The following is a 54,465-nucleotide window of genomic DNA, read 5'->3' as shown; positions in this document are numbered from 1 at the left end:
GCGCATCAGCGCTGCACGTGGGCCAGCTCCACACAGGTCAAGGAGGCCCGGGGTTTGAACAGCGGTCCTCCCATGTGGTAGACGGACGCCCTATCCACTGGGCCAAAGTCCGTTTCCCCCTATTTGCTTCTTATCTGCAATGATCTGGTTTATTCATTTGTTTCTTATCTGCCCCCTCCCTGCCTGGAAAAACTCCCTGTGAGAGGGGCTGGGATTGCCCTGTTACCCTCGGGGGCTGGCATTCACAGGCCTGCACGCCTAGAAGCTCTGTAAATATTTGTGGAGTGAATGAATACTTCTATCCACAAGACCTCACTCTTAACCTTCACGCTGAGACCTAGCGTTGAAGTCCAAAATGAAGTCTAACATTTCATGATAGTCTTGAAACTTCATCTCAGCCTCTCATCCTTAGGTCTAACCTTGCAACAAGCTCAACTTTTTCCTTCCCGGGCTCTGGATGAAAAAAAAATGACAACAGTCAGTTTTCCTGCCACATCCTTTCCTGTTTCAAGGAGCAAATGGGTGAGAACTAAAGGAGTCAGAGAGCTCAGGTGGGCTGGGGCTCCAGAGGGAGGAAAGGAGGCCAGTACCGTAAGGTCTGCCCTCCAGCTCCGAGGGAAAAGCTGCAGTTCCACTTTAAGACCTGCAGAGGGAGCGCTCGGAGACATCAAACAGGCGGGCGAGAAAACCGAGGGGCGGGGCCGCCCGAGAAAAGCCTATGACTGAGTCAGGTGGACGGGATTGAGACCAGCCACTTCCGGTTACAGCCCCTAGCAAGATGGCGGCGCCCAGGGCGGTAGGTGACCGGAGCTCTCAGAGGCCCCAAAACAGAATTCCACGCGGCGGCCTCCGCCTTCAAGGCCCCTGTCAGAACCAAGGGGAGCAAGGGCCGAGGGCAGCGGGAGCTTCTCCCGCCAAACCTCTCACTGGTTGTGTAGACTTGTGGCTACGGAGGGGTAGAGAAGGGTTGGCGCGGATCTCAGGCAGCGGCGGAACTGTAGGGCAGTGCGCGGGCGGAAGGGAGTGGTGCGCCAGACCAATCAGAGGCAAGGATACGACTGCCCGCGCGCCCGGGCAGCCAATGGGCAGACGAGGGTGGGACCTGGACGGGAGCGGGTTTAGAAGGGATTGGCTGAAAACCTGGGTTCGAGGGTTAAAGGTAAGAGACCAAGTGGTATATTTGGGAGAATTCATGGTAGAAATTGGGATTTTGATGTAAGACCAAAGGTTTGATGGTTGAGGGAAGGAATTTTCGAGATTCAAGGGAAAGGCCCTGGGGAAAATTAAGGGGAGAATTTAGGAAGAACGAATGAAGAATTGGGTAAATCAGCGAGAGAATTAAGGGAAAGTTAAAGACAGAGCCAGGAGTTTAAGAAGGATTTTGAAAGAAAATAAATGGCTGGACAAAACAGGAGAAATTAGGGAAAACGAGAATTCTATTAAAGGAAAAAGGATTTAGGGCGAGTTAAGCGGAGCCCTTGGAGGGTACGTTAAAAGGAGAGTTTGGGAGCTTTTAAAAGGGAAATCAGGGCTGTTTGGAGAGAAATTAAGATTATATGTGGGGAAAAGAAATGGGTTATTCAAGAAGACCCTGGGTAAAATTAAGGGAAGAATTTGTGGAAAATTAAGAGGTCAGATAACATGTTCTGAGGGAAAACGAAGTGTGTGGGGAAAATTAGGGGGAGAATTTGGGAAAAACAAAGTTTGGTTAAATTAAGGAAAGAATATAAGGCTGATTAAGGGTAAGAACTTGGGGAGAAGTTGGGGAAAATTTGGCAGTCCCAAAGGCAGAATTTGGAAACTCTGAAAGAATTTAGTGAGAGTCTGGGAGCACTGAGGGAGGGATTCATGGAGCAAGGACTATGGTACCCAGCTTTCTCCATGAGGCTCCTGGCTCAGCCCTTATTCTCTCCCCTCCCCAGTCCCTCTGCCTGGTGACCCCAGTATGTAATCGGAGTACCAGGTGCATCCGTGGCCTGAGTGGGCTGGTGGCCCCAGAGGACAATCAGAGGAAGGGGAGGACGCTGTTCCAGTTCCTGGCTGACCACTTCTATGACGTGGCGGCTCTGAGGGAGTACCTGCTCCGCAAGCAGGTGTTGGCGGTGCATCAGAAAAATCGGTGAGAACTCCTGGCCCAAAAGACCCAGCTGCTCCAGCCTCACTAGACAGAGGCCACATCCTGCCCTGGCCTCAGGGAGCCCGGGGGCTTCCCGTAACCTGCCTCCAGGACTCTCCCCCTTCACCTCTAGCTCACGCCCTTCCCACTGTAGCTCATACAGGCATTTGACTCCCTGTCTCCACTTGGAGGTCTAACTGGCAGCTCGTACCTAAAATGACTAACACCAAACCCTTGATTTCCCCTTGGAATCTGCTCACCCAAGCCTTCCCTGTCTTAGTAAATGGCACCACTGTTCACTAGCTGCTTAGGCCACATTCTAAGGCGTCATTCTTGACTTCCTTTGCTTCTGTTCCCCTCTTCCCCCACACTGCTCACTTTACCACTCCTGTCCATTAGTATCCCACATTTGCCCAGTTCTCACCGCCTTCACTGTAGCCTGGATTGAGCCCTTCATTTCATGGCCAGAGTACTGGCAATAATCTAACTAACCTCCTTTTATAATCTACAAAGCAGCCAGGTAGTCTTTAGCTTAAGAAAGTGGAGAACATTGCCAACCTGTTTAAAGCCCTCCTAAACCCCAGGGCCTAAGGGATTCCTGCCTCCCCCACCAACACGGAGTCCTTTTTGCCATTCTAGGTAACATGCTAGGTCAAGCCTCCCAGCCTTGGCACCAGCTGTTCATTTGCCTGGCAGGCCCTTGCCTTGACCTTCGCTGTCCTCCTCACCCTCACATGAGATCAGATCTCTGCTCACGTGTCATTTCTTAACACCAAAGCTAAATTAGCCTCCTCCACCATCCCAGTGCCCACTCAGGCCACTCCCACTCATTCCGTTTTAATTTCATCATGAAATTGACATTCCCTGCAATTTGCTGCTATTTCCTAGTTTACTGTCTGCCCTCTGAAAAATACCAGCTCCACAGTGTCATCTGTCTCAGTCACTGCTGTGTTCCCCAGTGCCTGGCACTTAATAGACAGTAAATACGGCCTGACTCAGCCTGTCCTTCTCCTGTCCCAGTCCTTGTGCCCTGGTCTCTGACCCTCTCAGTAGCGTCGGGTGTGGTGGGGGCACAGTGTTCCAGGCCTTACCCTCAGCCACTGTTTTCTTGGCAGATCCTTCGCCAACATCAGGGAGCAGTATGGCCCATACGTCGCAGGTGCCTTTTTCATCCTGAGGCAGGGAGGCGCAGTCAAGTATGACACAGAGGTGGGAGGCAAGGGGGCGGGGGGAGGCGGCAAAGTATCTCTCAGACCTGGGCTCTGCAGCCACTGGCCTCAGAATGCCTGGTCTCTGCCACTTCCTGGCTTTGTGGCTGGAGGGTGGCACTGAGCCTCAGTTTTGTCTTCTGTAAAATGAGATGGTAATTTTAACTGCCCTACAGTATTCAAAAGGTCTGCTTTGAATACTGAATGAGGTTTTGTACTCTAACCACTTAGAACACAGCTTGGCAGAGCATGTGTGCTCAGTAAATGTTCAATTTTCCTCTTTCCTCCTTCCACCCTTCCTTTCTCTTCCTTTTTCTTCCTCTCTTTTCTTCTTTATCTTGGCAAAACACACAGCTCACATAACTTTCTTTTACCCCTGATCTTTATATTCCAATTAAAATTTTCATTTGGCTTGACCATGTCCTCAGTAACTTCTTTAGAAATGGTATGTCTGTCTAAAAATGACTGAATTTTTACCCATCTAGGAGAGTTCTTTTATTGTAGTGCTTTCCTCTCACATTACATGATCAGGAATCTCTCCGACTCTTGGTCTCCATCTGGATTTGTAAAATCAGTGAAACGTTCCATGTTTACAGCTTGTCACAGGGTCCAGTAGACTGAAGTGCCTTGAATGCAGCACAGTGATTGTATCATTTGGGGGGGTGCAGTGGGGTGCACTGCTGGCCTCCCACTCTGCCTTCTTTAGGTTCCAGGGCAAGGAATGGATCAGGCCCGACAGGCGTGGCCGTTTCCCTTATGACTTCCTGAAGTTCCAGACCGTGCCGGTGGAGGCTGTTGATGCCAGCGGCTGTGCCATCAACTACAGCGGCCTGGACAACCTGTGTGAGTGGGGTGCGCTGGGAGGGCCTGTGGATGGTGGGCTCCCGAAGGGCACTGGGTGCCATCCCGCCCCTCCCCCCCGCAGTGCCCCTGAAGGAGCTCCAGGCCCTGTGGCTGCAGCGCTGCCCCCACGTGGATGACTGGTGTCTCAGCCGCCTCCATGCCCTGGCCGACTCGCTGCAGGAGCTGTCGCTGGCTGGGTGTCCCCACATCTCTGAACGGGGCCTCGCCTGCCTCCACCACCTCCGGTGAGACCCTAGTACCCCAGCCTGCTCAGGCTGGGCCATACCAGGGCCTCTCCCACCTGACGCAGAAGCAGGGGAGGGGCAAGTGAAGGAGGCGTCTCTGGGCTGCTCCCCACATCCCCGGCCTCCAGCCCAAGCCCAGGCTGTTCGTGATGGGCGGGCACTGATGAGCAGTCGCCGTGGGTCTCTGGGAGATGGAAAGAGCTTCTAGTTTCTCTCACTTAATGAAAAGTCCATGATGTTTACATTGTTGCAGAAGAACAGGAGCCAGAGCTGTCTACTTGTAATTAGCATGGTGGATTTCAGGTACTTGGGGAAGGGCTGCCATTGTCTGGATAGTTCCAAGGATATTTAAAAAAATCTAGGATGCAAGGTGTCAAGGCAGGGCTGGCACCCTCCCACACACGCACAGACTCAGTTTTCACGCTGGCCTCCTGCCCTTTCTCTCTCCTTCAGGCACCTCCGCAGGCTGGATATCTCAGACCTCCCCGCCGTGGCTAGCCCAGGCCTCACTCAGATCTTGGTGGAGGAGATGCTGCCTGACTGCGAGGTTCTGGGGGCTGGTTGGGCCCAGGGTCTGAAGATGGGGCCTGGGGGGCAGCCCCGGGATGCGAGCAGCTCCCTCCTCACCTAGCCTGCAGCCCTTCCCACGAAGCTGGATCTCAGCAGGGCTCCACACTTAACCCTCTGGCTTCCAGGTTTCCTGCTGGGTTCATTCAGTGGAGGTGGGAAGGGGCTGGTGCTGGCAGAGCAGGAGGCCAAGGTATTTACTCCGTGCCTCAGAGGCGCCGTGGCTGGTTGCACCCTTAGTCGAAGGTCCTAACTCCTAGCAGGCAGCCCTCTCCACAGACCTCTTCTTCCAAGTTCCAGTAAACCTGCCTTCCCCTGCCTCTTTGTTTGGGCCTGGGGAGGTGAAGGCTGCCAGCTGTAAGTAGCCCCCGTGCTGTGCTCTGCCTAGTGGTTCCCCACACCTGCCTATAACTTCAAATTGCTCTCGTTTCCATATGCTGTGGGGACCCTGACTGATATGGGTGCTGCTGGCATTTTGCCAGATGGTACTTCCCTCAGCAGGACTGTCCCACTTAATGCAGGATGTCCAGTGTCCCTAGCCCACACTCACCAAATACCACTACCACTCCTGGTCCCAGAGTGTGCTAGTGATTGACTTATTGACTCATAGCTCCAAATTCAATTTTTTGCCTGCTTTGTGAAGATGTGTCTGGGCCCTTGATGTATTTTTTTCCTTTGCCAACTGGCATTTGTCAAATTTTGTCAGTAGAGGGTGCTTGAGAGACATTACAGGAAGAAGGGATTTCTTTGCTGCTGGTTCTGGTGCACACTCAGCAGGCTCCTGTGCTGGGGCAGGGGGACAGCACCCCTCCCCCCCCCCAAGTGGCTCCCAGGAGGAGAATCTCTGCTGAGGTGCCTCATTAAACTTTCTTTGTTCAAATAACTGGTTTTTCTCTTCTAATTGGATCCAACCTGATAAAGAATGGAACCTAGCATGTTCCAGGAGACAGACTCACAAAGACCGGGCTTGGGGACTGGCTTGGTCTTGCCTTTGGCAGGAAACAGGACAGTGCTAGAAATGGGAAGCCTGTGGAGTGTTACAGTTAACAGTCTCGGGCCCCTGAGTCACTCTGCACCTCCCTTATCAGTGTCAGGAGACCACAGCCTCTTCCTGTGCTGCAAGTCCTGGGACACCTTCCCCTGGGACAGACGGCCAGAGAGGGGATGCCCATTCTCAGGACTCACCACAACCCCCCCGCTGCCACTAGACCCATAAGTAAGTAGGGTCAAAGCCCAGCTTGTTTCCGGGGAACATGTGCCCAATAAGACCTAGGAACTGCAAGACTACGAATATATGTAGGCAGAAACCTGGGGAATGTGTAAACGTAGATAGATGTAAGGGTGCTAGACCAAAAAGGGGGGGCTATAGTAGTAGATGGGGCCTGTGCAGCTGGAGGGAGTGCTGGAAGCTCAGTGGGCTGGTTGGCTGGGACTTGGGCTTGACAGTAGCCTCCCGTTAGTCCAGGATGCCAGAACTGCCCTGATAAAAGTATGGAAGAGGAAGAGGAGCAGCCAAAGGCTTGGGGAGGCAGGCATGCTGGGCTGGACTTCCTGTACTTCACCTGCACCTCTACCCCCCCCCTCCGTCCAGAAGGCACCTCTTCCTGGCCAGCCCCTCATGGCTCCCATCCAGTGATACAGTTAAGAATTCTTTAGGTTAAGCTTTCCCTGTTCAGACTGCTGTGTGGCTTCTCCCTCCCGACGGGGCCCAGGCGCTGCACATAGCAACCAGAGCTTCAACCTCAGAGAGTTCCAGCAGCCCGCAGCGGGGCGAGTGCCACCCCTCAGACCCTCCTGGGAGAAGCTGCATCACCTGGGAGAGGGGCCATGGCCCTAAGTGCACCTCCCAACCCTGGGGTCAGGGGGGTTGGGGACCCACTCCAGAGCTGCCCAGACCCCTACCCCCACCCTGGCTGTAACTCCCCACTCCCACACTCTCCAGCTCTTCCCACAAGCTCCATTATTCAGTCTGGCAAGAGAAAATCAGCCCTGGACAGATAATAAACTTCTGCTGACAGGGTTCCTGAGAACCCTAAATGGCCAGTCCCTCACCAACCAAGGGTGGGGTGCAGGGGTCAGCCCAGGCTTGGGTGGGGGGCCTTCGATTCATCCCCGTGTCTGGATGAGGCGGCCCCACCCACTGGCCTCCCCAGACAGCTGACGCAGCCCCAACAGCAGAGGCCTCCGGAGGGCAGGGATGTAAACACAAGCAGACACCCCCAGTCCCAGGGGGGCAGGAAATGAGTGTTCCAGGAGTCACCGTGCAGCTGTGGGAGGGGCAGGGCCCCAGGGCAGGCCTGGATTCTCACTGTGCCCTGCCAGCAGGCTCTGCCCCCCCACCAGCTCCTGTGCCCCCACGGCCCCCTGCACTGCCCCACTTCCCTCCCCTCTCAGCCTCGCTAGTCCTCCCTGACCCCCTTCTCCACCCTCCCTGGGCTGCACTCCCCTCCTTCCACTGCGTCTCCTTGGCTTCCCTCTCCTCTCCCCACAGGGGCTTCTTGGCCTCCCTTTACCGCGTCCAGTGGTCCCTGACTCCCTTCTGGCCTCTCCACCTCCCCCTTCCTCTCTTTTCTGCGTAGCTCTCTCCTTCCTGGCACCCCAGGACTGCCTGCCCGAAGCCTCCCCGCTCTCCCTAGGGCACCCTCCCTCCTGCCCCAGCCCCACCCCGGCCCTGGGCAGCAACCACATGTCCCTGTCCCTGGCAAGGCCAGGCCGTTCCCACTCAGCACTTTCACTGCCGCCGCCTACCGCGGCCCAGCGCCAGCCCCCTGGCCTCCCCTTTTCCTGGGTCACAACACTCCCCAGCCCAGGCTCAGGCCCGGCTCTCCCCTCCGGGGCCTCTCACAGGGCTCCCCGATTGGTCTCCGTGGCCACCCCCTGCCCCCTGCCCAGCTGTCTCCCCTCCAAAACCCACCACCACTAGCCCGAACACGCCAGCCCAGCTCCCAGGGCTGCCTCCCGCCCTCCCTCCCCGCCCAGCCCCTCCCAGTCCCTGGGGCCCTCCCTGCCTCCCGCTCCCCGCCCCAGCCCGCCCCAGCCCGCCCCTCCAGACCGGCAGGGCTGGGCAGCGAGGCTGGCAGGCCGTGGCCGCGGCGGGGCAGAAGGGAGGGTGGCGGGAGCCAGGGCCAGAGCGGAGGCCCTGGCGCCGGAGCTGGCGGGAGCCGGACCCAGAGGTGAGGAGGAGGGCAGGGCGCAAGATCCCTGGGCGGGATGGTTGGGGGAGGAGGGCTGGCTTCCCACGAAAGTGGAATCCGGTGATCCTCGGTGGAATGGATGCATGGGGGCGGGGCCGTGATGGTGGGGTCCCTGGTCCTTGGGGTGGGGATGGAGCTAGAGTGACCACCTGGGTTTCTAGAGGGGTGGAAGGAACTGGGCTCCCGAGCGTCCAAAGAGCAGGAGGTTGGAATAAGGCTGGAATGGGGGATTCCTCGTGCTAGTTGTTGGGCACAGCTGGGCCCGGGGTCGGGGTAGGGGTGGAGGGCCTGTGGAGGGAGGGACGGGCTGAGGAGCTGGTACGGGGCCTAGCAGGGACTTGGGGGGGGGGGGAACCGAGAGGCTGCCTGCCTCCCTGGGGCCCACCCCACACCCCAGAGACCTGTGGCTCCCTTACAGCGCCCACAGCCACCCCTGCCTGGGCCAGGTCATGCGCTGCTCCAAGTGCCTTCTCTGCCTGTCAGCGCTGCTCACACTCCTGGGCCTCAAGGTGTACATCGAGTGGACATCAGAGACTCGGCTCAGCAAGGCCTACCGGGGACCCCGAGGCACCCTGCCAGGCCCCACACCAGCCAGTCGCGAGCCCACCCTGCCTGCCAACCTCTCAGCCCGCCTGGGCCAGATCGGCCCACCACCCTTGGCTTACTGGAACCAGCAGCAGTGGCGGCTGGGAGCCCTGCCCAGTGGGGACAGCGCAGAGGCGGGGGGCTGCTGGGCTTGGGGGAGAGCCGCTGCGGCCGAGATCCCCGACTTCGCCTCCTACCCTGAGGACCTCCGCCGCTTCCTGCTGTCTGCAGCCTGCCGGAGCTTCCCACAGTGGCTGCCGGATGGCGGTGGCAGTCAAGTAGAGGACTGCTCAGACACGGACGTCCCCTACCTGCTGCTGGCTGTCAAGTCAGAACCAGGGCACTTTGCAGAACGACAGGCTGTGAGGGAGACATGGGGCAGCCCGGCTCCCAGGGTCCGGCTACTCTTCCTGCTGGGGTCCCCGGTGGGGGAGGGGGGCCCTGACCTGGGCTCCCTGGTGGCCTGGGAAAGCCGCCGCTACAACGACCTGCTGCTCTGGGACTTCCTTGACGTCCCCTTCAACCGCACGCTCAAGGACCTGCTGCTGCTAGCCTGGCTGGGCCGCCACTGCCCTGGCGTGAGCTTTGTCCTACAGGCTCAGGATGACGCCTTCGTGCACACTCCCGCCCTGCTGGGTCACCTGCAGACCCTGCCGCCCACCTGGGCGCAAGGCCTCTACCTGGGTGAGGTCTTCGCCCAGGCCAAGCCCCTCCGGAAGCCCGGAGGGCTCTTCTATGTGCCTGGGTCCTTCTTCGAAGGTGGCTACCCGGCCTACGCAAGCGGGGGTGGCTACGTCATTGCTGGGAGCCTGGCACCCTGGCTGCTGCAAGCTGCTGCCCGCGTAGCACCCTTCCCCTTTGACGACGTCTACACTGGCCTTTGCTTCCGAGCCCTGGGCCTGGTGCCCCGGGCCCACCCTGGCTTCCTCACAGCCTGGCCGGCAGACCGCGCCACAGACCCCTGCGCTCTCCGCGACCTGCTGCTGGTGAGGCCCCTCAGCCCCCAGGACAGCATTCGGGTCTGGAAACACTTGCAGGACCCCCACCTCCGGTGCTGAGCCTCATGGGCCTCGGTGGGAAGGAGGGCTTAGAACCGGGCTGCCTGAGCCCCTCCTGCCCTCCTTGGCCAGGGGCCGGGGACTGGCCGGCAGGATGAGGTGGGCGGGCTGTTTTTGTCTATTGTTTTTTTTTTTTAAAGAACATGCACACCCCACTCTGGAGGCCTGGAGTTGTTTTTGCCTCTGCAGGGCCCTGGAATGGTTCAGCCAGCAGAGCTCACGGGGTCCTGACCCTCACACGGGACCTGCCAGTTCCCACGTGCCTCCTGCCCGTCTTGCCAGAGGCCAGCTCGGGAGGTTCCCCATTCCCTTCTGCCTGCTGGGGCTGCCCCTCTAGCTTGCGAAAGTTTCTGGGGGAAGTAGATGTCCTAACGGTCCCAGCCTTATTTAACTGAAGTGGCGAGTCTGGGCTCTTCTCACCCCCCAAAACCTCCAGAAAAAATGGGAGACTGGCAGCACTAAGCCAAAGCAGAGAGCCAGTTTATTGACTGTCCTTGCCAACCACTGCTCACTCTGTGTTAAGTCCCACAGACCACCCTGCCACGCCATACCCAGCCCCCCAGGAAAAGGCACTGTAACAGCAAGTGAGAGGGGCTGGTGGGGTGACTGCCTCCAGCACGGTCCCCGGCCCCCATGTAACAGGTGAGGAGCAGGAGGTGGCTGCAGCTGGTGAGTGGCCACAGCCCTGCTCCTGCCTCGGGCTCTGCCCCAGTTCTTTGAGTATTTTGGAAGGAGCCGGCTCGCGGGAGAGGATGGCATCCAGCCAGCTTTTCCTCTCCCCCTCGGAGTGGGGCCACCCCTGGGGAGGGCTGTGGGAGGGGTGGGCCAGGCCTCACTTCTCATAGTGCTCCAGGGGGTAGTGCTCCCCGTAGGTCTGCAGGTGCCGGGCCAGGGCCTCCTGCTGCTTGCGGAGCCTGGCGGGCATCTCCTGGTACACGTCCGAGAAGAGCAGGCTGGGACTGGGCTTGGGCTTCCGCTCCGCCTGCTCAAAGGCCTCTATCACCTAGGAGCACCCAAGGGGGCCGTCAGCCTTCATGTTCCCTTGTGAACATCCCAGGTCCCCATCCCAGGCCCGGCCTCTCCATCCTTAGTGGGGACCAGGTGCTGCATTTTACACGTATGGATACTTTTAAGCCTTTCGGCAGCCCTCAGAAATAAACAGCTTAGAGGTGAGAACACTGAGGCACAGAAGAAAGGACTTGCCCTTGACAATGTGGCAAGGGACAGAGCTGGGACAAGCCCCTGCTGCCACCGCCGAGGCTGCTCTTCCTGCCAGGCTGTACTGCCTTCAGCTGCCCTCAAGCCTGGGCCCAGGGCTGACTCTGCAGGACACTCACCGCACGTGAGTAGCCCCCTCATTAGCATCCTGGTCCCAGATGAGGAAGCAGAGGACAGGGAGGGGCAAACCCACCCGAGGACATGGTGCAAAGAGCCAGCAGAGGGGCACGTGGCCCGGGCAGCTGGGCTCCATTGGTCATACTTAGAAGAGCCCCCCCGGCCCGGCATTTCCGCCTCACCCCAGTGTTCTCCATGATGTGCCAGCACCATCACCCCAAATGCCCTCCTGGGGCGATGGTCCCCAGCCAGCCCTCACCCTCTTGCGGGACTGCTTCCTCCAGGCCTTCTCCTGCTCGTCGTCCCACCAGCCGCAGCTCAGCAGGTAGTGCCTTAGCCGGGAGATAGGGTGGTCCTGCTTGTCCCAGTAATTGACCTCGTCCACTGAGCGGTAGGCTGAGCTGTCGTCGCTGGTGCTGTGGTGCCCAATCCTGCCCAGGGGGAGGGACACAGGGTCAGGTTGGGGTCCCTGGGGTAGGGATCAGGAGGGAGAGAAGTGGACAGGAGAGAAAAGGTGGAATAAAGGCAAGGAAGGGGAAGTGACAAGGGGTGAGAGACGGTAATGACAACAGATGTCAAGGCTGGGACAGCAATGGGGAGAGGTAGCACCTGTAGGTCATGGCCTCAATGAGGAACGGCTGGTTCTCTGCCACGGCCCGCCGCCGGGCCTCCCTTGTGGCATTGTACACAGCAAACACATCGTTGCCGTCCACGCGGATCGACATGATGCCATACCCCGGGCCTCGAGCCGCTGTGGGACATAGAGAAGGCAGATGAAGCCCCGACTCAGATGGGGAAAATGAACAGGGGTGGGCAGGAAGGAAGCGGAAGGGAAGTAAGGCAGAGCAAGAAAAGGAGTGGAGAGCAAACCAGAGAGCTCTGCACATCTACCTGGGGCCAGAAACCATAGGAGACAGAGGAGGGAGATGTGGGGAGAGAAGGGCAGCATGACGGCACGAGGAGGGGGCAGGGCCAAGGCAGGGAGACACAGGTGGGGTGGAGAGCAGGGTCCGTACATACCGATGCCATCCCCGCGGTACTGCTCGGAGGTGGGGGTGGAGATGGCATAGCCATTGTTACGGCAGAAGAAGATGATGGGGCACTCGAGGGTGGCGGCGAAGTTGAAGCCAGCGTGGGCATCCCCTTCGCTGGCCGCCCCCTCGCCAAAATAACAGATGACGACCCTGTTGGCATCGGCTCTCTTGGCCGCATAGGCTGCCCCCACCGCTGCAGGGGAACAAGGGGGCGGTCAGCAGAAGCAGGTGTGGGCATGCTTATATCTGTGTATGTTAACGACACTCACGTACACAAGCACTCACACTCGCCCTCACCCTCACCCTCATACATACACACCTGATCCAGGGCTCTGGGACTGGAATCTACACCCTACCCCAGCCCTCCCACTCTCTGCAGGTGGCAGCTGCATCCTTCTAGCTCCTCAGGAGCAAAATTTCAACCACCCCCTGGACTCCAGACTTACTTTAATTCCCCACAGCTACTCGGCTCCACCTTCAGAACAGCCAGGCTCTCACCTGCTGCCTCCTCACAGCTCCCTGGCCAAGCCACCGTGCCCTCCTGCCCCAGTTACTGAGCCACCTCCTGGCTGGCTCCTGCTCCAGCCGCCTGCCACCCACCCCCCCATTTGTTATTCAGGCGGCATCAGAGGCCCCCCCACCCCAGGGCCCCCATTCGCTGAGGTCAAAGAGCACAACCCAGAGCCCGACAAGCACAATCTGCACCCCATCCCCACCCTGCTCACGGCTCCTCACAGCACAAGCAGGCCCCTGCCTCGAGTGCTCCCTCCAGCCCCCTCCTGGTCTTCACATGAGAGTCACCTTCGCCCCCGCCACACACCATGCCCTCAGCTCTATTTTCCTCTGCAGGACCAGTCACCCCTGAGACGCACTTTTGCTGCCCACCCCCCACCACAGTGTCAGCACCAGGAGGGCTGAGGCTTTGGTCTTTTTCTTCAGAATGGTGATGGGACACAGTGAAGACTCCATTCATTTGCCACCATTGGAGAACTGGGGCCAGGGCCCAGCCTTCTGAGAATCCTACCTACCTTCAGCTCCTCCAGAACAGCGTCCCTGCCCACCACCCACCTAAGAGGTACGACCTGTTCCCAAAGAGAAGAAGGGAAGCCGATGCATACACATTTCCTCCCATGGGCCAGGCGCTCTGCTGAGCCGGGTGGAGACATAAACTCACACACCTCGGCTGCATGGTGGCAGAGAGCTGTAGCCCAGACTGTAGGCCCCTGAGGGCAGGACCCAAGCTGAGGCTGCGGTCTCTCACTGTGTGGCCACAGGCCTGGCACCTGGTGGGGGGGTTCCCTAACACTCCACTTTGGGTGAGAAGTTGCCTGATTACTCTAAGCCTCATGGGCTTCAAGGCCCCCTAGGGGAAGTGTTGAGAGGCTTATTTGACTCAGAGGCCAAGGCAGGCAAGGTTAGGGTCAACAATTTGGACTTTGGAGTCACATAGCCCAAGGTCAGAGGCTCTGCTCTTCTCCCTACCTGCCCAAGACCGTTAGCCAGTGACTTCCTTCTTTGACCTCAGTTTCCTCCTCTTTAAAATGGGAAAAACAATAAATAATAGCACATGCTTCCCACGGCCACGGTGAGAGGCCTATTATATGACAGAGGCACAGAGCGAGCTCTGAGCCTGGCACCTGGCACACTCAACAACATGGTGCCAAGTCTGTGGGTAGGCAGAAGGGGCGGGCACACTCTGGGGAAATCCAGAGTGTGGTCAAGCAGGCTCGAGCCCACTGAACCTGGGAGGACACCCGTGGACCCTCCTCTGAAGGGTTCCAGTCAAGCGGAGCAGGGAAAGTCCAGCCTGCAGACTGGAGTTCTGAACATGACCACCTGAAGCCCCCAGGAGGGAGAGAGAAGGGCAGGGGCCCAGACAGGCTGTGACAGAGGTTTGCAGGTGCAAAGCCTTACCCTGAGGGATCTGCGTGGCCAGTGGAGAGGAGATGGTGACGAAGTGGCGCTCCCTGCAGCCGTAGTGGACGGGCATCTGGCGCCCCTTGCCTGGGTCATTCATGTTGCCATAGCACTGGGCCATGAACAGTTCTAGGGGATAGTCCCGGTACACCAGCACACCTGGGGACAAGCAGAGCAGCAAACGTCAGCCTGGTGGGGTGGGGTGGGGCAGGGGGTAGTCCAGCCCTGTGGGTTCTATTTCCCTGTCTGCACAAGGGGCTGGCCTAGAGCAGAGGAGGCAAACTCAAATGCCCAAAGGGACAGGGCTGGAAAGTTCAGGCCTATCCCAGACAACAGCCACACCCAGGGACACCAGGTAGTTCGATTTCTCAAAAGAGGCCAGAAATGTACAAAAACAACCAAAAGCACCCAGAAATCCAGTTTGTTTTTTAATGAAAAACTCTGGTTTTTAAGTGTTTTCAGCTAATTAAAATACTATAAAAATCAACATGTGAGCCAAACAGAAAGACAAGCTACTGGGAAACGGACTTGGCCCAGTGGTTAGGGCGTCTGTCTACCACATGGGAGGTCCGCGGTTCAAACCCCGGGCCTCCGTGACCCGTGTGGAGCTGGCCCATGCACAGTGCTGATGCGTGCAAGGAGTGCCCTGCCACGCAGGGGTGTCCCCCGCCTAGGGGAGCCCCACGCACAAGGAGTGCACCCGTAAGGAGAGCCGCCCAGCATGAAAGAAAGTGCAGCCTGCCCAGGAATGGCGCCGCCCATACTTCCTGTGCCGCTGATGACAACAGAGGCGGACAAAGAAACAAGACGCAGCAAATACACACAGAGAACAGACCTCCGGGGGAGGGGGGGGGGAATTAAATAAATAAATAAATCTTGTAAAAAAAAAAAAAAAAAAAAGACAAGCTACCAGTTCACAACTTTTGGACTACAGTTTATGGCAGTAAACCCCTTCTTCAAACAAAACCTCCCAAGGCCACCCAAGTCACCATCAAAGGGAACTGCACTGGGGAATGGGTCTTTTCTAAGTCAGAAGACAAGAGGGGAGTCGCGATGGGCTTGGGGTGAACTGTAAACTCCTCTGCCCCACCTAAGAAAGGGGACAACTGGGGGCTGTGGCACAGGTTGAGGCCCCATGGAGGTCCTCTGAGAACAGGAAACATTATGCAGAAGTAACTACCTGAGGCCATGGTTTCCAAATCTTTTCTTTACTGGGAGCACATTACAACGCAATCACATTTTTGCCAGAGATTCACATATTCTCTGAATAATAATAGAAATGCACTTTTACGTATTTTTTCCAATTACTCCTCACAATAGCCCTGTGAGGTGGTGGCACCATCACCCCCATTTGCAGATGAGGAGACAGGGGTGAGGAGTGTTCCTCTAACTTGCCCTCATCACCCCACTATTAGGTGGCATGGCAGGGAGCCAGCATAAGGCAATGCTCCCACCAACAGGGAAGATGCTGAGGCAGGCAAATGTTTATCAGCCAGAGGAGCGGCACCGTGAGACAGCCGCAAAAGCACATTCAGTGTTGCTTTCGCCATCTCAAAGTAAGTGCTTCTTGATCACTATCACTGGAGTTGAGGAGAGAGTTTAGTGTTGCTTCAACATTCACTTCTTTTTTTTTTTTAAGGATTTATTTTTTATTTATTTCTCTCCCCTTCTCCCCCCGTCCCCCCCCCCCCCCCCCCCCGCCACCGGTTGTCTGCTCTCTGTGTCCATTCGCTGTGTGTTCTTCTGTGACCGCTTCTATCCTTATCAGCGGCACCGGGAATCTGTGTTGCTTTTTGTTGTGTCATCTTATTGTGTCACCTCTGTGTGTGTGCGGCGCCACTCTTGGGCAGACTGCACTTTCTTTCGCGCTGGGCGGCTCTCCTTACAGAGCACACTCCTTGCGCGTGGGGCTCCCCTACACAGGAGACACCCCTGTGTGGCAGGGCACTCCTTGCGCATATCAGCACTGCGCACGGGCCAGCTCCACAAGGTCAAGGAGGCCCGGGGTTTGAACCGTGGACCTCCCATGTGGTAGACGGATGCCCTATCCACTCTGCCAAGTCCACTTCCTGTCAACATTCACTTCTAAAATAAGACTTTGTTAGTATTTTTTATTACGTGCACTCGGACATAATACAAATTCATGTGAACTTTGGCCACACGATACATAAAAGAGGAGGTGCTCTGGCTGAAGCAGGAAAAGGGGGACCTCCAGGTACTGCTCCTACATCTTGGTCTGAGGCCTCCTCTCAACAGGGTCATGGTCCACCTGCATGAGTCCCAGGCAGGGCCAGAAGGGGGCCCAGAGCCTAAGTGCTTCTGATTTGCACCAGGAAACTGCAGGACCAGTAGGAATGACTGCCCTAGTTTGACACCTGCTGCCACTTATAACTTTTTTCCTCTCACCCTTCAGTTCATCCTCCACGTGGCCCTGGGAGTGTAGCAGCATGAGGGCAACTAAGGGCCGAAGAGCAGGGGCTGCCTCTAGAGCCTCGTCTCTCTGACTGCTGGCCCCTCACCTGGCACAGCGGGTAACCATGATGCCTGCCTCTCCCAGTAGTTATGACAGTTGGTGTGAGGGGGCGAATGCGGCAGCACAAGGCCAGGCCTGCCCCACTCCAGGAAGGCTCGTTCTGGCAGAGGCAGCCAGGCTCAGACAGCTTCTGAAGAGAGAGACCCACTGCCTCCCAGGGTCCCACGGATTCTCTTCAGTCCTGCCCAGAGCTCTCACTAAATGCATCCCTTCAGCACAAACAGGTGGGCTGTGCTCAGCAAACCAGGAAGGGACCTGACCTGCTGCCTCATCTTTGGGGGAATCTCAGAGTCCTTGCTAACAATGCGGAACAGCGGGCAAATACCACAGGGCGTTGGGCCCCCTACCACAAGTGGGAGCAGGTGGCCTGGTCCAGCTGAGACTGTTAAGCCCAAGTAGAAGGGAATGTCATTTAGATGCGACAGCATGGCAGCCAGCCCCTGCCTCCCAGCAGAAGCCTTCTGCTGAAGAGTCTGGCCCAGGGAGAGAGGGCCCAGTCACACCATCAGCCTCTGACTCTGGTGCCTACCCTGGGCCAGGCCTTGTGCTGAGGGCTGAATGCCAACTGTCCCGTGAACCCCCTCAAATGCTGTCCTGGGAGGGTTACCATCTGCCCCTAATGTGAAGAAACTGAGGTCTGGAGCAGTTAAGCAACTTTGCCCAAGGCCACACAGCACCTGAGAGAAGGGGCCAAGATTTGCCTCTTCAGCTTACTCAGTGCTCCACAACAGCCACAAGCTAGCTCTGCTGCAGGAACCCCACTCACAGCTCCCTAAGCCAGTCCCGTCTCCCAGGCACTTACTAATTCTCACTTGTTTTCTTCATTCCTATTCTTTCACCCTTCCCTCCTTTCACACATTCATTTACCTGGTTCCCTGACAGGGACCTGCCAGGCCTCTGATCTTCCCCTCACTGAGGTCTGTCAAGGTCCTTCTACCTGCTTCTCCTCCATGAGGGACCCAGAGCTTGCAGGGAGGCCAGGAGAGCCCCACACTCCGTGGGCAGGCGTCCATGAGACCACAGTACATGCCGTATCTGCAGTTCCCAGCAGCCCCACCATTCAAGCACCATCATAATCCCCACTTTGGAGATGAGAAAACAGGCTCAGAGAAGGGAAGTGACTTGCCAAAACCTGACAACTGGTAACTGGCACAGCACAGAGTGGAACACGGGCACCTGACTCCAAATCCTATGCTCTTAATATACTTTCCATCCTTCAGATGGGGGAAAACGCCCCCTCCAAACTCCTGTCCCTGGTTTGTCTCTTTCTTGCTAGGAAATTCCTTCTCCAGCTCCTTGGGCATTATGCTGCCGTAGGAAGAGCCCAGACCCGACCTGGCCTCTGTCCATGAGGCCAGGGCATGAGCAGACATACCTGCCTCCCGGTACTGACCAAACACCAGGTCTGTGCTGTCCAGGGCTGCGGCACTCCCCACGTGAGTTCCCTCCTCGCCGTAGTTGGTCATGTAGAAGGAGATCCGGCCCTGGGGAGGGAGAAGGGCAGGGGAAGGGTGTTGTGTTGGACAATGAGAGAACCAGCCAAATCCTGCCCACCTTCTTATGACTCCTTTAATTGTCGAGGCTTCCTGAAGGCAAGCTGGGGTTCTTGCCTCCATGGAAAAATTGCACAACTAGCCAGACCCATGTTGGGGGAAGCAGAGCCAAGAGCAATCAGGATTGTGTGATGGGGAATCCCAAGGCAGGTGCCCTCCCCCTGTAGAAGGGCATCAGGGAAAACTCCCTAAGCTGAGCAAGTGGGTTTCCAGGAAGGGGGACAAACAAATGCCATGAGGTCAGAAGGCCTGGGATACAGAGTGGGAGGGGCAGGGAGAGCAGCAGGGGAGGGAGGTATACCCAGACTACAGGACCCGTGGGAACAATGGCAACCCACTGACAGGCTCTACTCAGAGGAGTAACATGAGCTTTTTGTTTGTTTGTTTTTAGAAGGTACCAGGGGGAAGCAGATGTGGCTCAAATGATTGAGCTCCCGCCTACGACGAGAAGTCTGTGGGCACGATGGGCAGGTGCAGTAAGCTGACACAAGAGACACAAAAAGAAAACATAATGAGACACAACAAAGGAGGGAGCAGAGGTTTCTGGTACCTCCTAAAGAAGACGAGCAAGAGAGCAAACTGACACGAAGGGCAGACATGGCAAGATGACACAAGAGACACAAGAAGGGAAACATAATGAGAGACACAATAAGGAAGGAATGGAGGTGGCTCAAGCTATTAAGTACCTCCCTCCCACATTCAAGGTCCTGGGTTCAGTTCCTGGTACCTCCTAAAGAAACAATGAAGACGAACAGACAAAGCAAGTGCAAACAATGAGGGGGTGAAGAAAAATTCTAAAAATTAATCTTAAAAAAAAAAAAAGACGGTATCAGGGATTGAACCTGGAACCTTGTACGTACTTAACCACTGAGCTACACCCACTCCCCAGGCTCGAGTTTTAAACTCTCTCTTTGGCTGAAGAGTGGATGGATATTGAGTGCAGTGGTCTAGGTAAGAGGTGCTGGTGGCCTGCCTCAGGAGCAGCAAACACCACTGGCTGCAACACCAGTACCCAGGTAAACTCCCTTTCTCCTAAGCCACCTCCACTCCAACAGCTCAAGTTCCCTGCCTCCCTTGCAGCCAGGGGTGGCCACTGGACATGGTCTAGTCAGAGACTTAAGTGGAAGTGCTGGGGGCATATGGGAAACATCTGCTGTCTTTGTACAAGGAATCACTGCAGCTGGTTCCACTTCTCCCTCCCATTACTGACTTGCTCATAGCCATGCACCTGGACCTGTGGCAGCTGTTTTTTGAACATAAGGCAATAAGCATAGATCAAAAGCCAAGTCGCCAGCAATGATGAGGCAGAAAACCAGGAAGAATCCAGGTCCCTAATGGCATTGCTAAATCAAAGTGGATTTCTAACTGAACACCCAGAAACTCCAGTGAACAAGAGGGAGAAAAGTGAAAGTGGGGGGGGGGGCGTGGAAACAAGGATGAGATGCAAGTTTTCAGTTTGGGCAAATGAGTGGCTGGTGGCACCGTTCCCTGAGAAATGGAATATGGGAGGAAGATGCTGAGGCTGGGTTTGGACAGGCTGAGTTGGTTGAGGATATCCTGGGTGACAAGCCAAGTAGATCTGGGGTGCAGAGACTTAGTCTGGGCTGGAGGTTTGGGAAATCCCTGGTATACAGATCAAAGTGAGATCACCCATGAGTGTGTGGCAAACAAAACCAAGACAGCCCCAGACAGCACTGAGGGCCACCTTTCTCCAGTCTTGGGGTGGTGGTGGGGGGACCCTCTGCAATAAGGTCCACAGGCTGGCTTTCCAGTTGCTGTGGGCAAACTGATGAGTAAGAGCTTTCTCCTCAGTGGGGAGCCAATTAAAACGGTAATTGAGCCGACAGTGCCAAGTGAGTGGGTGGAGGCTGGAGGCTGGAGGCTGAGGGCCTGGCAGGCTCAGGCTGGTGTGGGGCGGAGTCTGAGAAGGACCCTGAGGAAACGGGACTTGCTCCTGGCAGAGGCTCCAGGTTGCTTACCTGGATTCCCAACTGCCTTGCGCCTTGTTAACAGTGATCTCACCCTACTCCAGGCAGCAAATGCCAGACTAAGACTACATTTCCCAGCTAGGGTGTGACCAGTGAAATATAAGCAGGTGTTACTGGGTGGAAGTGCCTAGGAAGTTGCTTAGGAGGGGGTGGGGGAACACAGCTGAAATGTGTCCTGTGTAACCATCGCCCTTCCTTCTACTTCCTGCCTGGAAAGAGACTTGAGGGTGGGTGCTCCAACAGCCATATTGGACCACGAGGGACCTCAAAGATAAAAGCCAGATGATAGATTAGAAAAATAAAATGACACTGGGGGTACCCAATGACATTGTGGTGCCACCATTACCAGCCCAAGACCACTTGTTTCCAGACTTTCTGTAAGAGAAAAAATATTAATCTGTTTAAGCCACTGCTTTTAATGGGGGGTAGGCAGGGATGGGGGCACTATTACTGGCAGCTAAAAGCCTAATTCCTAACAAATAAAGGCTGAGCTTTGAAGAATGAGTTGCTCTTATTGAAGGCTTCCTTTGGACGAGCCAATGGGCTAGTGACTGTATTTCTTATTTATTTTTTGTTTTTTATTCTTTTCAGGGGGTGGCTAGGGACTTTACATGCTGGGTTTCCCAGAATTCCTACTCCAATCCTATTGGGTGGATTCTATCATTACGCTCATTTTACACACAAGGAAATGATGGCAAAGACAGGTAAAACTGCTTGCCCAAAGTCACAGCTGTGATGGGAACCCAAGACATAATTGATTCCAAAGCCCCTGTGTGTGCAGCCAAGGCTCGGGGCCAGGAGCCTAACGTGTACAAGAAGAGAAGAGCAGCAGTGCTGAGACTGTGCAGAGGGGAGCAGAGAGAGCTGAGGCCCAGTGGAATGGGGAGGCAGGGTGGACAGGAAGGGCCATGCTGTGAAGCAATGCCTGGTCTTGACCTGACAGTTGGTGGGAGCCAGGGGAAGTTTCTGAATAGGCTGGAGACATTACCTTCACTTTGGGAACCCAGAGATTGTGTTCCTGTAAGGGTGGAAGCCGGGGAGGGGGAAAACTGGCAGCCAGCTAGCCAGCCAGCCAGCCTGAATCTGCTCAGGCCTGGTAAGCGTCAGGCTTTGCTCTGTACTCTCGGTCTAGGTGCCTGGAAGGGATGCACTACGCCCCTCCACTCCCGAGGTTCCTGGGTGGGCACTGACACCCAGGAGGGGTTTGGGCCAAAGCTTGGCCAGTGAGCATCTGCCCTGGGCTTTTTGCTGGAATACTAGACACTGGACAGTCTCTTCCCATGGCTAAGCAGTATAGCTAACGTTAACTGAGTGTTTGCTAAGTGCCACATTTTCTGTTTCGGAGGCCATCGCATATGCCAGCATTAATCCTCTTGGCAACCTCGGGGGGGGGGGGGGTTCTGTGAGGTTAGAACGTCCATTTTATAGATAAAAAATGTAACACTGAGGGGCTAAGCAACTTTCCCAGGGTCACAAAGCTAGAAAGTGGCAGAGCTCTCGCTCCAGAGCGTGTACTCGGAGCCCTTTCTCTCTACTGCCACTCCATGAGCCTGGAGCTTCCAGAATAATCACTGCTTGAGAATGAAGGAAACCAGGGCAAAGGAAAGTAGAAAAAGGACGTGAAGTGAGAAATCAAGTGTGGTAACACCTTTTGAGCCCCTGAAAACATAGCCGTCTGGACTTAACAGTTACTTGAGTCAATAAATTCCCTCCCTTTTTTAGCACTGGTTTTGACTGGGCCTTTGTCCCTGATATTAGAAATGTGAAGGAGAAGCAGATGTGGCTCAAGGAGCTGAGCTCCTGCTTACCACATGGGAGGTCCCAGGTTCAGTGCCTGGGGCCTCCTAAGGAACGCGAGCAGGAGGGCAAACTGATGCAACAAGAGACATGAGGAAGACACGGTCAGAGACACAAAAGCGGGAGTGGAAGCAGCTCCGGTGACTGGGTGCCTCCCTCCCACATCAGGGATCCCAGGTTCAGTTCCCAGTGCCTCCTGAAAAGAAGACCAGCACACAATAAGCCAGGGACAGCAGGTACAGACAATGAAGGGGTGGAGAAAAGAAATAAATCTTAAAAAAGTACTAAGGGTTCACCCTACCTCTCCTCCAGACTGTGAGCTCACCCTGTCTTCTCCTGCCTGCCTTCTCCCAACCCACCTGACGCCCCAGCCACAGGCACAGTGTTCTTAGTAAGCTGATCCATTTTCTGCCCTTGGGCAGGACCCCTTCCAGTCCTTCCAGTCCTCCTTCAGAGCCCCAGGAAACACCAAGAACTCTAAGAATCCCAAGAAAAAATTCCCCATCCCACTCTCTCTTCCTTGTCTTTGGCCCAAATGTGGCAGGGGGCCTCCGGTAGTTCCAATCCCTGTCTCAGGTCTGTCCCCACACACCTGCCGCTGGGACTCGTAGAGGATACGGTCCATGGTGTTGAGCAGAGTCATGCTCTTGTAGAACTTCAGCACCTTCTCCTTGGGCAGCTGCAAAGGGAGGCACAGAGAGATGTGGGCAGTGGGACCACAGAAAGGAGACACGCAAGGGGTGGGAAGGAAGGGCTGGGAGAGGCAGCCTCTCACTTGTGGGTCCTCGCTGGGGTTGATGATCTGGCCCTGCCGGTCCATGACGCGGTAGATGGGGATCCCAGAGATGACGTTGGGCTGGATGAATTCCAGCTTGTCAATAAACTCTGCTGATGCACCTGGGAACTGGGGCTTGTCATCCACGGATGAGAAATGCTGCTGCTGCCGCCTCCAGGGGTGCTGGGGACAGAGAGACAGAACAGATGCCCATGTCAGGAGGAGTACTGAGGGTACACCTGGCACAGCCCGTGGCGGCTGGCAGGGTGGCACTATAATTAAGCCACCATAGTCCCAGTGGACTCTGAGGCCAGACTTACAGGGCCTGAGGCCCAGCTCCACCACTTTCTTGTCACGTGACCCCGGGCAAGTTAGTTCTCTTATGTCTCAGTTTGCTCATCTATTAAACTGGGATGAAAATAATATCATCTATCCCACAGGGTTGTTAAAAAGATTAACTACCTCAGTAAAGTGGCAGGGAGTACTGCTCAAGAACTGCTGCTAGCTATCATTTCTCTCACTTTTATCATAGGTGCAAGCTCTTCACCCTGGTCTTCCAGGCCTCCCCAGTCTAACCGCAGACCTCCCCTTCTCACACTTTTCCAATGTTATCACAGGCACCCATGCACCCACACGCTGTCCTCCAGCCAGCCGGACGGGCTACTTCCTCCATCCCTACCAAGGAGGCCACCCAGAAAAGAACCTGAGACTATGGACTCCAAGAATCAGAGCACCTGGGTTTAAAACCCTTGCTGGGTGACCCTGGGAAAGTGGCTTCCCCTCTTCAAAGCTCCCCTTTCTCTTCTGTAAAATGGAGAACACTCCCCAGGAGCGTGGCAAGACTCAAATGTGACGACGCGTATGAACTGTTTGGCACAGTACCTATAAGTCAGATAGCAAATGCTGACTGCCACATTTCTTTTGCTTCTGTACTAGAATTAAATGTTTCTTCCCCCTTCCTGGCAAACTGCCCTACATGCTTCAATGCCCTCTACACTCCAGTCCCAGCTCCTCCTGTGAGCCTAGGCTGACTCATTCAACAAATATTTGAGCATGAAAATGGGAGGATGGCAGCCAGCATCCATGTGGAATCTGAGCCTCCTCGTGACATAGAGGTGCAATGGACACAACCAATCCAATGTCCACATAGAAGAGGTGGCATTGGATTGGGAAAAGTGGACATGGTGGACGATGGGTATGGGGAAGGGCAGGAAGGGATGAGAGGTGGGGGCGTATTTGGGACGTGGAGCTGCCCTGGATGGCGCCTCGGGGGTGATCACCGGACATCGTGGATCCTCACAGGGCCCACTGGATGGAATGGAGGAGAGTATGGGCCATGATGTGGACCATTGTCTATGAGGTGCAGAGGTGCCCAAAGATGTACTTACCAAATCCAATGGATGTGTCACGATGATGGGGGGGGAGAGGGGGGGTGGGGGGGTGGGGTTGAATGGGACCTCACATATATATTTTTATTGTAATATTATTACAAAGTCAATAAAAAAATAAATAAATGGAAAAAAAAAAAAAAATATTTGAGCACCTGTTTGTCCCAGGCCCTGAGTGGAGTTCTGAGGACCCAGGCAGGCTGTCTTGCTGCCCCGCAGGACAGACAGGTGCTGAATGAGTAACCAAGAGGGTGATTCCTATTACTCGAGGAGAAGGCAGGAGGCTACGGTAAAGTGTAAAGGGGCATGACAGCTGAGATCTGAAGGATGACCAGGAGTTAGGGAGATGACATTCCAGGCAGGGGGACAGAATCAAGCAGCAAGGAACAGAATACCTCCTGTAGAATGTGGAAGATTTCCAAGTGGATGGAGTGGTTTCCACGGGGAGCACTGTGCCCTCAGACCAGATGGGGCATGGCTGGGAAAGCCCAGGAAGAGCCTGGCAGGATGTGAACCAATTAGATTTCTTAGCTCTTGGGCTAGGAAGCCTTGCACTGGTCTGAGTAATGCAACAGCCACCGCCCCTTTATTAAGTACTTCCTGTGTGCCCGGCTGAGCTATAGACCCAATCTTATTGAATTCTCAGAGCATCTCTGAAAGGTAGGAATTATTTATTATTGTTCTTAAATAGATGAAGAAACTGAGGGTCAGGTGAGGGAGGTAAAATAACCTGCACCAGGCCACAGTGCCAAAAAAAAAAAAAACAACGAAAATCAACCGTCAGGACTGGGCATCAAACCTGCAGGGCTGACGCAGCTCCCAATCCCAGCTGCCACTGCCGGCCTGATTTCATGTGTCTAAGCGCTTCTCCCCACAAATCCCTGGGCTCCGTGGAAGTCAGTCATTGTTGTGGCTTCACTTCCACTAGGAAATAAAGAACAGCCAGACTGGCCATGAGCCGGATCTCACATGAGCAGGCCAAAGCATGTTCCTCCTGATCCCCCGCCCTTCCTCTAAATGCAGTGAACAAGCCAAGGTTCCAGCCGGGTAGTGTGCGTGTGGGTCTGTGGCTGTGAGGAAGTTAAGGAACCTGGACACCCCGAGAGCCGGGTGGGTTCAGCCCTCACAGCATCACCTCAGACCTCCCCTCCCCTTGCGGAGAAGCAGCCTACCTCCTGCAGCACCATGTCTCCCCCTTCTGAGCACTTTGCAGAGCTAGACTTCCACCTCTACCTTGAAGATAATTTTGTCTCATGTGTTTCCCTCACATATCACGAGTTCCAGTTAGGCTGGGATGTCAAGGTCGGTTAATATAACAGGCACTCAACAGCAATTTACTGAACAAAAGATGAATGAATGGTTAGGTTCACTGACTCTGCAATCAGACTGCCCTGGGTTCCAATTAATTAGGTAAGAGGGTGGCCCTCTGCAAAATGCTTCATCTCTTTGAGTTTCCTTATTTATAGAAAGGCTGCAGAGAGCTGCTGTGAAAATTAGCATACATAAAGAGTTTAGCCCAGGGCTGAGATATATTATGCACTCAAAACTGGCAGGAAGGAGAAAAAGAAAACCTCAGAAGTTAGGTTCCCGCAGAAGGGCAAGGGCTGGTGACTTGGGAAGACAGGGATAAAGAAGAGTTGGAGGAAGCGGATGTGGCTCAACTGGTAAGAGTGTCCGTCTACCATACAGGTGGTTCAGAGTTTGAACCCAGGGCCTCCTGGCCCGTGTGGTGAGCTGGCCACGCGCAGTGCAGCTGCATGCAAGGAGTGCCAGGCCACGCAGGGGTGTCCCCCGCGTAGGGGAGCCCCACACCCAAGGAGTGCACCTCACAAGGAGAGCTGCCCTATGCAGAAAAAAAAAAAGTGCAGCCCGCCCAGGAGTGGCGCCACACACACAGAGAGCTGACACAGCAAGACGACGCAACAAAAAAGAGACAGGTTCCCGGTGGCATCGAGAATGCAAGTGGACACAAGAAGAACACATAGCGAATGGACACAAGAGAGCAGACAACGGGGGTGGGGGAGATGGAGAAAGGGGAATAAATAAATAAATCTTTTTTTAAAAAAAAAAGAATAGTTGGGAAGGACTGCTTGCTCCTGAATCTGGATTTTACTACCAGACCGTGGTCCCTGCCACACTCTAGAGAAACTGAGGCACAGGGGAGACATGCTTGATGGATGGACCAGGACTAAGGCAAAATGTCTAGGAGGAGCTTTAAAAGTGAGGCCACTAGGAGCCTGCAGGGGTCAGGGAGGTCTGCGTTTGTGGCCAGTGACTTACAATGGCAGAGACTGCACAGCTGCTAATAAAGCCTCAAGCCCCACATCCTCTCTGAGCCCCAGGGAAGCAGAGAGGCCTCTCTGGATGGTCTGGTCTACCTGGCAGCACTAGGATGCCCCCCAAAGAGTCCTTTACCAATATCCAGCTTGGCCTGGATGAGGGACCCTAGAGTGGAACTTCCTGTGTTCAAATACTGGCTGAGTCCCTCTCCAGAGATGTGACCTTGGCAGAAATGATCTCCCTGAACCCTATTCCCTCATGGAGCTACTAAGAGTTCCCATCTCACAGTCTGGTGGGAAGGTGGGTAAAGCACCAACTGTAGCTCCAGGGGAACCTTGCAGCAGGGCCAGCTATCACTAGCTGCACTGGCAGGAGCAGCAGGAAAAGCTTCCTGGGGAGGGGGAGTCAACCTGAGACGTGCTGGGTGAGCTAGCCAAGGCTCAGGGGAAGAGTACTTCAGTCCCGGGCCCAAGGCAAGAGAAGAGAGCCAGGCACACCAGAAAACTGAGGTGTGCTGGAGCATGAAAAGAACAACGGCTAACTATGTGTCTAGGCACCACACAGCACTCTCTGCCCACGTCTCGCCACCTCCGCTCAGCATCTGGGTGAAGCAGGTCTAAAGTGGAGGCAGCACCTGAGGTTCTGAGGGGTTAAGTGCCATATCCAAGGCCACAGAGATCATGAGCCTGGGAAGCCTGACCACTGCCTGGGGGGTGGGAGAAAGGTGGGATCCAAATTGAAGCACTGCAGAAGTCTTTGTGGGTGACGCCAGTTAACTCTGAGTCCTCTGCATCTTAGAGCGGCTAAGGACACCCAAACTGGGATAGGTCCGAGGCACCCTGCTCACAACAGCGCAAACAGCTGAGCCCTGCTTGGTTTCCAGCTCAGAAATGTCAACAGCCCCCCTTCCCAAGGATATCTGGTATGCGGTGTGTGGAAAGTAACCCTGCTTCCCCTGGCCTCAGAAGCACTCAGCTCCTGTAGGCACTGAGCTGTAAAGCCCCCAGGGAGGGCATTTTACTCTTTCCCTAAATCAGCTGTGCCCACACTCGTCCACCAAATGAGATTTACTGTCCCTGGAGAAGAACAGCAGCTCCCATTCCTTGAGCCCTTGCTAAATGCATGGTATATATAATAAGTGCTACACAAGCACTGTTTTCTTTCATGCTCAACACAAGTGGCATGCAGAGTGACATCTGAAAGATGACAGTGTGGAAGGATTTGGAAATGGGGGAATCCATTCCTGCAAAGGCCTCCAGATGGGAGGGAGCACATTCAAGGAAGGAAAAGATGGCCAGTGGTGCTGAAGCACTGGCTTAGGCCAGCTCTTTCTAATCTAACTTCTAACCAGCCCCAACAGCCCCAGGCAGAGTGGCTTGGACAGACGCTGGTGATATATGCCAGGGCTGGACAAGAGGATATTTCAGGACCAAACCTCGGCTCTACTCCTTTTCCTGCTGGCAGCCTGGTGCCATGAAAAGAAGTTGGGCTTTGGAGTCCAGAGCTCCAAGTTCAGCCCTCACCGCTAAGCCTCAGGTTCCTCACCGGTATAGGAAGGCACTACCAGTATGTACCTAGGGCTGTATTAAAGACAATAATGGACAGGCATTGTAAGTCACAAAGTGCTTCATATGAGTTATGATGTAAAAAATTCTTAAGAAGTCTGCCAAGAGAGAGATGGACCTACGAGGTTAGGAGCTCAGTAATGAATCTTTCATCCCATAATACACACTGGGCACCTCAACTATGCCCTGGAGCCCCAGGGCAAGCTGCCTCTGAACAGCTGGGTCAAAGAAATAGCTTTACAGGGCACACATGGAGCTCTAGTTGTTCCCTGATTTCCAAAAGGGTAGGGGCTCTAGTCACCCCACTTGCTAGTTTCAGAGAAGTGAGGAGTTTTGGCTGAAGGCCCACATTTAGTGAGTACTTGAATCGTGGGCTAGAGCCAGGGTCTAGGGTAGAGGCTGAGAAACTAACTCAGGTTGCCTTGACAATTGAGTTTCCTTCCTCTTCTTCCTGAGCACTAAAATATTGACTGTCTTCTGCATGGGAAGGAAGGAAGGTAGAAAATGGACAAATATCTCCAGGGCCACACAGTATTCAGGGAAGCGTGAGGACAGGTAGGGGAAGCAAGTAAGAGCAAAGGCACTCCCACCTTCCTCCTCCTGAGCCCTTGTAATCCAATCTGTCCTTTACAACACAGCATGCCAACCTTTGCCCCAAAACACTCTCTCTTAGACTTCATCTAGTTTGGCTAAAATTGTACTGTCTAGCACAGTAGCCATCAGCCACTCGGGCTACTGAAATGTAAACTCATTAAAATTAGATAAAATGAAAATTTCAGTTCCTCAGTCCCACTAGCCACGTTTTCTTGTGCTCAGCAGCCACATGTGGCCAGTGGCTGCTGTACTGAGCAGAGCAAATATAGAACACTTCCATTATTACTTACGTTCTATTGGACATCCCTGGTCTAAAATATTCTTTGAATAAATGCTACTACCCCTTACCTCAACTCAAAAAAAAAAAAAGGCACCTTTTAATCTTTGAAAAGACAGGTAAGAGAACTAAACGTGGAGGATGGGGGTGGTAAGAACTAAATAAATAGTAAGGACAACTGAAAAACACTCCTCCAATATCCTTTACACAATAAAGGAGGAGAGGCAATTGGGAAGGGCAGCTCGGGGAGGGAGCCAGGAGGGAAACAAACAGCCACAAATAATTGTTCACCTCCCTCCCCTATAACCCAGCCAATGAGCTCCTGGAGCTGAGATCAGCTGAGGAGGATCTGATTGCTGCCAAACAAGTACACCAGAACTGCCTAAAGGCAGGAGCCTGCCCCTACCCCAATCCTGCATCTGTAATCCTTCTGCAGTTACCTGTTTCAGGTGACTCCTTTCCCAGGTACCCACAATTCACTCTGGGCTCATCCTCTTCATCTACCTCCTGTTTCTGCCCCCATCTAGAGCTTCCTTCTACAGATTCCCACTGGTTATTCCTTACAGATTGAGGATCAGAGAGGATCAGATGCAACTCTACAAGATCCTGGTAGATTTCTTTCCAAAGCCCTCTTCAATTCCGGCCCTCCCATGATCATGTCCTTTCTTCTGCCCATCTCCAAGATCAATTTCGGTTCCTTCCCCTCACCCTCATTTTCAACAGCAGCCAACAATCCTATAGCCCTTATCATAGGCAAGACCAATTCTTAGCAATTTACATGTTTAATCCTCTCAACAACGTTATGAGGTGGTCACTGTTAGTATCCCCATTTTACAGAAGGGGGAATTGAGGTTCAGAGAGGAGGAGTCCCTTGCTCAAAGACAGCTGTATGGGGCAGAGCAGGGATATGAACTCATGTGATATGGCTCCAAAACCTGCCCTGTTAAAACCACTACTCTCTTAACTGCATAACTTTTATTCAAAGTTCTTCTGAAGTTCACTGCCTCTTCCCCTCTAAATTGAGATTCTGCAGCCTGAGCTTGCCCCTAGAAGCATCTACTTAAAGGGATTCTGGCCCTTTAGTAAGGAACTAACCATTTCTCAAGGGTCTCTAAAAATGTGAGCCAAGTGCCCTAACTGAACCCTCTCCTCCTCTTCTTTGCTCATTAATTCAACATATATTTAATGAGCATTTTTTTCTGTGCAGTGACCAGAACAGACAAGATCCCTGTAAGCATTCGATCAGGGGAGACAGGAACTAAAAACTTTACGCCGTTCATTTTAATATTAGAATCGTGGCAATTGTAACAAAGAAATACAGAGCACTAAAAAAGCCCGAAACAAGGGGACCTGAATTTCCTTTTTTCTCTTTGAGGGAGGCTCTTTACCAGAAGAATGGCAACCCACTTACTAAGACACCCTCTGAGGAAAAAAGTCTCCCCGTCTTCTCCCGACCCTCCAAGCGGGCTCCTCTGGGGACCGGGGTACTCCCCTCCCTCTCTCCAGGATGTCTCCCCTCCATCATTTCTGCTTCCTTAGAAAAGAGAAGTTCTTCCCTTAAGTGTCCTTTTCAAGCGGTTCTCCCAGCCCTTGTCCCTTTTGTGATGCCCTTTCCTACAATCCATGCAGAGATCCCACACTCTGAAAAGATTTATGTCCCTGTTCCCCTTGAGGAAAATTCCCCGGGGCCCCAGGTACTCACAGAGTTGGCCAGTCCTCGAGGCCCAGGCCGCCCCCGTAGCAGCAAGGGAGCGACACGGCTCAGACCCCGACTGGGTCCCCAAACTCTACCCACGGTAACCGCCACCGCCATCTTGGGTAATAGTCTTCGGACAAACCGCCCAGCACCTCAGCCGAACTGCGGACTGCCCCTCCAAGAGCCTGACTCAGCTTCCAGCCCCCACCCTGCAAGGAAATCCACCTGCTTCCAGTCCCACGATCTCTAGGACTCAGAAATAGGTAGATAAAACAATTTGGCTTCCTACAAAAGTCTCCGAATGCCTCGTTATAGTTGCTCCCGTGACAGGCAAAGAAGGGAGCAACCCTAGCAGAGCCTCAGGTGATTAGGACCCAGGGGCCTCGGGAAGGATGCGCCCATGTCAAGCTCCGCCCCTATTCACGTCGTCCAATGACTTCCCCGAAGTTGGGAGGTGGGGTGAACAGGACAAGATTGTTGGTAAACGCGGAGCCACGTGCAGGCGCCGAAACTAGCGCTCGGGAGTCGGCGCATGCGTACTGGATAGTCAGCCTGTACGCAAGCGCGCGCTGCAGGGCGGAAGCGACGGTCGCGGCTTCACGTGTAATCTGCAGCCATGGAGGAAACTGTACAGATGGACTCTTACGTACGCCCTGAGGTTGGGGTCCGGGGCTCCGGATGCAGCCTCCGGCACTTCGCCTGTGAACAGAATCTGTTGTCCCGGCCGGATGGCTCTGCCTCTTTCCTGCAAGGTAAGACCGTTACTCAGGTAAATACAGCCGGCCTACCGTTCCTTGCTTGTATTTGTTTTGGGGACCGGCTTCTGTGTACCGGGCGCCTGTAACCGAGTGTCTCCCCACTCCGCGATACTGGTGCAGAACTTCTTACCTGGACGGAAGCTAGTCAGGTTGGGCTCCCTCTTGACTAGAAGGGGAAAGGTATTTCCCACCCTGCTAAGTATCCCGCAGAATTGATGAGGAGCAGACATCCCCATAAGAAGGAATACTCTTGAATGAGGAAAATCGCCTCGCTAGGGTAAATTTTCACCGTGACTAGATTCCTCCCCCTTTCCGCACTCACTCCCGGGCTTTGTACTGATATGGAGACCTGTGTATCCTAGTCATAAATGGACCAAAAGGCGGGGCAGATCTTTCTCAATCCAGGTGGGAACATCACCCTCAATATAAAGAGTGCTTATTTGGGGAAAAGACCTGCCCTGGTGTAAGGAGCAATTAAGCCGGTGATCTGCTGGTCTCCAAGGTTTTTATGCAAATAAAGGGCTGGCCTCAGGGATTTGTGGATGCGGGGATGAGTGTGGAAGGGGAAGGTCACCACTATGTGCATTGCCCTGTGACGGAAGGACCAAGGACCAAAGATGGCCTGCAGCCAGCTCCAGAATGCCACAGTCTTTGAGGAGAAAGCATGATGTTCTCCCAGCCTCAAAACTTTGAGCCAATAAATTCCCCTTCATTTAAGGAGGAAAAAAAAAGGGGGGGGGGATGGAGTTGAAGCAGTCAGTGAGAGGGGGAAAACCAGGAGATGGCGAAGCCTGGCGTCCAGAGAAGAACGCCTTTGAGAATTCAGAGTTAGTTGATTATGTCAATCCTACTGCGAGGCTGGGTCGGGTGGGGATAGAATAGACCTGGGGGATTGACCATTTGGAGGTCATTGTGACCTTGGCAGAAGCTGCTTCAGTGGAGTGGTGGGGTCTGGGAGAAAAGGAAGAAGAGGTGGTAAGTGAACACAACTCTTCAGGAATTTTGTTGTAAGAGGATAAGATAAACAAGGCAGTAGTTGAAGATGGGTGTGGGGCCGAGAGAGGAGCGAATTGCTGGAGCCATGTCCTTGCAAAGGCGAAGAGGAGGTAACCCTGTGCGTGGGCAGAGCACGGGGAGTTCACCTGGAGTAAGAGGAATGAAGACCCTGGCAAGGAGCAAGACTTCCTTGGGTATAACTTCCTTCTTCAGGGTGGATTCACCTGGATCCAGTGACACCCTCTGTGTGAAGGGCCAATTGGGTTTCCCGGAAGAGAAGCCCTGGACTGTGTGGCCGCCCCACCTCCCCAGCCCCTGGATAAATGGCTCTGACCTGGGAACCTTCCCAGGCCTTCGCTCAGGCTTAACTCTCTTGCTGAGTTCAGATGCCTGAAGTCTTTTAGAATTTTAGAAATCAGGAGAAAGACAGCCCTTCCTTCATTCTAAAACCCCAAAGCCACAGATCCTGGAGCAAGGGGAGTCTTTGCAGACCCTCAGAAGTGTGTTCTTGATAACACAAAATGCGTGTCAGGTTTCTCTTTGGGGGTGAAGGGAAAGTTCTGGTAGTGGATGGTGGTGAGGGTTCTACAACATTGTGAATGTGATTGATCTCACTGAATGGTATGCTTGGGAGGGGTTGGGATGGGAAGATTTAAGTTACATATTTGTTCTCACAATTAAAAAAAGAAAACCAAAGAGATAATGACAATTAAATATAATACATGATACTGGATGGGATCTAAGAGTGAAAGAGAAAAGACTCAAAAGGACATTATTGGGAAATAAGAAAAAGTTGGAATATAGACTATAAGCTTTATATCAACATTAAATCTCTTTTTTAAGATTTTGTTAAATCTTTTTTTTTGTTTTTAGATTTAATTACTTATTTATTCCCCCCTGTTGTCTGCTCTCTGTCTGTTCGCTGTGCGTGCTTCTGTGTCCACTTGCATTGTCAGGCAGTACCAGGAAACTGCATCTCTTTTTTTGTTGTGCCATCTTGCTAGTCAGTTCTCCACATGGGTGACTCCACTTCTGGGTGAGCTGTGTTTTTTGTTTTTTTTTCCACTTGGGGCACACTCCTTGCACATGGGGCACCCCTACGCTGTGTGGCACTCCTTACGTGCAGCAGCACGCCGCTTGGGCCAGCTTACTGCACGGTCAGGAGGCCCTGGGTATCGAACCCTAGACCCTCCATATGGTAGGCGGATGCTCTATCAGTTGAGCCACATCCGCTTCACTCAACTTTAAATCTCTTGAACTCTTTAACTGCACTTAACCTTAAGATTACTTAAAATATCCTGTGCATAGGAAATATATTGGAAGTATTATGTGTTCAAGGAGTATGATGTGTACAGCCTGCATACAAATGTTCAGAAAATGGATAAAATGAAATGGCAAAGGTGGCGAAGTGCTAAACTGAGTGGGTCTGGGTGTTTGGGGAGGTGGTGGTAAGTTGGAGTTCTCTGTATGGGGTTTGTATTTATGCAACTGTCCTGTAAGTTTGAAATGACTTCAAAATTAAAAGTTAATAAAACAGGCATGTTCTGAGGGTTGGCTTCAGAATCGCTAGCAAGATTGATAAAAATGGAGTGTTCCAGACCCCACATCCACCGACTCTCTTCCTTTTTTTTTTTTAAACGAATCAATTTTATTGAAACATGTCAATAAAGCATACAAGTCAAGGTATACAATCAGTGGTAATTGGTGTAATCACATAGCTGTGCATTCATCACTCCAATCATCATTAGAGCATTTTCATTATTTCAGCAATAATCATAAACAAAAAACAGACAAACAAAATTCTTCACCTCTCAATCTCTGTTTCCCTTGCTGTACGTAGCTGCTATTTCTGGCCGTTCTTGCACTATTATTTATTTATTTATTTAGCAGTTTTATTGAGATATAGTCACATACCATATGGTCTATCTAAAGTATATAATCACTGGCTTTTAATATAATCACATTCATCATCATAAAAAATTTTAGAATTATTTCATTACTCTGAGAAGAAAAACGCCAGCACTTTAGCATGCCTCCCCTAGACCTACATAACCTCTAATCAAATTCCATCTTTATAAATTGATTTATATTTACACTTTATATAAATGAAATTATACAATATGTTGCACTGTATATTTAGTTCATAGTAAAAAATGATATGATACAGTATTTGTCCTTTTGTGTCTGGCTTGCTTCACTCAACATAATGTCCTCCAGGTTTGTCCATGTTGTCATATGCTTCATGACTTCATTTCTTCCTATATCTGCATAATATTCCATCTTGTGAATACACCAGAATTTGTTTATCCACTCATCAGTTGATGGACACCTGGGTTGTTTCCACCTTTTGGCAATTGTGAATTTTGCTGTTATGAACGTAGGTGTGCAGATGTCTATTCATATCACTGCTCTCAGTTCTTCTGGGTAAATACCCAGTAGTGGTATTGCAGGGTCATGTGGCAAGTTCAATTCACTTTCTTTTAGGAACTGCCAAACAGTCCTCCACAGTGGCTGTACCATTCTGCATTCCCACCAACAGTGAATAAATGTTCCTATCTCTCCACATCCTCTCCAACATTTATCTGTATTTTTTAATAGTGGCCATTCTGATAGGTGTGAAATGATATCCTCATTGTAGTTTTGATTTGCATTTCCCTAATCATTAGTGATATTGAACATTTTTTCATGTTTTTTTTTTTGCCATTTTTATTTCTTCCTTGGATAAATAAATGTCTATTAAAGTCTATTCGAGTCTTTTTTTTTTCTTCAAAGATTTATTTATTTTTTCCCCCTTCCCCTCCTCCTGCCCTGCTGTTTTTGCTGTCTGTATTGTCTTCTCATTTACTGTCTTCTAGGCTTCATTGGGATTTTTTTTTAAAGATTTATTTATTTATTTATAACTCCCCCCCTTTCCTGGTTGTCTGTTCTCTGTGTCTATTTGCTGCGTCTTGTTTCTTTGTCCGCTTCTGTTGTCGTCAGCGGCATGGGAAGTGTGGGCGGCGCCATTCCTGGGCAGGCTGCACTTTGTTTCGCGCTGGGCGGCTCTCCTTATGGGCGCACTCCTTGCGCGTGGGGCTCCCCTACGCGGGGGACACCCCTGCGTGGCACTGCACTCCTTGCGCACATCAGCACTGTGCATGGGCCAGCTCCACACGGGTCGAGGAGGCCCGGGGTTTGAACCGCGGACCTCCCATGTGGTAGATGGACGCCCTAACCACTGGGCCAAAGTCCGTTTCCCTGATTATCCTTTCTGCTATTCTTTCTTTTATATTTTCCTCCAAGCCTCTCTGTCCTCTCTTTTTCTTTCAGGCTCTAAGGTTTCCCTAGTATTTCCCACAAAGGTGGATTCTTTTTACAAACTCTTAGTTTCTGTTTTTTTGTAAATATTTTACACTCACCTTCATATTTGAAGGATGGTTAATTCTTGGCTGGCAGTTTTTCTCTTTTCAGAATCCTATTTGTATTATATCACTGTCTTCTCACCTCCGTGGTTTCTGATGAGAAATCTGCACTCAGTTTTACTGGGCATCCCTTGTATGTGATAGTTTGCTTCTCCCTTGATGCTTTCAGAATTTTCTCTTTATCTTTAATATTTGACATTCTGAGTAGTACGTGTCTTGACTGATTGGGGTACAGTGCACGCCTTAAATATGTAAATTCATTTCTTTTGTTAGAGTTGGAAATTTTCAGCTATTATTTCCTCAGATACTCTTTCTACCCCTTTTCCTTCTCTTCTCCTTCTGGAATGCTCATGACACATATGTTGTTGCATTTCATGTTGTCGTTCAACTCTCTGAGCCCCTGGCCAATTTTTTCCATTCTTTTCTCTCTTCAATTTCAGCTGTTCTGTTTTCCGTATCACTTACTCTTTCTTCTATCATTTCGAGTCTGCTGTTGTATGCCCCTAATGTGTTTTTGATCCTGACCTATTGTGTCTTTCATTCCCAAGAGCTCTGTTACTTTCATATTCAGGATTTCAAATTCTTCTTTGTGCTTGGTAAATGTTGTCTTGATGTCATTTATTTCTTTAGCTATATTGCCTTTTTTAAATTATTATCTCTCTCCTTCCCCCTCCCCCCAGTTGTCTGCTCTCTGTGTCCATTTGCTGTGTGTTCTTCTATGACCGCTTCTATCCTTATCAGCAGCACTGGGAATCTGTGTTGCTTTTTGTTGCGTCATCTTGTTGTGTGGTGCCATTCTTGGGCAGGCTGCACATTCTTTCGTGCTGGGCGGCTCTCCTTACGGGGCGCACTCCTTGTGCTTGGGGCTCCCCTACACAGGAGACACCCCTGCATGGCAGGGCACTCTTTGCGCGCATCAGCACTGTGCATGGGTCAGCTCCACACAGGTCAAGGAGGCCCGAGGTTTGAACCACGGACCTCCCATGTGGTAGGTGGACGCCCTATCCATTGGGCCAAATCCATTTCCCCATATTGCCTTTTAACTCATTAATTAGATTTTGGAAATTTGTGCACATCTCACTGATTACTTCTCTCAAATTCTGCATCTCTTCTGGGACTTTGATGTATTCCTTTTCTTGGGCCATGTCTTCCATTTTCTTAGTATGACTCATAATTTTTTGCTTATGTCTAGGTATCTGAATAGCATGTAGTTTTCTCGGATGCTCAGTTTCTTTCTCTTTCATAGGGACTTGGTGGCAGGGCGCTGTGTGTTATTGCTGCTCTTTGATTCTTGGTTCAACCTCAGTCGTTAGGATTGTCCCTGTTAGTTGCTCAAAACTGGGCTCTGGACCCAGTAATGGCTTGCAAACCCACTTCCCTAGGGCCTTGGGGAGAGAAGCTATAAATTTTAGGTCAGAAAAAGCTTGTCTTATTCACTTTATTTTTCTCACATGCACGTCTTTCTTCTGCCAGCAAGTGGCACTCTTTGGCAGCCCTCTCAGTCAAAGCCTGGTTGGAGTGTGTTTGCTACTCCACAGACTGAATCAATGTGGTAGAGGATTCTGCCTGCAGGCTAAGAGCCTTGTAATTCAAACTTTCTCAGAGACAGCTCTCCAGCCTTCTCTGGCAGCCCCCTCCCTTTTCCCAGGTAGGAAGTAATTCCACTCCCCTCTGTGTCCTCCACAATCAGTCTTGGCCAGTAGAGAAGGAGATTAGGAGAGTTGGATCTCTTTAGTCCTAGATCTCAGTCGTCCCGGATCTCTTTAGTCCCTTGCTGGTTCCCAGGGCACACAATGGCACAGCCCTATCCATCCTGGAAGGGTTCCTGGGACACCGCAGACCATATTTGTGGGTCAGAAGCTGAGTCAGCCTTAGGCTGAGTCCCTCTCTCTCCCTTTTCCTGGAGTGGTGGAACCCTGGAGCCCCTTTGTCGGTAGCCGGCTCAGAGGCCTGAGAATTCTAAAGCGTCTACAGTGTGGGGTAGGGTGCTGGCAGCAGCAGGCGCTGGTTTCTACTCGCAGTTTTGCCATCGCGATTCCCTTCCTTTGTCCCTCTCTCTTTGGGTAGTGCCCAGCCTTCCCCTGGTGTTCTGAACCCTACAAGATCTTTTTTCCAGGCTGTTTCAGCCTGTCCTTTAGCTATTTTTCTGGGAGAAGAGAGTCCCGTATCTTTCTAGTCCTCCATCTTTCCAGAAGTTCTCTTCATTTTATTTTATTTTTTTAAGATTTATTTGTTTATTTCTCCCCCTCCCTCCGTTGTTTCTTCTCTGTGTCCATTTGCTGTGTGTTCTTCTGTGTCTGCTTGTGTTCTCATTAGGCAAGTCCGGGAACTAATCCTAGAATTTTCCGGAGTGGGAAAGAGGTGATTATTCCCTTCCACCACCTCAGCTCCCTGGTCTGCTGCGTCTCTTGTTAACTCTCCTCTGTGTTTCTCTTTGTTGCGTCATCTTGCTGCACCAGCTCTCCGCGTGGGCCAGCACTCCTGTGTGGGGCAGCACTCCGCGTGGGCCTGCTTACTGCATAGGCCAGCTTGCCTCCACCAGGAGGCCCTACGTATCTAACCCTGGACCTCTTATATGTAGACGGGATCCCCAAAAATGCCACGAGGAAGATACCCGTCTTACAGAGGGGGAGGCAGGGGCAGAGAAATGAAGTGGTCACGAGTGGCGGGTGAGGGTGGGGGTGGCCTGGCAAGCTCTGGCCACAGCTCACTGCTCACACTGTTAAGCTCTGGGCCTTGGGCCCCAGGAGCAGGGAAGGTGTGGGTGAAGGCTCCCCTGCTCTCTCCCCAGGTGACACATCCATCCTGGCAGGTGTGTACGGGCCGGCCGAGGTGAAGGTGAGCAGAGAGATTTTCAACAAGGCCACACTTGATGTGGTCCTGAGGCCGAAAATTGGGCTGCCTGGTAGGTGCCATGCGGGGTCTCAGAACGTCCATTGGGGACCTCCTGCCTGGCCCCATCCTTTGGCTGTCCCCAGCCCCTGCTCCACCCTCTCTTCCCCCTTTAGCTGCTTCTGTCTCTTTCTGATTCTTCTGCCCCACCTGCGTCTAAGTCTGTCTCTGTGTCTCAGCTTACCACTTTTCTCTTTACCTCCCTTTTTCTCCCTCAGTCCTCTCTCCCCTCAGCTCTCTCCTGACCCCAGCTCCCCTTCTTCCCATTGCTCTTTTGCCTCCCTCCACCTGCCCTTTGGCCCTCCGCCTCTGTCTCCCTCATTCCCAGGGGCTGGGCTCATCAGGTGGGGGTGGGCAGCAGCAGGAGACACGGGAATCCCAGGTCGTCATCGTCCCCCCCACCCGCAGGCACCTCCCTCGGAGGGGCGGGGGTGGCGTCGGTGGCACCAGGGCCAGCATCCGCCCTGTGGGAACCCTCCATCAGCCACACAGAGTCCTGCAGCTGCCCCAGGTGGGACTGCAGACCCTTCCCAGAGGACTTGGGGGAAATGACAGAAGGGAAGTGCCTGAACGCCCCTCCCTGCATCCCCAGGCGTGGCGGAGAAGAGCCGGGAGCGGCTGATCAGGAACACGTGCGAGGCTGTGGTGCTGGGAGCGCTGCACCCCCGCACCTCCATCACCGTGGTCCTGCAGGTCGTCAGTGACGCTGGTTCTGTATCCTTTCCCCAGGCCACTGCCTCCCCTTCTTCCTCATCCAGGAAGCCCTCCACAACCTCCTGATTGCCTCCCTGGCCAATGGGCATATACACACCTCTGCTAGCCAGGAAATCCTCCAAAGGCTTGATAGCACCACCTCCTTGGAGAAGAATAGAAAACACAGATTGAGTGCTTACCCTGTGCCAGGATCTGTCCTAAGTGCCCTACACATGTCAACTCACCTAACCGCACAGTAACTCTGTGAAGTAGGTGCTATGATTAGCCCTATTTTCCAGATGAGGAAACTGACAGCTGTTCTAGGTCACATGGCTAGTAAGTGGCAGAGCCAAGATTCAAACCCAAGCTGTCTGGTTCTAGAGCCCAGGGACCCTGGCAGATGGGGGTTCCTACATGCCCCGTGTTTCAGGCGAGGAAACAGGCCCAGAGAGGAGAGTTGCTTGCCTAATGTCATAGAGCTGGAAGGTAGTGGAGGCAGAACTGAGGCCCAGGCCTTTCTGACTCCAGAGCCTGTGCCATTGACCTTTGCTCTGCCTTTAACCTGGACTAGAGGCTTAGAGCACCGGGAGGCCTGAGCCAGCAAAGCCAGGGGGAGCAGGAATTCGAACTTGAAGGGTCTCCACAATTTGGGTCAGAGAGATTGAGAGTGAGGACTAGAGATGGGTGTTTCTAGAGGGGTCCCTTTGGGGCGTGGCCTGTGTTGAGCAGGCACTAGATCAGAGGAAGGGAGAAAAGGGCTGTTGGAACCCCCATGTTAAAAGAGAGGTAGAAGCTGAAATTCAGAGGGGTCAGTGGGAGAGCTAGGACTGACTGATTCTGTGGCACAGACCCTTAGCCACTTCACAAGACCTGGGGGACAGAGACACAAGGACACTGAGGCAGAGTCAGCTGTGTGGCCACAGTTGCACCCCCACCCTTGGCTGAGTCCCCTGGCTCCTGTCCTCACCCCTCTGCCTGCTCGATACCCAAGTTCAAGGCCTGGCTTTGCTGGTGCCTCTCCATGTGACCCTGGAATGCTTCTTTCCCTCTCTGGCCTGTTTCCCTGAATATAGTTGGCACATGCTATTGTATGTTTATTTGAATATCTTTATGATCTTCACTTAACAGAAAAGGAAATTGAGGCTCAGGGACGGTAAGTCCCTTGCTTGAGGTCACACAGTGGAGAGGAGGCAATGCTGGTTGTGGAACCAGGGCTGCTAGGTCCCACATCCCATTCTTTTAACCACTCCGTAATACTGCCTTTCTGTGATAGGTTAATGATGTCTGCCACTGGCACCAGCAGGTTGAAAGAGGCTTGAATGTGTTCTGCTTGCCAGCCACAGTAGGAATTCTTTTTTTTTTTAAGATTTATTTTTTTATTCATTTCTCTCCTCTTCCCCGCCCCTGCCCCGTTGTCTGCTCTCTGTGTCCATTCACTGTGTGTTCTTCTGTGTCCGCTTGCATTCTTGTCATGCGGCACCAGGAGGAAACTCGCTTTTTTGTTGTTGTTGCGTCATCTTGCTGTGTCAGCTTTCCTGTGTGTGTTGCACCACTCCTGGGTGGGCTGCGCTTTCCACATAGGACGCCTCTCCTTCTGGGGTGTACTCCTTGCATGTGGGGCACCTACGCGGGGAAACCCCCGCATGGCACGGCACTCCTTGTATGCGGCAGCCCTGTGTGTGGGCCAGCTCACTACAAGGGTCAGGAGGCCGTCGGTTTGAACCCTGGACCCTCCATATGGTAGGTGGACGCTCTTGCAATTGAGCCACAGCCACTTCCAGGAACTCTTCTTAACTGCTCCCTGTGGCACTGAGCTCCTGGCCTGTTGCCTGAACGCTGCCTGCATGGCGCTGGTGGATGCAGGCGTGCCCATGAGAGCCCTCTTCTGTGGGATCACTTGTGCCCTAGACTCTGATGGGAGCCTCGTCCTGGACCCCACGGCCAAGAAAGAAAAGGTAGGTGTCAAGATCAGGGTGGCTAACAGGCTGTGGGCAGACGGCTGTCCTCTGCTCTTTCCCTCAGCCTCACTCCTCTCTCAAAGTTGACCTGTGCCACCACAGTCCCTTGGCAAGCTCTGCCCGCTTCATCAGGTCCCTTTCAAATGCAAATGTAAAAACCCAACTCAGACTACCACAAGCAGAAAAGGAATTAATTGGCTTGAGTTCACATTGTCCTGGGGATCTGGTTATTTTGAATTGTTGGCCCAGTATCATAATGTTCACATCCATGCAGGAAAACCACAGAATGTAATGCAGGGTACTGGTTACGACCATGTCAGAAGGGCTAGAGGAGCACAAGGGAAGAAGGGTGATGCCCAGAGACATGTCACAGCCAGCTCTGGTTGCGTAGAAGACGCCCTGCCTCTGCCCTGGCTGGTAGGGTCCAGGAGTCACCGTGCCTCCACAGCGACAGGCCCCTGCCGCTGCCATAGGCACCTGCTGCTATGGAGAGCGAGGACCAGCATGCTTCTCCTTTCCTCCTGCTTTTCCAGGTCAAACCTAACTAGCAAGGGAGTCTGGGAAATACGGTTTACTGACTTCCAGCCCTGGCAGGACAGAACACGGAAGGGTGGGTAAGAGGCAGGGAGGCAGCAGGTGAATAGCCAGCACTGAGGCCACCTCGCTGGGACAGGGATACTTGTGCTTGTAAGTCTCCACCAGAACCATGTGCTTCTTGGAGTAAGGGGCATGGGAAAGTTCTACAAAGGAAAGTAGAGAGCTGTTAGACAAAGAAGTGGCAAAGGGGTGGTATATGGACAGAAAGTAACTGTACTTGATACGTGGGCACCTGGCTGTGGGACAGGAGAGGCCTTGAGGCTGAGGATCTGGGGCTTAGTCTAAGGGGACGGTCCAGGTCACCCACCACCTCGTACCTCTTCCCAGGAGGCCCGGGCAGTCCTGACCTTTGCACTTGACAGCGTGGAACGGAAGCTGCTGATGGCAACCACAAAGGGGCTCTACACCGATGCCGAGGTACCCGCGTGGGGGTGGGAGTGAAAGCCAGACTCTTGTCTGTGACCTGAAGTCTTGTCCCTGCTGTGCCCCAGACTCAGAAGCTCAAGGAAGCCCCTTGCTTCCATCCCTGTCTGTAAAAAGAGGGAGTTTTTCAAACTCTACAAACACAAAAGTCTTTAACAGGAAGCCCAACTGATCAGATAAAAAAGAGGACTAGCTCAGTCTGAACTCAGGAGGTGGGGGCATCCAAGGGCACCCCAGCTTCCTGCTAGAGTGGCTGCTGCTGTGGGATTCCTGGACCCCAAGAAATGGAGTTTGGAAACTGTTGAGCCAAATGGTCAAAAGTGCATTTCCAGCGTGGGTGTCTTACACATCTGGGGACACGTGTCAGGGGCTCTGATAGCAGGGCGCGAGATTATTTGGACTCAAAGGGCCCATGGCTCTAACATCCCAGGATCTCTCACATTCTGTGGGCTCCACGTTCTCAGGGCTCCAAGAGGTTGGGGTCTCCTCCAAGCTGTCAGCATCTCGGACCCCACTGGTCTAAAGGCCTTTAATTCCTTGTTCCCAAAGCCATCGCCATCTCTTTAATCTCCTCTTCCCCAGAAGGAGCCCACGAAAGGAAATGTGCTTGCAGTTCCCTCCCCACCTGCCCGGCAGAGCAGGCCTGGGCCTAGGTGAAGGGAGAGGTGGGAGGTGTGGGGGCTTGGGAACCAAGTGCAGTCAGGTCAGCAGGCTGCACGGGGGTCCAGGGATGGGTCCCCATCGCCGATGCGCCTCTCCCCCTCCCAGCTCCAGCAGTGCCTGGCTGCAGCCCAGGCCGCCTCGCAGCACGTCTTCCGCTTCTACCGGGAATCCCTGCAGAGGCGTTACTCCAAGAGCTGAGGCCAGCCGGGCCTGGGGCCCTCCTGCTGCCGCGACCCACCTCTTCCCGGCTGGCTGGCTGGCTGGCTGCAGTAAAGCAGCCCCCGGCACTGCCTCCACGTCCATGTCCTTGTGTGAGCTTGCGGTCGTGAAGCTCCTGCGGTGAGGACTGCGCCTCAGTGCCTGACCTGCCAGTGAGCTGGGGTACACCCCCAGGCCCAGGGGGCACAGTCACACCCCCAAGGTTAACGCTGGTAAGAGCTCGGATGTGGTGAGTGAACCCATCAGTGTTCGCTGATTGATCCCAACAGTACTCTGCGGGCACCTTCCGCCTGCGGCCCTGGGAGGTGCTCGGGAACCAGCAGTCACAAGCCCCCATAGCCCATGCTTAGGGGCCTGGGGGAGACGGGCAAATAAAACCAGTGTTTATCAGACGGGTGGTAAATGCCATGAAAAAAGAAGCAGGGAAGAAGGGTTTGGGGGTTGCAAACTGAATACATTGGAGAGGGAAGCCTTTGTGTGGGGGGAACCAAGTGCCACCCAGAAGCAAGTAAGGGAGCGAGTTCGGGGCTCTGGGAGGGGGAGCTTCCAGGCAGAGACGTGCAGCAAGGACCCCCTCCAGACAGACGAGGACCAACAGGGAGGTCAAGGACGAGGCCCTCCAGACCAGCAGGGAGGACCGTGTGGCTGGAGAGGGAGGAGGTGGAGCAGGGCGCGTCCAGCAGGGCCTGGCCAGCCCCAGGGAGGACGCTGGCTCTGGGTCAGAGGTTCTTCACCTCTTTTGTTTCACGGAGCCCTTTGCCAGTCGGGTGATAAACCATGGACCCCTTCTCAGAATGTAGCGGCAGATAGTTTTATGACACTCGACATCAGAGGGCAGAGAAAATTGATTTTTTTCAATTCAAGCTCATGGAACCCCTGAAGTGGGGTCCATGGATTCCTGGTTAAGAACCCCTGCTCTAGATTCTTCTTTACTCCTATGATTAATTAATCCTTTGACTTAATACCCATGATTCATGGGTTGACTCGCATCCCCCACAAAGACACATTTTAAGTCCTGTGGATGTGAAGTCATCTGTAATTTGTAAATAGGAGTGTTGTGGCTTCAGCCATTTCTTTTTATTTATAGCTTGTGTTCAGTGCAAATCAACCCCATAAGAAGTTATCACTCAAAGCATAAATACACAATATACAATCCAAAACAGGTGCTGTAAGTAGGAGCTTCAGGGTGAGGCCGGATGGAATCAAGGCTTAGGCCACTGTGACTGCAGCCCTGAAGGAGGGGACCTGGGTGCAGGGTCAGCCAGAGACAGCCGGCGTGTGACCAAGGGAGAGGGAGAGCTGGGGGCTGGGGGCAAGCCCACACCAGGACACCGTGGAGACTTGAGAGGAAGCCGTGATTTGGGGCTTCTGGCCTCCAAGACAAGGAATTCCTGCTGTTGAAGCCGCCCCGCCTGCCTGTATTTGTTACAGCAGCCCAGGCACACTAAGACAAGCCATCTTCAGAATCCCCTCAAATAGACACTGAAACAAGCTCAGCAGCCACTGAGGTCACCTGCAGGGCGGCTGGGGAGACCCATTCCTGAGCCCTCACCGGCACCCGTGAGGCTGTGGTGCTGCATCTTAGTGGTTCTCAACCAGGGGTGGTGGCACCCCCAAGGGGGCATTTGGAAGCATTGTTTCTGTTGTCACTTGACTACTTTCGACCCAGATAATTTTTGTGAGCACGAGCTAAGATCTGTGCAGCCTGCAAGGAACAATGCACACCTGGGCCACCTGGCTGCCAGGTCCTGCTGGGCACTGGCATTTGGGAGGTTTATGATGAAAATGACCTGTCCATGGGGCCCGTAGCCACATGCTGCAAGCAGTTCGGCTGTCACACAGACTTCCCAAGAGAACCCTACCAGGTGAGCGTCACCTACATAGCCAAGAAGGAAACTCATACATATCTTCACCTTGAAATGGCCCACACTCAACACTCAGGAGACCAGACAGGGGCTAGGGTTCTCCTCTCACGGGATCTATCGGGATGGCATTAAACCAAGCGAGAAAACTAAACCACCTTTCATTTTGTTACTGATATCAGGTGACCCCACTTATTAAGCACCTCCCACTGCCTCAGCCAAGTGCTGGTAACAGGTGTCTTGCCTGGCCACCCCCCTGCCCCTCCCCCTCTTTCTGGAACCAGCACTGAAGCTTCCTGAAGGACCCACCCCCAGGCCCTGCCAATAGCCTGGGAAGGAAGACCTCTGGGGTACTTGAGCTGCCGAAGCTGCTGGGGTCACTTTTCTCCCCAAGACTGGGAAGCCCGGAATGAGGCTGACAGCAAGGGGGGCCAGAAGCCAAGCAGAGCACACCCCGACTGTAGCTGGGCTGGGAGCCCGCTCTGCCTCAACGTCCTCGCTTCCCTTTTGTCGATTACCACGACCGACCGGCAGGCGTTGGGTTTCTGCCACCTGCGATGGGAAGAGCTCAGGAGACAGCGCCTCCGGTGTGACGTGACTGGCCCCGCCTCCCCACCCCCAGGAGTGGAAGAAACCTGAGGCCCTAAGTGAAGTCCCGCAGGCCAGTCACAGACTGCAATCCTGTCTCCCCACTTCTCTGCTCTTAACGCTGGCAGACAGTGCAAAAATGGAAACCCTCAGCCCCTCTGGGTCCACCCTCTCTGCTTCTCAGGTGTCACCCCGGCCCATCCCTTGCTGGCCCCAGCCACCCCCGGGTCCCTCCCACCTTGCCCACGCACGACAGGCACAGGTTTGGCTGCAAGAGCGTCAGGTGTTTAATGTTGCGGAGCCGCCGTCAGGCACGCGATGGCCAGAAGGGGAGGGGGCGTCCAGCTCGCTCCCGCGCTGCCGCCGTCCACCTGCATCGCTCGCTCCACCCGCGGACGCGCTGGGGTGCTGGCCTCTGGGTTCACAGTGGGGCCGCAGGGGCCACTAGGGCGGGTCGCGGGAGGCGAGGTAGGCAGCCAAGCTCACCAGGGCGGCCGCGTACGTGCACACGCCCAGCGCCACGGCCAGGACCCCCAGCAGCAAGGCGCGGCGGGAGGCGGCCCCTGCCCCCTGGACGTCCCCCTGGGCCCAAGCCTTGTTGGTCTGTGGAAGCAGTGGGTAGCGGTGACCCACACGTCCCCTTATCCCCATCCCGCTTCCCACAAACCCAGCCCCTTCCCTCCCGGTCCCCCCCACCCCACGCGACATATCCATTCATTCATTCAAGTATTCCACAAACGGATACAGAACACCTACTATGAGCCAGGCACAGCTGGGCACTGGAGTTACTGGGTGACATGTTTAAAGAACTATACATACATACATTGCTACATGTCATTGTTCTAATGCATTTGGTTGGAGCTGACCCAAGTGTCACAGAGTGACAGACCCAGGATTCAGGTCCGTTTCTTCGCCACCACACAGTACAGCCTCTGATGCAGCCTGCCTCATTTTACCCTGGCACGTCAGCATGGGGATCCTTCGCTCCAACTATTCCCCCACCCCACTCCCCAAGGCATGGCTTTTCTATTTTTTTAAAAAATGCCTTTTTCTTTTATACCCAGTTCCCTTCCCCACCCCAGATGTGCCTCGTGCAGATTTTTTGGTATGCTTTCTTGCCAAATGTGCACTGTTTTATGCACAGAGGTTTTTCAGCAATTTTTTTTACAGATAATTTTAAACAGCCACTGAAAGAGACAGAATGGACCAGTGAGCACCCACGTACCTGCCACCAGCTTTAGCAATGATCAACTCCCGGCGCTGCACCCACATCCCCACCCACTTCGCACACACACCTTGTCCCCAGGTCATTGCGAGTGCACAAGTATTTTCTCAACTGGCTTATAAACCTCATTCTGTGTCTCAGTCTGTCTGACCTTGCAGCCGGAGAAAGCTTTAGCCTGCTGTTTTCCTGCTGCCTGGCACTCTCCACCACATGCCCTCCCCCACCCCCCAGGGATGGATGCCAAACCCCAAAGCTACCTTCGTCTCTACCAACACAACCCATCCATCCACCACCACTTCCTGCCTAGACGCCCCCGGAGCCTCTCCACCGGTCTCCCCTGCACCTGCCACTCGCAGGTTGGGAACTGGAATGATCTGATAAAAATACAAATCTGAAATATCACATACCCTCACGCCCTGCTCTAAAGCCGTCCACAGCTCCCCACTGCTCTCGGGACAAAGACCAGAATCCTCTCCGCAGTGATGACCATGTTCCAGATGTGCACTCACCACGGCTGGCTACCGAGCACTTGAAATGTGCCGGTCTGAACTGAGATGTGCCATGAATGTAAAATACACACCAGACCCCAAAGACTTAGGAGAAGAGAAAAAGGTGTAAGGTTATCTCGTTTGTTTTTGTTTTTTTTTTAATACTGATGGCATATTGCAATTACTGTATTTAGGATTTCCTGAGTTAAGTAAGATCTATTATTGCAATAATTTCATCAATTTTTTACTTTTTATTTTACTGTGTCTATTTAAAAATTAAAATTACGTATGGGGCTCACATTATATTTTTGCTAGGCAGCGCTTGTCTAGAAGGCCCTGCATTCAGTTGTCCATCTGCCCATTCATTCGCTCTTGCTTGCAGGCATGCATTTCAAATACGTGAATGCCTACTATACTCCATGATCAACCAGAGATTGACCTTCAACACTCACATGCTAGCAGGGGAGGGAAGCCGAGGAGACCCAAAAGGAGGAAATAAATACCCAGATATTCCTGGTAGTGGTCAGGGTTTTGTGGGAAAATATAGGCGTAAGAGAATGAGGAGCTGAGCTGCTTTGGTCACGATGGTCGTGGAGTCAGTGACACCTGAGCGGATCTCTGAGTGATGAGAGGTGACGCCTTCACTCTCACTTTGTGAATCCTTCCTCGGCCTTCAGATCTCAGCTTTAGGATTATTTCCTTTGGTATCAGCTTCCCTAACCTTCAGGACTAGATAAAATCCCACTATTACATGCTCCCCTAGCACCACACAACTCTGCTCTGTACATCCAACCAAGCTGTGACTCCTTTGCAGCTAGGTCTCCAGGTGTGAATTAGAGGTCCGGAGAAGATCTGGAAGAAGAGTGAGGAGACGGCACCCGTGCTTGCTGCTTTAGCAGGGAAGCCCCTTTGCCTTCTTCAGCTTCCTGGGTGGTGGCGGTACGACTTCTTGCCCTTGTTCTCTGCTACCTTATGGCACTGGGTGTCCCTTCTTCCTCCAGCCCCGCCTCCCGTGCAACAGCAGCCTCAGAGGCGGCCGCTGCCCAGGTGGGCTGTTCCGTGGTGCTCTGAGGTGTCCACGGGCCCAGCCAGCACCTGCCCCTTCAGCTCCTCTGTGGTTTCAGGAGCCCTGAGTCCTACGTTCATCCTCATTTCCTCCTGGCTGGTCTCCCCTCTTCTCCCCTTGCCCCCTAACATTCACCACAGGGCAGCCGGGGGACCCAGGCCCAGGCACGTCCTCCTCTGCTCACTGCCCTGTGCCCTGTGCCCTGTGCCCTCACCTCTCACCACAGTCTCCCTCGCTGAGGCCACTCCAGGCCTGTGGGCCTCCTCCCTGCTCCTGGGACGCCACTGCTCCTGCCTCAGGGGCTCCACGCTGGCTGCTCCCTCTGCCTGAATGCTCTTCCCTCAGGTATCTGTGCAGCCACGGAGTCACTTCCTGCCACTGTCCTCATCTCAAGGCCTTCCCAGGTGACCTGAGCTACTACTTGACTGCCCCTACCACTCTTCCCTGCTTTAGTTTTCTCCTTAGCATGTGGCCTAGTATAAACTATAAGTAAACTTACTTATCTTGTTTACTATCGATCTCCCTGACGGGAATGTCACTTCCTTGAGAGTGAGGGACTTTGTTTTGTTCATTGTTATATCCACAGTACCTAGAACAGGGCCCGGCCCACAGCAGGTGTTCAAGAGCTATTTGCTGAATGAATAGAGTCTGTGAACACACCCATAAAGATATACAGGGACACACACACATGCATTTACAGTGACACCACACAATACAGACATAGAGACACCACACAATATACACATATATAGTGACACCACAAAATGTACACACACATAAAGACACCACACAATATATACCCTCACGCTGAGCCATCACACAATACATATTCATGTAACACCATGCAACACACACACACACACACACACAGACTGACCTTCTGAGCTAGGCAGAAGGCTGCGATGCCCACAGGCCAGAAACAGCACAGCATGGAGAAGACAGCCAAGCCGAGGTGGTCGTGCGGTAGAAGCGGGGAGAGGCGGCCGCCGCCGTCCCACTCTGAGTCACTGTCACTGGATGACGTGTCCTATGGGCAGGATACGGGCCTGGGTGGGCACCTCCAACCCCCCTCCCTACCCCACTGCTCCACTCCCCAGAGCTTCCACAGACCAACAGCCCAGAGACCGTCTTCAAGACGGAAGAAGGTTCCGGGTGATGGGTTCTTGACTTTTTGCATCCTGGATTCCTTCGAAGGGAAGCTGGAGACTGACCTGAGAGAAAAGTGGGTCTCCACCCAATGCTTTGAGTTCAATTTTGAGGGGTTCACAGGCCCAATCATAGACACAACAATTGCTTATAAACTTGAGTTAAAAACCTTTGAAATGGAGAAAGACCCCATCAGGGACAGAAACCTGCCAAAAGACGGACTAGGCTGGTGGCCTAAATTACAGGGACTGACTTGCCTGCTGACAACTATGGATTCCGGATAAAACGGGCTTTTAAAAAAAGCTTGGGGGCGGCGGGAAGTGAGTGTTTGAAAAATAATAAAAAATAAATTACACCCCCCCCCCAAAAAAAATCTTTTGAGCATCAAAGAGCTCAGAAGTTTTAAGTAATTATTTTAAGGCCAGAACTGAAATGAAAACCAAGGTTGACTTAACAGGAGAGGTTAAATGAGCACAGAAGGTCTCTTGACCTGCAGCTATTTGCCAGTCCAAGAAAATGTGAACATTTATTCAAATCTTGAACTAGATTAAAAATGATCTCTAAATGATAATACCTCCAGGCAGTTGGCCGAAGTAAACCATATCCTCTCCAGAAGAAGATACCCTCATTAAATTAATCCTAAAAATAATTTCCCAAATACAATGACTAGCATACAGTCAAAAATAACCAGGCACACATGGCACCATGGATGAGAATCAGCATAAATAATAAGGCCCTCAAAGTCTCAAATATTGGAATGATCAGACACAAACTATGTAAAAATGATGCTTACTATATATGGCAGATTACATTTTCCCAAAATGGCCACAGCAATCCCTCCCAGCCCAGGCGCTCTTCTTGCAGTGTGACTTTGGCACTCCTCTCATCAAGAGGTGTGGCTTCTGCCACCCCTTGACCCTGTGACTCACTTGAACTAAAAGAATGCAGTGGCAGTGACGGTGCATGACTTTCAAGTCAGGAAAGGTGAGGTGGCTTCTGCTTTGCTGAATACTCAGGCTCGGTTTAGCACTCGGAGGAGCCGCCATGCTCTGAGGAAACCCAAACCAGCCCTGGGCCTCAGGTGGAAGCCCTGGGACTACACGGAGAGAGAGAGAAACACCAACCCACCCCTGCCTCGGCCCCACAGGGTTCTTCCAGCTGCAGCCAGTGCCTGCCTACCAGAAAGGCCTGAGAGACCCTGAGGCAAAACCGCCTGGGACCTTCCAAAATACCCACCCCACAGAAACCCAGAACACACAGAACAGGGATTGTTTTACAATCCTGGTTTTGGGGTGATTTGTTATGTGGCAACAGTAACTGGGAAACTGTATTTAAGAAATAAACAAGTTTGAAAATACATACCAGAATAAGAAGTTATTTTTTTTTTAAGTGGCATTAACTTGAGACAAAACAAAACAAAGCAAACCAGAGGCCGGAGGTGCATCTGCTGGGGAGACAGACAGATGGACAATGGAAGTCAGAGATCAGAGGGAAGACAGAGAACCAGAGGCTTGGGAGCAAAGACGAGACCAATCTGGAGAGACAAAGGTGAAAAGAAACAGAGAAGACACAGAACAGGAAAAAGCTAACTGGACAAGAGGAAATCCACGCTCAGCTGGGAAGTGAGACTCTAGGCCTAAGTTAGACATTCCCAGTCAACCACCTGGCTGGTGACCAAAACTGGGTTCACCCACAGCCCCCTCCGGGGCTCCTGCCTCTCCTACCTCAATGTCGGGGGGACCTGGCTCCCCCAGGCCAGCGCTCACAGAGGGAAGAGGTGGTGGTGGGGACTGCCAACCCCTCAGGGGCCCCGCAAAGGCTGTCTCTCTCAAGGGGGCCCCCAGGTCAGGCTTGCCAGGCTTCTGGGCAGGGGGCTCGCAGCCCACGCTCGCCAGCAAAGGCTGCTGGAGCTCACGAAGACCGGGTGGGTCCATGGCCGGGAGGCGAGGGGAGGGGGAGCTCCGGGAGGGGTTTCCTGGGGGTAGAGGGAAGAAAAATCCAAGTTAGAAGTTTATATTTATCCTTCGCCTGACCCAGACCCGGCCTGTCTCTGGGGAGACTCAAGGCAGAGACTGGCTACTTCCTCCACCCTCAGACCCATTTCACAGGTGAGAAAAGTGAGGCCCAAGTTGGGAAAGGAACTGAGTGGTCTGGACAGTTAATTCTGGGCTCTTCTTTCCTCGGGCCAAAACTATGACCTCCCCCTTCTCTCGTGCCAAGTATCTGTTGCACACTTGCCCCACGAGCCGCCTCCATACACATGCATCCCACCTCCACACACCCTTCACACACGCAGCCTCCCATCTTAATGACCCTTTCCGTGCCTCTCTAGACCCCATTCTCCCGCCTCCCCACCCAGCTCCCCTGTCCCCCAGGCCTGCACAGAGGAACTTCCCTTCTTCCCAGTCCCCTGCCACACAAGACCCATCCAGGCACCCTGACCCCCACCTCCACGCCTGCACCCCCAAGTACCCCCTGCACACTTGCCCCAAGCAACATCCGCTCCCAGAAAACATCCCTCCCAGGCCCTCAGCCTTCTTACACACTCATCCCAAGTGTCTCCTTGCACACTCCTAACACTCACACCACGCAGCCCCTGGCACCCTCCCCTGTGCCCCTCACTGCCCCGGCCCCCAGCACCAACCCGCACCAGGGCCCACGCAATGCCGGCCGACTCCACCCGCACCCACGACCCCACACAACTCTGGCACACACACGCCTCTCCACGCACTCCCGGCTTTGCCGGAATCCCCTTTTGCACGCCTGCCCCCATTCCACCCCAACCGCACCACACACACGCACGCGCTCAACACACCGCAGAGAACAGGGCGCTCGCCCCGCCGTCCCCCTAGGGCGCCCCGAGCCTGGTGCCCACGCTCACTCCCAAGCTGGGAGGCGCCGATTTCCTCGCCAAGGGTTTGCCTCCACTTCCCCAACGCCAGAGCGCCGGCGGGGGGATCCCCCCAGAGCGTCGCCCCTCACTCACCGCCCACCGCCGCGCGCCGGGACTTCCTGGGCCCCCGCCCGCGTCCCCGCCCGCGTCCCTGCCGCCCGGGGCAGGGCGGCTCAGCGAGCGCCGCGGCGCGGGGTGCGGGGCCGGGGGGCGCCGGGTCTGCGCGCTCGGTGCGCGCCCCTCGCAGCCCCCGGCCCGCGGCGCGCGGGGGCGGGGACGGGGGGCGGTGGCCTCCCGGGCTCCGCCTCCCCGGGGCCGCCGCGGAGGGGGCCTTGAAGGCCGACGTCAGCGCGGGTTCTGGTCGCCGCTCCCCGCCGTGTGCCCGGCGGCCGGGGGTCCCGGGGGCAGGAACCTGCTCAGAGGCCCGTTCGCTCGGAGCCCAGGCCCAAGCGCTGCGGGTCTGGTGAGGCTCCGCCGCCCCCGCCCGGATCTCCAGGGCCCGGCTTGGCCCTGCCAACCCTCCTTCCTCCCTGTTCCGAGTAATAATAACAAGGCCTTATTGTGTGTGCACGGTCCTCTGTGTTTTATATATACACTTACAAATTTATTCCTCACAACAACCCCATGAGGCTCTATCACGTCTGTTGTCCCCGTTTTACACGGAAGGAAACAGGCACAGAGAGGTTAGGTAATTTGCCTAAGATCACATCGCTAGTTCAACAATACTGTGCAGTATGCACTGAGTGCAGACTGCAGCCCCGGCACTGTGTTAAATTCTTTTACATTTCTCACGGCATTGATTCCTCTCGGTAGTTCTAGTTTTAGCCCCATTTTGCAGATAAGCAAACTGAGGCTCAGAATTGCGTGGACACTTGGGCAAGGTGGCAGGACTGATAAGGGTGATGAGGGAGGTGTGTGGGGAGCCCGAGTATAACTCAGGGCAGTCAGCCTGCAGGGCCGGAGGGGAGGGGAAGAAGCAGAGGCAGAAAGTAAGGTGGGCTGGAGCCTTCCAGCAGGGGGCAGCTGAGATGGGCATGGGGCAGGGATGGGTTGATGCACTGATAATCTGGCTGCACAGTGGAGGTTAGGAGTCAGTGTTTTGGCCCACACAGACCTGGGCCCCTATCCAGGTTCTACAAGTTTACTTGCTGTGTGACCTCCGGACAATGCCTTTGCCTCTTTGAACCTCAGGTTCTTCATCTATAAAATGGAGACAGTACTCCCTGCCTCTTAGATATGCTAACATACATATAGCCCTTAGATTAAGTGCACTGACAAACATCCAACGTTTCACCAAAGGCTGGCAGAGCGTAGGTTCTCGGAGCATGTTGATGGTGATTATTCATATTCATGATATTATTTACATCGATCTCCATCATTCTGATTAAGGGGCCCTCTTCACCCTGCAGGCCCCCACCTCCTTCAGGGAGCCAGCCCACCTTGCTTGCCCTGGCCTCCCCTTCCAGAAGCCCTCCGCTTCACCAGTCACAGCCAGACCAGAGGATTCCCCAGCCCGAGGTGGGGCCAGAGTCGGAGTTCCCTCGCTGCGGGGCTCTGTGCCAAGAGTCCAGACGCTGGAGCTGGCACGGGCCCTACTCCTGCGGAGAGCAGATGGTGTCTGCGAGTGCACTTGGCTCAGCCAGAGATTCTGTCAGATGACAGAGACGGGGAGACCCAGGGCAGGATTGTTTTACCCAGAACAGACAGACAGCCCGTTCCTCTCTATCTCCCTCAGGTAGTGCTTGTTTTCTTGGGTCACTCATCACTATGGCATCTTGGACTTTACATTTCTTTTGTTTGTAGTCTGAATTCCCCCCATGTCAGTGTCAGCTGGAGGACAGGCATTTGGTCTGTTTTGTTCACTGCTGTGCCTCAGGGCCTAGAGCAGTGCCTGGTACAGAGCAGGCCTTCAAAACATATTTGTGGGAAGCAGGCATGAAGCCCCTCCAGCCTCAATGTTCCACGGACTCTCCAAGCTCTGCAGGCCACCCTACAGAGCGCTTCCCTTCCAACTAGACCTCTCTGGCCACAACCGACCCCGCCTGTCCC

General features: G+C 53.6%; 5 protein-coding genes across 12 annotated transcripts; 3 read left to right on the top strand and 2 right to left on the bottom strand.

Moving 5' to 3' along the window:
• The first annotated feature begins 753 nt into the window (after window positions 1-753).
• On the top strand, window positions 754-5,862 carry DMAC2 (distal membrane arm assembly component 2). Of its 3 annotated transcripts, none has more exons than XM_058280307.1 (6): window positions 754-796; window positions 1,923-2,119; window positions 3,232-3,312; window positions 4,031-4,167; window positions 4,250-4,412; window positions 4,866-5,862. In XM_058280307.1, the coding sequence occupies exons 1-6, from the start codon at window positions 779-781 to the stop codon at window positions 5,041-5,043; spliced, it is 774 nt and encodes a 257-aa protein (XP_058136290.1). In that variant the 5' UTR covers window positions 754-778; the 3' UTR covers window positions 5,044-5,862. The 3 variants fall into 3 exon arrangements, with proteins under 3 accessions (XP_058136290.1, XP_058136289.1, XP_058136291.1); XM_058280306.1 differs by lacking the exon at window positions 754-796 and adding an exon at window positions 1,067-1,159; XM_058280308.1 differs by lacking the exons at window positions 754-796; window positions 3,232-3,312 and adding an exon at window positions 1,067-1,159.
• A 2,194-nt stretch (window positions 5,863-8,056) lies between these two features.
• On the top strand, window positions 8,057-9,971 carry B3GNT8 (UDP-GlcNAc:betaGal beta-1,3-N-acetylglucosaminyltransferase 8). 2 transcript variants are annotated; one of them, XM_058280305.2, is made up of 2 exons: window positions 8,057-8,152; window positions 8,620-9,971. In XM_058280305.2, the coding sequence occupies exon 2, from the start codon at window positions 8,623-8,625 to the stop codon at window positions 9,814-9,816; it is 1,194 nt and encodes a 397-aa protein (XP_058136288.1). In that variant the 5' UTR covers window positions 8,057-8,152; window positions 8,620-8,622; the 3' UTR covers window positions 9,817-9,971. The 2 variants fall into 2 exon arrangements, with proteins under 2 accessions (XP_058136288.1, XP_004479971.2); XM_004479914.4 differs by having other exon boundaries at window positions 8,069-8,152; window positions 8,592-9,971.
• A 307-nt stretch (window positions 9,972-10,278) lies between these two features.
• On the bottom strand, window positions 10,279-30,924 carry BCKDHA (branched chain keto acid dehydrogenase E1 subunit alpha). Its single transcript, XM_058280304.2, has 9 exons — window positions 30,555-30,924; window positions 22,749-22,931; window positions 22,566-22,652; window positions 18,011-18,119; window positions 14,100-14,261; window positions 12,172-12,378; window positions 11,761-11,902; window positions 11,411-11,582; window positions 10,279-10,819 (listed from the first exon to the last, which is right to left on the bottom strand). The coding sequence occupies exons 1-9, from the start codon at window positions 30,663-30,665 to the stop codon at window positions 10,649-10,651; spliced, it is 1,344 nt and encodes a 447-aa protein (XP_058136287.1). The 5' UTR covers window positions 30,666-30,924; the 3' UTR covers window positions 10,279-10,648.
• Window positions 30,925-31,109: 185 nt separating this feature from the next.
• EXOSC5 (exosome component 5) lies at window positions 31,110-43,540 on the top strand. The gene is made up of 6 exons (XM_004479901.5): window positions 31,110-31,300; window positions 38,495-38,608; window positions 39,188-39,309; window positions 41,103-41,243; window positions 42,171-42,260; window positions 43,035-43,540. Exons 1-6 carry the CDS (start codon window positions 31,165-31,167, stop codon window positions 43,125-43,127), a joined length of 696 nt encoding a protein of 231 aa, XP_004479958.1. The 5' UTR covers window positions 31,110-31,164; the 3' UTR covers window positions 43,128-43,540.
• Window positions 33,932-52,674, bottom strand: TMEM91 (transmembrane protein 91). 5 transcript variants are annotated; one of them, XM_058280303.2, is made up of 5 exons: window positions 52,510-52,668; window positions 51,248-51,498; window positions 49,255-49,404; window positions 39,407-39,451; window positions 33,932-38,038 (listed from the first exon to the last, which is right to left on the bottom strand). In XM_058280303.2, exons 2-5 carry the CDS (start codon window positions 51,455-51,457, stop codon window positions 38,033-38,035), a joined length of 411 nt encoding a protein of 136 aa, XP_058136286.1. In that variant the 5' UTR covers window positions 51,458-51,498; window positions 52,510-52,668; the 3' UTR covers window positions 33,932-38,032. The 5 variants fall into 5 exon arrangements, with proteins under 5 accessions (XP_058136286.1, XP_071065380.1, XP_058136280.1 ...); XM_071209279.1 differs by lacking the exon at window positions 33,932-38,038 and having other exon boundaries at window positions 39,293-39,451; window positions 52,510-52,674; XM_058280297.2 differs by lacking the exons at window positions 33,932-38,038; window positions 39,407-39,451 and adding an exon at window positions 43,362-46,042 and having other exon boundaries at window positions 52,510-52,669.
• Between the last annotated feature and the right edge of the window lie 1,791 nt (window positions 52,675-54,465).

The sequence above is a fragment of the Dasypus novemcinctus genome, chromosome 18, assembly GCF_030445035.2.
Source record: "Dasypus novemcinctus isolate mDasNov1 chromosome 18, mDasNov1.1.hap2, whole genome shotgun sequence".
Classification (NCBI taxonomy): domain Eukaryota; kingdom Metazoa; phylum Chordata; class Mammalia; order Cingulata; family Dasypodidae; genus Dasypus; species Dasypus novemcinctus.
This window is presented reverse-complemented; position numbering and strand designations above follow the sequence as displayed.

Bases quoted from the DNA above. Each gene is read 5' to 3' on its own strand.
- DMAC2 (XM_058280306.1), top strand. From the start codon at position 1,082: ATGGGCAGACGAGGGTGGGACCTGGACGGGAGCGGGTTTAGAAGGGAT. The intron at 1,160-1,922 runs GTAAGAGACCAA...TCCCCTCCCCAG, and splicing joins CCTGGGTTCGAGGGTTAAAG to TCCCTCTGCCTGGTGACCCC. The intron at 2,120-3,231 runs GTGAGAACTCCT...TTTTCTTGGCAG, and splicing joins GCGGTGCATCAGAAAAATCG to ATCCTTCGCCAACATCAGGG.
- B3GNT8 (XM_058280305.2), top strand. From the start codon at position 8,623: ATGCGCTGCTCCAAGTGCCTTCTCTGCCTGTCAGCGCTGCTCACACTC.
- BCKDHA (XM_058280304.2), bottom strand. From the start codon at position 30,665: ATGGCGGTGGCGGTTACCGTGGGTAGAGTTTGGGGACCCAGTCGGGGT. The intron at 14,262-18,010 runs GTATGTCTGCTC...GCTTGTCCCCAG, and splicing joins TGGTCAGTACCGGGAGGCAG to GTGTGCTGGTGTACCGGGAC. The intron at 11,583-11,760 runs GTGCTACCTCTC...CCCCCTGGGCAG, and splicing joins ATTGAGGCCATGACCTACAG to GATTGGGCACCACAGCACCA.
- EXOSC5 (XM_004479901.5), top strand. From the start codon at position 31,165: ATGGAGGAAACTGTACAGATGGACTCTTACGTACGCCCTGAGGTTGGG. The intron at 31,301-38,494 runs GTAAGACCGTTA...CTCTCTCCCCAG, and splicing joins CTCTGCCTCTTTCCTGCAAG to GTGACACATCCATCCTGGCA. The intron at 42,261-43,034 runs GTACCCGCGTGG...TCCCCCTCCCAG, and splicing joins GGCTCTACACCGATGCCGAG to CTCCAGCAGTGCCTGGCTGC.
- TMEM91 (XM_058280297.2), bottom strand. From the start codon at position 51,457: ATGGACCCACCCGGTCTTCGTGAGCTCCAGCAGCCTTTGCTGGCGAGC. The intron at 49,405-51,247 runs GTAGGAGAGGCA...TCCTGCCCATAG, and splicing joins CAGGTCCCCCCGACATTGAG to GACACGTCATCCAGTGACAG. The intron at 46,043-49,254 runs GTCAGTCTGTGT...GACCCGCCCTAG, and splicing joins CCTTCTGCCTAGCTCAGAAG to TGGCCCCTGCGGCCCCACTG.